At 49.5% G+C, this 65,468-nt stretch overlaps 1 protein-coding gene across 2 annotated transcripts; it reads left to right on the forward strand.

Annotated features, from left to right (window-relative positions):
- The first annotated feature begins 22,041 nt into the window (after positions 1 to 22,041).
- CCDC181 (coiled-coil domain containing 181) lies at positions 22,042 to 54,585 on the forward strand. 2 transcript variants are annotated; one of them, XM_088444921.1, is made up of 6 exons: positions 22,042 to 22,234; positions 41,453 to 41,592; positions 43,426 to 44,286; positions 46,265 to 46,411; positions 51,803 to 51,954; positions 53,250 to 54,585. In XM_088444921.1, exons 2-6 carry the CDS (start codon positions 41,479 to 41,481, stop codon positions 53,407 to 53,409), a joined length of 1,434 nt encoding a protein of 477 aa, XP_088301047.1. In that variant the 5' UTR covers positions 22,042 to 22,234; positions 41,453 to 41,478; the 3' UTR covers positions 53,410 to 54,585. The 2 variants fall into 2 exon arrangements, with proteins under 2 accessions (XP_088301047.1, XP_088301046.1); XM_088444920.1 differs by lacking the exon at positions 22,042 to 22,234 and adding an exon at positions 22,292 to 22,401.
- Positions 54,586 to 65,468: the final 10,883 nt, after the last annotated feature.

The raw sequence follows: 65,468 nt of genomic DNA on the forward strand, positions 1-65,468 counted from the left end.
CCCTTGCTGCTCCTGCCTCAGCACTGCTCTGACTGCTCCTGCCTCAGCACTGTCCTTACTGCCCCAGCACTGCTCTTACTGCCCCTGCCTCAGCACTGCCCTTACTACTCCTGCCTCAGCACTGCCCTCACTGCTGCTCCTGCCTCAGCACTGCCCTTACTGCTCCTGCCTCAGCACTGCCCCTGCCTCAGCACTGCCCTTACTGCTCCTGCCTCAGCACTACCCTTACTGCTCCTGCCTCAGCACTGCTCTTACTCCTCCTGCCTCAGGACTGTCCTTACTGCTCCTGCCTCAGCACTGCTCTTACTGCTCCTGCCTCAGCACTGCCCTTACGACTCCTGCCTCAGCAGTGCCCCTGCCTCAGCACTGCCCTTACTGCTCCTGCCTCAGCACTGCTCTTACTGCTTCTGTCTCAGCACTACCCTTACTGATCCTGTCTCAGCACTGCTCTTACTGCTCCTGCCTCAGCACTGCTCTTACTGCCCCTTCCTCAGCACTGACCTTACTGCCCCTACCTCAGCACTTTCCTTACTGCCCCAGCCTCAGCACTGCCCTTACTGCCCCTGCCTCAGCACTGCTTTTACTACCCCTGCCTCAGCACTGCCCTCACTGCCCCTGCCTCAGCACTACCCTTACTGCTCCTGCCTCAGCACTACCCTTACTGCTCCTGCCTCAGCACTGCGGCTCCTGCCTCAGCACTGCCCTCACTGCCCCTGCCTCAGCACTACCCTTACTGCCCCAGCATTACCCTTGCTGCTCCTGCCTCAGCACTGCTCTTACTGCTCCTGCCTCAGCACTGTCCTTACTGCCCCAGCACTGCTCTTACTGCCCCTGCCTCAGCACTGCCCTTACTACTCCTGCCTCAGCACTGCCCTCACTGCTGCTCCTGCCTCAGCACTGCCCTTACTGCCCCAGCACTGCCCTTACTGCCCCTGCCTCAGCACTGCTCTTACTGCCCCTGCCTCAGCACTGCCCTTACTGCTCCTGCCTCAGCACTGCCCTAACTGCCCCTGCCTCAGCACTGCCCTTACTGCTCCTGCCTCAGCACTGCCCTTACTGCCCCTGCCTCAGCACTGTTCTTACGGCCCCTGCCTCAGCACTGCCCTTACGACCCCTGCCTCAGCACTACCCTTACTGCTCCTACCTCAGGACTGCTCTTACTGCCCCTGCCTCAGTAGTGCCCTTACTATTCCTGCCTCAGCACTGCCCTCACTGCTGCTCCTGCCTCAGCACTGCCCTTACTGCTCCTGCCTCAGCACTGCCCTCACTGCCCCTGCCTCAGCACTGCCCTTACTGCCCCTGACTCAGCACTACCCTTACTGCTCCTGCCTCAGCACTGCTCTTACTGCTCCTGCCTCAGGACTGCCCTTACTGCTCCTGCTTCAAAACAGCTCTTACTGCTCCTGCCTCAGCACTGCCCTTACTGCTCCTGCCTCAGCACTGCCCTTACTGCTCCTGCCTCAGCACTGCTCTTACTGCTCCTGCCTCAGGACTGCCCTTACTGCACCTGCCTCAGCACTGCTCTTACTGCCCCTGCCTCAGCAGTGCCCTTATTACTCATGCCTCAGCACTGTCCTTACTGCCCCAGCACTGCCCTTACCGCCCCAGCACTGCTCTTACTGCCCCTGCCTCAGCACTGCCCTTACTGCTCCTGCCTCAGCACTGCCCTTACTGCCCCTGCCTCAGCACTGCTCTTACTGCTCCTGCCTCAGCACTGCCCTTACTGCCCCTGCCTCAGCACTGCTCTTACTGCCCCTGCCTCAGCACTGCCCTTACTGCTCCAGCACTGCCCTTACTGCTCCTGCCTCAGCACTGCCCTCACTGCCCCTACGTCAGCACTGCCCTTACTGCCCCTGCCTCAGCACTACCCTTACTGCTGCTACCTCAGCACTGCTCTTACTGCCCCTGCCTCAGCACTGCCCTTACTACTCTTGCCTCAGCACTGCCCTCACTGCAGCTCCTGCCTCAGCACTGCCCTCACTGCCCCTGCCTCAGCACTGCCCTTACTGCCCCTGCCTCAGCACTACCCTTACTGCTCCTGCCTCAGCACTGCCCTTACTGCCAATGCCTCAGCACTACCCTTACAGCTCCTGCCTCAGCACTGCTCTTACTGCTTCTGCCTCAGCACTGCTCATACTGCTCCTGCCTCAGGACTGCCCTTACTTCTCCTGCCTCAGCACTGCTCTTACTGCCCCTGCCTCAGCACTGCCCATACTGCTCCTGCCTCAGTACTGCCCCTGCCTCAGCACTGCCCCGATTGCCCCTGCCTCAGCACTGCCCTGACTGCTCCAGCCTCAGCACTACCTTTAGTGCTCCTGCCTCAGCACTGCCCTTACTGCCCCTGCCTCAGCACTGCCCTTACTGCTCCTGCCTCAGCACTGCCCCTGCCTCAGCACTGCTTACTGCCCTGCCTCAGTACTGCCCTTACTACTCCTGCCTCAGCACTGCCTTTACTGCCCCTGCCTCAGCACTGCCCTGACTGCCCCTGCCTCAGCACTGCTCTTACTGCCCCAGCACTGCTCTTACTGCCCCTGCCTCAGCACTGCCCATGCTGCTCCTGCGTCAGCACTGCCCTTACTACTCCTGCCTCAGCACTGCCCTTACTGCTCCTGCCTCAGCACTGCCTCTACTGCCCCTGTCTCAGCACTGCCCTGACTGCCCCTGCCTCAGCACTGCTCTTACTGCCCCAGCCTCAGCACTGCTCTTACTGCCCCTGCCTCAGCACTGCCCATACTGCTCCTGCCACAGCACTGCCCTTACTACTCCTGCCTCAGCCCTGCCCCTTACTGCTCCTGCCTCAGCACTGCCCTTACTGCTCCTGCCTCAGCACTGCTCTTACTGCCCCTGCCTCAGCACTGCTCTTACAGCCCCTGCCACAGCACTGCCCTTACTTCCCCTGCCGCAGCACTGCTCCTACAGCCCCTGCCTCAGCACTGCCCTTACTTCCCCTGCCGCAGCACTGCTTACTGCCCTGCCTCAGCACTGCCCTTACTGCTCCTGCCTCAGCACTGCCTTTACTGCCCTTGCCTCAACACTGCCCTTACTGCCCCTGCCTCAGCACTGCCCTGACTGCCCCTGCCTCAGCACTGCTCTAACTGCCTCAGCACTGCTCTTACTGCCCCTGCCTCAGCACTGCCCTTACTAATCCTGCCTCAGCACTGCCCTTATTACTCCTGCCTCAGCACTGCCCTCACTGCTGCTCCTGCTTCAGCACTGCCCTTACTGCTCCTGCCTCAGCACTGCACTCACTGCCTCTGCCTCAGCACTGCCCTTACTGCCCCTGCCTCAGCACTACCCTTACTGCTCCTGCCTCAACAGTGCCCTCACTGCCCCTGCCTCAGCACTGCCCTTACTGCCCCTGCCTCAGCACTACCCTTACTGCTCCTGCCTCAGCACTGCTCTTACTGCTCCTGCCTCAGGACTGCCCTTACTGCTCCTGCCTCAGCACTGCTCTTACTGCTCCTGCCTCCGCACTGCGCTCACTGCTCCTGCCTCAGAATTGCCCTCACTGCTCCTGCCTCAGCACTGCCATCACTGCCCCTGCCTCAGCACTGCCCTTACTGCCCCTGCCTCAGCACTGCCCTTACTGCCCCTGCCTCAGCACTGCCCTTACTGCTCCTGCCTCAGCACTGCCCCTGCCTCAGCACTGCCATTACTGCTCCTGCCTCAGCACTACCCTTACTGCTCCTGCCTCAGCACTGCTCTTACTGCTCCTGCCTCAGGACTGCCCTTACTTCTCCTGCCTCAGCACTGCTCTTACTGCTCCAGCCTCAGCACTGCCCTTACTGCTCCTGCCTCAGCACTGCCCTTACTGCTCCTGCCTCAGGACTGCCCTTACTGCTCCTGCCTCAGAACTGCTCTTACTGCTCCTGCCTCAGCACTGCCCTTACTGCTCCTGCCTCAGCACTGCCCTTACTACTCCTGCCTCAGCACTGCTCTTACTGCTCCTGCCTCAGCACTGCTCTTACTGCTCCTGCCTCAGGACTGCCCTTACTGCACCTGCCTCAGCACTGCCCTTACTACTCCTGCCTCAGCTCTGCTATCACTGCCCCTGCCTCAGCACTGCCCTTACTGCCCCTGCCTCAGCACTGCTCTAACTGCCCCTGCCTCAGCACTGCCCTTATTTCTCCTGCCTCAGCACTGTTCTTACTGCCCCAGCACTGCCCCTAATGCCCCAGCACTGCTCTTACTGCCCCTACCTCACCACTGCCCTTACTGCTCCTGCCTCAGCACTGCCCTTACTGCCCCTGCCTCAGCACTGCTCTTACTGCTCCTGCCTCAGCACTGCCCTTACTGCCCCTGCCTCAGCGCTGCTCTTACTGCCCCTGCCTCAGCTCTGCCCTTACTGCTCCTGCCTCAGCACTGCACTTACTACTCCTGCCTCAGCACTGCCCTCACTGCCCCTGCATCAGCACTGCTCTTACTGCCCCTGCCTCAGCACTACCCTTACTGCTCCTACCTCAGCACTGCTCTTACTGCCCCTGCCTCAGCACTGCCCTTACTACTCTTGCCTCAGCACTGCCCTCACTGCTGCTCCTGCCTCAGCACTGCCCTCACTGCCCCTGCCTCAGCACTGCCCTCACTGCCCCTTCCTCAGCACTGCCCTCACTGCCCCTGCCTCAGCACTGCCCTTACTGCTCCTGCCTGAGCACTGCCCTTACTGCTCCTGCCTCAGCACTGCCCTCACTGCTCCTGCCTCAGCACTACCATTACTGCTCCTACCTCAGCACTGCTCTTACTGCCCCAGCCTCATCACTGCCCTCACTGCTCCTGCCTCAGCACTACCCTTACTGCTCCTACCTCAGCACTGCTCTTACTGCCCCTGCCTCAGCACTGCCCTCACTACTCTTGCCTCAGCACTGCCTCACTGCTGCTCCTGCCTCAGCACTGCCCTCACTGCCCCTGCCTCTGCACTGCCCTTACTGCTCCTGTCTCAGGACTGCCCTTACTGCTCCTGCCTCAGCACTGCCCTTACTGCTCCTGCCTGAGCACTGCCCTTACTACTGCCTCAGCACTGCCCTCACTGCTCCTGCCTCAGCACTACCTTTACTGCTCCTACCTCAGCACTGCTCTTACTGCCCCAGCCTCATCACTGCCCTCACTGCTCCTGCCTCAGCACTCCCCTCACTGCTCCTGCCTCAGCACTGCCCTTACTGCTCCTGCCTCAGCACTGTCCTTACTGCCCCAGCACTGCCCTTACTGCCTCAGCACTGCTCTTACTGCCCCTGCCTCAGCACTGCCCTTACTGCTCCTGCCTCAGCACTGCCCTTACTGCTCCTGCCTCAGCACTGCCCTTACTACTCCTGCCTCAGCACTGCTGCTCCTGCCTCAGCACTGCCCTCACTGCCCCTGCCTCAGCACTGCCCTTACTGCCCCTGCCTCAGCACTACCCTTACTGCTCCTGCCTCAGCACTACCCTTACTGCTCCTGCCTCAGCACTGCTGCTCCTACCTTAGCACTGCCCTCACTGCTCCAGCCTCAGCAATGCCCTCACTGCCCCTGCCTCAGCACTAACCTTACTGCCCCAGCACTACCCTTGCTGCTCCTGCCTCAGCACTTCTCTGACTGCTCCTGCCTCAGCACTGTCCTTACTGCCCCAGCACTGCTCTTACTGCCCCTGCCTCAGCACTGCCCTTACTACTCCAGCCTCAGCACTGCCCTCACTGCTGCTCCTGCGTCAGCACTGCCCTTACTGCTCCTGCCTCAGCACTGCCCCTGCCTCAGCACTGCCCTTACTGCTCCTGCCTCAGCACTACCCTTACTGCTCCTGCCTCAGCACTGCTCTTACTGCTCCTGCCTCAGGACTGCCCTTACTTCTCCTGCCTCAGCACTGCTCTTACTGCTCCAGCCTCAGCACTGCCCTTACGACTCCTGCCTCAGCAGTGCCCCTGCCTCAGCACTGCTCTTACTGCTTCTGTCTCAGCACTACCCTTATTGATCCTGCCTCAGCACTGCTCTTACTGCTCCTGCCTCAGCACTGCTCTTACTGCCCCTTCCTCAGCACTGACCTTACTGCCCCTACCTCAGCACTTCTCTTACTGCCCCAGCCTCAGCACTGCCCTTACTGCCCCTGCCTCAGCACTGCTTTTACTACCCCTGCCTCAGCACTGCCCTCACTGCCCCTGCCTCAGCACTACCCTTACTGCTCCTGCCTCAGCACAGCTGCTCCTGCCTCAGCACTGCCCTCACTGCCCCTGCCTCAGCACTACCCTTACTGCCCCAGCATTACCCTTGCTGCTCCTGCCTCAGCACTGCTCTTCCTGCTCCTGCCTCAGCACTGTCCTTACTGCCCCAGCACTGCTCTTACTGCCCCTGCCTCAGCACTGCCCTTACTACTCCTGCCTCAGCACTGCTCTCACTGCTGCTCCTGCCTCAGCACTGCCCTTACTGCCTCAGCACTGCCCTTACTGCCCCTGCCTCAGCACTGCTCTTACTGCCCCTGCCTCAGCACTGCCCTTACTGCTCCTGCCTCAGCACTGCCCCTGCCTCAGCACTGCTCTTACTGCCCCTGCCTCAGCACTGCCCTTACTGCCCCTGCCTCAGCACTACCCTTACTGCTCCTACCTCAGGACTGCTCTTACTTCCCCTGCCTCAGTACTGCCCTTACTATTCCAGCCTCAGCACTGCCCTCACTGCTGCTCCTGCCTCAGCACTGCCGTTACTGCTCCTGCCTCAGCACTGCCCTCACTGCCCCTGCCTCAGCACTGCCCTTACTGCTCCTGCCTCAGGACTGCCCTTACTGCTCCTGCTTCAGAACTGCTCTTACTGCTCCTGCCTCAGCACTGCCCTTACTGCTCCTGCCTCAGCACTGCCCTTACTGCTCATGCCTCAGCACTGCCCTTACTGCACCTGCCTCAGCACTGCTCTTACTGCTCCTGCCTCAGCACTGCCCTTACTACTCCTGCCTCAGCACTGCTATCACTGCCCCTGCCTCAGCAGTGCCTTTATTACTCCTGCCTCAGCACTGTCCTTACTGCCCCAGCACTGCCCTTACTGCCCCAGCACTGCTCTTACTGCCCCTGCCTCAGCACTGCCCTTACTGGTCCTGCCTCAGCACTGCCCTTACTGCCCCTGCCTCAGCACTGCTCTTACTGCCCCTGCCTCAGCACTGCCCTTACTGCACCTGCCTCAGCACTGCTGCTCCTGCCTCAGCACTGCCCTTCCTGCTACTGCATCAGCACTGCCCTCACTGCCCCTGCATCCGCACTGCCCTTACTGCCCCTGCCTCAGCACTACCCTTACTGCTCCTACCTCAGCACTGCTCTTACTGCCCCTGCCTCAGCACTGCCCTTACGACTCTTGCCTCAGCACTGCCCTCACTGCCCCTGCCTCAGCACTGCCCTTACTGCCCCTGCCTCAGCACTACCCTTACTGCTCCTGCCTCAGCACTGCCCTTACTGCTCCTGTCTCAGGACTGCCCTTACTGCTCCTGCCTCAGCACTGCCCTTACTGCACCAGCCTGAGCACTGCCATTACTACTCCTGCCTCAGCACTGTCCTCACTGCTCCTGCCTCAGCACTACCCTTACTGCTCCTACCTCAGCACTGCTCTTACTGCCCCAGCCTCATCACTGCCCTCACTGCTCCTGCCTCAGCACTGCCCTCACTGCCCCTGCCTCAGCACTACCCTTACTGCTCCTGCCTCAGCACTGCCCTTACTGCTCCAGCCTCAGCACTCCCCTTACTGCTCGTGCCTCAGCACTGCCCTTACTGCTCCTGCCTCAGTACTGTCCATACTGATCCAGCACTGCCCTCACTGCCCCTGCCTCAGCACTGCTCTTACTGCCCCTGCCTCAGCACTGCCCTTACTGCTCCAGCCTCAGCACTGCCCTTACTACTCCTGCCTCAGCACTGCCCTCACTGCTGCTCCTGCCTCAGCACTGCCCTTACTGCTCCTGCCTCAGCACTGCCCCTGCCTCAGCACTACCCTTACTGCTCCTGCCTCAGCACTGTCCTTACTGCCTCAGCACTGCTCTTACTGCCCCTGCCTCAGCACTGCCCTTACAACTCCTGCCTCAACACTGCCCTCACTGCCCCTGCCTCAGCATTGCCCTCACTACTCCTACCTCAGAACTGCCCTTACTGCCCCTGCCTCAGCACTGCCCTTACTGCCCCTGCCTCAGCACTGCCCTTACTGCCCCTGCCTCAGCACTGCCCTTACTGCCCCTGCCTCAGCACTGCCCTTGCCTCAGCACTGCCCTTACTGCTCCTGCCTCAGCACTGCTCTTACTACTCCTGCCTCAGCACTGCCCTCACTGCTGCTCCTGCCTCAGCACTGCCCTTACTGCTCCTGCCTCTGCACTGCCCCTGCCTAAGCACTACCCTTACTGCTCCTGCCTCAGCACTGTCCTTACTGCCTCAGCACTGCTCTTACTGCCCCTGCCTCAGCACTGCCCTTACAACTCCTGCCTCAACACTGCCCTCACTGCCCCTGCCTCAGCATTGCCCTCACTGCTCCTACCTCAGAACTGCCCTTACTGCCCCTGCTTCAGCACTGCCCTTACAGCCCCTGCCTCAGCACTGCCCTTACTGCTCCTGCCTCAGCACTGCCCTTACTGCCCCTGCCTCAGCACTGCCCTTACTGCTCCTGCCTCAGCACTGCCCTTACTGCCCCTGCTTCAGCACTGCCCTTACAGCCCCTGCCTCAGCACTGCCCTTACTGCTCCTGCCTCAGCACTGCCCTTACTGCCCCTGCCTCAGCACTGCCCTTACTGCTCCTGCCTCAGCACTGCCCTTACTGCCCTTGCCTCAGCACTGCCCTTACTGCCCCTGCCTCAGCACTACCCTTACTGCTCCTGCCTCAGCACTGCCCTTACTGCTCCTGCCTCAGCACTGCTATCACTGCCCCTGCCTCACCACTGCCCTTACTGCTCCTGCCTCAGCACTGCTCTAACTGCCCCTGCTTCAGCACTGCTGTTACTGCCCCTGCCTCAGTACTGCCCTTACTGCTCCTGCCTCAGCACTGCTATCACTGCCCCTGCCTCAGCACTACCCTTACTGCTCCTACCTCAGGACTGCTCTTACTGCCCCTGCCTCAGGACTGCCCTTACTACTCCTGCCTCAGCACTGCCCTCACTGCTGCACCTGCCTCAGCACTGCCCTCACTGCTCCTGCCTCAGCACTGCCCTCACTGCCCCTGCCTCAGCACTGCCCTTACTGCCCCTGACTCAGCACTACCCTTACTGCTCATGCCTCAGCACTGCTCTTACTGCTCCTGCCTCAGGACTGCCCTTACTGCTCCTGCCTCAGAACTGCTCTTACTGCCCCTGCCTCAGCTCTGCCCTTACGGCTCCTGCCTCAGCACTGCACTTACGGCTCCTGACTCAGCACTGCCCTCACTGCCCCTGCGTCAGCACTGCCCATACTGCCCCTGCCTCAGCACTACCCTTACTGCTCCTGCGTCAGCACTGCTCTTACTGCCCCTGCCTCAGCACTGCCCTTACTACTCTTTCCTCAGGACTGCCCTCACTGCTGCTCCTGCCTCAGCACTGCCCTTACTGCCCCTGCCTCAGCACTACCCTTACTGCTCCTGCCTGAGCACTGCCCTTACTAGCACTGCCCTCACTGCTCCTGCCTGAGCACTGCCCTCACTACTCCTGCCTCAGCACTGCCCTCACTGCTCCTGCCTCAGCACTACCCTTACTGCTCCTACCTCAGCACTGCTCTTACTGCCCCAGCCTCATCACTGCCCTCACTGCTCCTGCCTCAGCACTCCCCTCACTGCTCCGGCCTCAGCACTGCCCTCACTGCCCCTGCCTCAGCACTACCCTTACTGCTCCTGCCTCAGCTCTGCCCTTACTGCTCCTGCCTCAGCACTCCCCTTACTGCTCCAGCCTCAGCACTGCCCTTACTACTCCTGCCTCAGCACTGCCCTCACTGCTGCTCCTGCCTCAGCACTGCCCTTACTGCTCCTGCCTCAGCACTGCCCCTGCCTCAGCACTACCCTTACTGCTCCTGCCTCAGCACTGTCCTTACTGCCTCAGCACTGCTCTTACTGCCCCTGCCTCAGCACTGCCCTTACAACTCCTGCCTCAACACTGCCCTCACTGCCCCTGCCTCAGCATTGCCCTCACTGCTCCTACCTCAGAACTGCCCTTACTGCCCCTGCCTCAGCACTGCCCTTACTGCCCCTGCCTCAGCACTGCCCTTACTGCCCCTGCCTCAGCACTGCCCTTACTGCCCCTGCCTCAGCACTGCCCTTGCCTCAGCACTGCCCTTACTGCTCCTGCCTCAGCACTGCTCTTACTACTCCTGCCTCAGCACTGCCCTCACTGCTGCTCCTGCCTCAGCACTGCCCTTACTGCTCCTGCCTCTGCACTGCCCCTGCCTAAGCACTACCCTTACTGCTCCTGCCTCAGCACTGTCCTTACTGCCTCAGCACTGCTCTTACTGCCCCTGCCTCAGCACTGCCCTTACAACTCCTGCCTCAACACTGCCCTCACTGCCCCTGCCTCAGCATTGCCCTCACTGCTCCTACCTCAGAACTGCCCTTACTGCCCCTGCTTCAGCACTGCCCTTACAGCCCCTGCCTCAGCACTGCCCTTACTGCTCCTGCCTCAGCACTGCCCTTACTGCCCCTGCCTCAGCACTGCCCTTACTGCTCCTGCCTCAGCACTGCCCTTACTGCCCCTGCTTCAGCACTGCCCTTACAGCCCCTGCCTCAGCACTGCCCTTACTGCTCCTGCCTCAGCACTGCCCTTACTGCCCCTGCCTCAGCACTGCCCTTACTGCTCCTGCCTCAGCACTGCCCTTACTGCCCTTGCCTCAGCACTGCCCTTACTGCCCCTGCCTCAGCACTACCCTTACTGCTCCTGCCTCAGCACTGCCCTTACTGCTCCTGCCTCAGCACTGCTATCACTGCCCCTGCCTCAGCACTGCCCTTACTGCTCCTGCCTCAGCACTGCTCTAACTGCCCCTGCTTCAGCACTGCTGTTACTGCCCCTGCCTCAGTACTGCCCTTACTGCTCCTGCCTCAGCACTGCTATCACTGCCCCTGCCTCAGCACTACCCTTACTGCTCCTGCCTCAGAACTGCTCTTACTGCTCCTGCCTCAGCACTGCCCTTACTGCTCCTGCCTCAGCACTGCCCTTACTGCCCCTGCCTCAGCGCTGCTCTTACTGCCCCTGCCTCAGCTCTGCCCTTACGGCTCCTGCCTCAGCACTGCCCTTACGGCTCCTGACTCAGCACTGCCCTCACTGCCCCTGCGTCAGCACTGCCCTTACTGCCCCTGCCTCAGCACTACCCTTACTGCTCCTGCGTCAGCACTGCTCTTACTGCCCCTGCCTCAGCACTGCCCTTACTACTCTTTCCTCAGGACTGCCCTCACTGCTGCTCCTGCCTCAGCACTGCCCTTACTGCCCCTGCCTCAGCACTACCCTTACTGCTCCTGCCTGAGCACTGCCCTTACTAGCACTGCCCTCACTGCTCCTGCCTGAGCACTGCCCTCACTACTCCTGCCTCAGCACTGCCCTCACTGCTCCTGCCTCAGCACTACCCTTACTGCTCCTACCTCAGCACTGCTCTTACTGCCCCAGCCTCATCACTGCCCTCACTGCTCCTGCCTCAGCACTCCCCTCACTGCTCCGGCCTCAGCACTGCCCTCACTGCCCCTGCCTCAGCACTACCCTTACTGCTCCTGCCTCAGCTCTGCCCTTACTGCTCCTGCCTCAGCACTCCCCTTACTGCTCCTGCCTCAGTACTGTCCATACTGCTCCAGCACTGCCCCTGCCTCAGCACTGCTCTTACTGCCCCTGCCTCAGCACTGCCCTTACTGCTCCTGCCTCAGCACTGCCCTTACTACTCCTGCCTCAGCACTGCCCTCACTGCTGCTCCTGCCTCAGCACTGCCCTTACTGCTCCTGCCTCAGCACTGCCCCTGCCTCAGCACTACCCTTACTGCTGCTGCCTCAGCACTGTCCTTACTGCCTCAGCACTGCTCTTACTGCCCCTGCCTCAGCACTGCCCTTACTACTCCTGCCTCAGCACTGCCCTCACCTCAGCATTGCCCTCACTGCTCCTACCTCAGAACTGCCCTTACTGCCCCTGCCTCAGCACTGCCCTTACTGCCCCTGCCTCAGCACTGCCCTAACTGCCCCTGCCTCAGCACTGCCCTTACTGCCCCTGCCTCAGCACTGCTCTTACTGCCCCTGCTTCAGCACTGCCCTTACTACTCCTGCATCAGCACTGCCCTCACTGCTGCTTCTGCCTCAGCACTGCCCTTACTGCTCCTGCCTCAGCACTCCCCTTATTGCTCCTGCCTCAGCACTGCCCCTGCCTCAGCACTACCCTTACTGCTCCTGCCTCAGCACTGCCCTTACTGCTCCTGCCTCAGCACTGCCCTTACTGCTCCTGCCTCAGCACTGCTCTTACTACTCCTGCCTCAGGACTGCCCTTACTGCTCCTGCCTCAGAACTGCTCTTACTGCTCCTGCCTCAGCACTGCCCTTACTGCTCCTGCCTCAGCACTGCTCTTACTGCTCCTGCCTCAGGACTGCCCTTACTGCACCTGCCTCAGCACTGCCCTTACTACTCCTGCCTCAGCACTGCTATCACTGCCCCTGCCTCAGCACTGCCCTTACTGCCCCTGCCTCAGCACTGCTCTAACTGCCCCTGCCTCAGCACTGCCCTTATAACTCCTGCCTCAGCACTGTCCTTACTGCCCCACCACTGCCCCTACTGCCCCAGCACTGCTCTTACTGCCCCTGACTCACCACTGCCCTTACTGCTCCTGCCTCAGCACTGCCCTTACTGCCCCTGCCTCAGCACTGCTCTTACTGCTCCTGCCTCAGCACTGCCCTTACTGCCCCTGCCTCAGCGCTGCTCTTACTGCCCCTGCCTCAGCTCTGCCCTTACTGCTCCTGCCTCAGCACTGCACTTACTACTCCTGCCTCAGCACTGCCCTCGCTGCCCCTGCATCAGCACAGCCCTTACTGCCCCTGCCTCAGCACTACCCTTACTGCTCCTACCTCAGCACTGCTCTTACTGCCCCTGCCTCAGCACTGCCCTTACTACTCTTGCCTCAGAACTGCCCTCACTGCTGCTCCTGCCTCAGCACTGCCCTCACTGCCCCTGCCTCAGCACTGCCCTTACTGCTCCTGCCTGAGCACTGCCCTTACTACTCCTGCCTCAGCACTGCCCTCACTGCTCCTGCCTCAGCACTGCCCTTACTGCTCCTACCTCAGCACTGCTCTTACTGCCCCAGCCTCATCACTGCCCTCACTGCTCCTGCCTCAGCACTACCCTTACTGCTCCTACCTCAGCACTGCTCTCACTGCCCCTGCCTCAGCACTGCCCTCACTGCTGCTCCTGCCTCAGCACTGCCCTCACTGCCCCTGCCTCAGCACTGCCCTTACTGCCCCTGCCTCAGCACTACCCTTACTGCTCCTGCCTCAGCACTACCCTTACTGCTCCTGCCTCAGGACTGCCCTCACTGCTCCTGCCTCAGCACTGCCCTCACTGCTTCTGCCTGAGCACTGCCCTCACTGCTCCTGCCTCAGCACTGCCCTCACTGCTCCTGCCTCAGCACTACCCTTACTGTTCCTACCTCAGCACTGCTCTTACTACCCCAGCCTAATCCCTGCCCTCACTGCTCCTGCCTCAGCACTCCCCTCACTGCCCCTGCCTCAGCACTGCCCTCACTGCCCCTGCCTCAGCACTACCCTTACTGCTCCTGCCTCAGCACTGCCCTTACTGCTCCTGCCTCAGCACTCCCCTTACTGCTCCTGCCTCAGCACTCCCCTTACTGCTCCTGCCTCAGTACTGTCCATACTGCTCCAGCACTGCCCTCACTGCCCCTGCCTCAGCACTGCTCTTACTGCCCCTGCCTCAGCAATGCCCATACTGCTCCTGCATCAGCACTGCCCTTACTACTCCTGCCTCAGCACTGCCCTCACTGCTGCTCCTGCCTCAGCACTGCCCTTACTGCTCCTGCCTCAGCACTGCCCCTGCCTCAGCACTACCCTTACTGCTCCTGCCTCAGCACTGTCCTTACTGCCTCAGCACTGCTCTTACTGCCCCTGCCTCAGCACTGCCCTTACTACTCCTGCCTCAGCACTGCCCTCACCTCAGCATTGCCCTCACTGCTCCTACCTCAGAACTGACCTTACTGCCCCTGCCTCAGCACTGCCCTTACTGCCCCTGCCTCAGCACTGCCCTTACTGCCCCTGCCTCAGCACTGCCCTTACTGCCCCTGCCTCAGCACTGCTCTTACTGCCCCTGCCTCAGCACTGCCCTTACTACTCCTGCATCAGCACTGCCCTCACTGCTGCTTCTGCCTCAGCACTGCCCTTACTGCTCCTGCCTCAGCACTACCCCCCTGCCTCAGCACTACCCTTACTGCTCCTGCCTCAGCACTGCCCTTACTACTCCTGCCTCAGCACTGCCCTTACTGCTCGTGCCTCAGCACTGCCCCTGCCTCAGCACTGCCCTTACTGCTCCTGCCTCAGCACTGCCCTTACTGCTTCTGCCTCAGCACTGCTCTTACTGCTCCTGCCTCAGGACTGCCCTTACTGCTCCTGCCTCAGCACTGCTCTTACTGCTCCTGCCTCAGCACTGCCCTTACTGCTCCTGCCTCAGCACTGCTCTTACTGCTCCTACCTCAGGACTGCCCTTACAGCACCTGCCTCAGCACTGCCCTTAATACTCCTGCCTCAGCACTGCTATCACTGCCCCTGCCTCAGCACTGCCCTTACTGCCCCTGACTCAGCACTGCTCTAACTGCCCCTGCCTCAGCACTGCCCTTATTACTCCTGCCTCAGCACTGTCCTTACTGCCCCAGCACTGCCCCTACTGCCCCAGCACTGCTCTTACTGCCCCTGCCTCACCACTGCCCTTACTGCTCCTGCCTCAGCACTGCCCTTACTGCCCCTGCCTCAGCACTGCTCTTACTGCTCCTGCCTCAGCACTGCCCTTACTGCCCCTGCCTCAGCGCTGCTCTTACTGCCCCTGCCTCAGCTCTGCCCTTACTGCTCCTGCCTCAGCACTGCACTTACTACTCCAGCCTCAGCACTGCCCTCACTGCCCCTGCGTCAGCACTGCCCTTACTGCCCCTGCCTCAGCATTACCCTTACTGCTCCTACCTCAGCACTGCTCTTACTGCCCCTGCCTCAGCACTGCCCTTACTACTCTTGCCTCAGCACTGCCCTCACTGCTGCTCCTGCCTCAGCACTGCCCTCACTGCCCCTGCCTCAGCACTGCCCTTACTGCCCCTGCCTCAGCACTGCCCTCACTGCTCCTGCCTGAGCACTGCCCTCACTGCTCCTGCCTCAGCACTACCCTTACTGCTCCTACCACAGCACTGCTCTTACTGCGCCAGCCTCATCACTGCCCTCACTGCTCCTGCCTCAGCACTACCGTTACTGCTCCTACCTCAGCACTGCTCTTACTGCCCCTGCCTCAGCACTGCCCTTACTACTCTTGCCTCAGCACTGCCCTCACTGCTGCTCCTGCCTCAGCACTGCCCTCACTGCCCCTGCCTCAGCACTGCCCTTACTGCCCCTGCCTCAGCACTACCCTCACTGCTCCTGCCTCAGCACTGCCCTCACTGCTCCTGCCTCAGGACTGCCCTCACTGCTCCTGCCTCAGCACTGCCCTCACTGCTCCTGCCTCAGCACTGCCCTCACTGCTCCTGCCTCAGCACTACCCTTACTGCTCCTGCCTCAGCACTGCTCTTACTACCCCAGCCTAATCACTGCCCTCACTGCACCTGCCTCAGCACTCCCCTCACTGCTCCTGCCTCAGCACTGCCCTCACTGCCCCTGCCTCAGCACTACCCTTACTGCTCCTGCCTCAGCACTCCCCTTACTGCTCCTGCATCAGCACTGCCCTTACAGCTCCTGCCTCAGTACTGTCCATACTGCTCCAACACTGCCCTCACTGCCCCTGCCTCAGCACTGCCCTTACTGCTCCTGCCTCAGCACTGCCCTTACTACTCCTGCCTCAGCACTGCCCTCACTGCTGCTCCTGCCTCAGCACTGCCCTTACTGCTCCTGCCTCAGCACTGCCCCTGCCTCAGCACTACCCTTACTGCTCCTGCCTCAGCACTGTCCTTACTGCCTCAGCACTGCTCTTACTGCCCCTGCCTCAGCACTGCCCTTACTACTCCTGCCTCAGCACTGCCCTCACCTCAGCATTGCCCTCACTGCTCCTACCTCAGAACTGCCCTTACTGCCCCTGCCTCAGCACTGCCCTTACAGCACCTGCCTCAGTACTGCCCTTAGTGCCCCTGCCTCAGCACTGCCCTTACTGCCCCTGCCTCAGCACTGCTCTTACTGCCCCTGCCTCAGCACTGCCCTTACTACTCATGCATCAGCACTGCCCTCACTGCTGCTTCTGCCTCAGCACTGCCCTTACTGCTTCTGCCTCAGCACTCCCCTTACTGCTCCTGCCTCAGCACTGCCCCTGCCTCAGCACTACCCTTACTGCTCCTGCCTCAGCACTGCCCTTACCGCTCCTGCCTCAGCACTGCCCTTACTGCTCCTGCCTCAGCACTGTCCTTACTGCTCCAGCACTGCCCTCACTGCCCCTGCCTCAGCACTGCCCCTGCCTCAGCACTACCCTTACTGCTCCTGCCTCAGCACTGCCCTTACTGCTCCTGCCTCAGACCTGCTTTTACTGCTCCTGCCTCAGGACTGCCCTTACTGCTCCTGCCTCAGGACTGCTCTTACTGCTCCTGCCTCAGCACTGCCCTTACTGCTCCTGCCTCAGCACTGCCCTTACTGCTCCTGCCTCAGCACTGCTCTTACGGCTCCTGCCTCAGGACTGCCCTTACTGCACCTGCCTCAGCACTGCCCTTACTACTCCTGACTCAGCACTGCTATCACTGCCCCTGCCTCAGCACTGCCCTTACTGCCCCTGCCTCAGCACTGCTCTAACTGCCCCTGCCTCAGCACTGCCCTTATTACTCCTGCCTCAGCACTGTCCTTACTGCCCCAGCACTGCCCCTACTGCCCCAGCACTGCTCTTACTGCCCCTGCCTCACCATTGCCCTTACTGCTCCTGCCTCAGCACTGCCCTTACTGCCCCTGCCTCAGCACTGCTCTTACTGCTCCTGCCTCAGCACTGCCCTTACTGCCCCTGCCTCAGCGCTGCTCTTACTGCCCCTGCGTCAGCTCTGCCCTTACTGTTCCTGCCTCAGCACTGCACTTACTACTCCTGCCTCAGCACTGCCCTCACTGACCCTGCGTCAGCACTGCCCTTACTGCCCCTGCCTCAGCACTGCCCTTACTGCTCCTACCTCAGCACTGCTCTTACTGCCCCTGCCTCAGCACTGCCCTTACTACTCTTGCCTCAGCACTGCCCTCACTGCCCCTGCCTCAGCACTGCCCTTACTGCCCCTGCCTCAGCACTACCCTTACTGTTCCTGCCTGAGCACTGCCCTCTCTACTCCTGCCTCAGCACTGCCCTCACTGCTCCTGCCTCAGCACTACCCTTACTGCTCCTACCTCAGCACTGCTCTTACTGCCCCAGCCTCATCACTGCCCTCACTGCTCCTGCCTCAGCACTACCCTTACTGCTCATGCCTCAGCACTGCCCTTACTGCTCCTGCCTCAGCACTGCCCTTACTGCTCCTGACTCAGCACTCCCCTTACTGCTCCTGCCTCAGTACTGTCCATACTGCTCCAGCACTGCCCCTGCCTCAGCACTGCTCTTACTGCCCTTGCCTCAGCACTGCCCTTACTGCTCCTGCCTCAGCACTGCCCTTACTACTCCTGCCTCAGCACTGCCCTCACTGCTGCTCCTGCCTCAGCACTGCCCTTACTGCTCCTGCCTCAGCACTGCCCCTGCCTCAGCACTACCCTTACTGCTCCTGCCTCAGCACTGTCCTTACTGCCTCAGCACTGCTCCTGCCTCAGCACAGCCCTTACTGCTCCTGCCTCAGCACTCCCCTTACTGCTCCTGCCTCAGCACTGCCCCTGCCTCAGCACTACCCTTACTGCTCCTGCCTCAGCACTGCCCTTACTGCTCCTGCCTCAGCACTGCCCTTACTACTCCTGCCTCAGCACTGCCCTCACTGCTGCTCCTGCCTCAGCACTGCCCTTACTGCTCCTGCCTCAGCACTGCCCCTGCCTCAGCACTACCCTTACTGCTCCTGCCTCAGCACTGTCCTTACTGCCTCAGCACTGCTCCTGCCTCAGCACAGCCCTTACTGCTCCTGCCTCAGCACTCCCCTTACTACTCCTGCCTCAGCACTGCCCTCACTGCTGCTCCTGCCTCAGCACTGCCCTTACTGCTCCTGCCTCAGCACTGCCCCTGCCTCAGCACTACCCTTACTGCTCCTGCCTCAGCACTGTCCTTACTGCCTCAGCACTGCTCCTGCCTCAGCACAGCCCTTACTGCTCCTGCCTCAGCACTCCCCTTACTGCTCCTGCCTCAGCACTGCCCCTGCCTCAGCACTACCCTTACTGCTCCTGCCTCAGCACTGCCCTTACTGCTCCTGCCTCAGCACTGCCCTTACTGCCCCTGCCTCAGCACTGTCCTTACTGCTCCAGCACTGCCCTTACTGCTCCTACCTCAGCACTGCTCTTACTGCCCCTGCCTCAGCACTGCCCTTACTACTCTTGCCTCAGCACTGCCCTCACTGCCCCTGCCTCAGCACTGCCCTTACTGCCCCTGCCTCAGCACTTCCCTTACTGCTCCTGCCTGAGCACTGCCCTCTCTACTCCTGCCTCAGCACTGCCCTCACTGCTCCTGCCTCAGCACTACCCTTACTGCTCCTACCTCAGCACTGCTCTTACTGCCCCAGCCTCATCACTGCCCTCACTGCTCCTGCCTCAGCACTACCCTTACTGGTCATGCCTCAGCACTGCCCTTACTGCTCCTGCCTCAGCACTGCCCTTACTGCTCCTGACTCAGCACTCCCCTTACTGCTCCTGCCTCAGTACTGTCCATACTGCTCCAGCACTGCCCCTGCCTCAGCACTGCTCTTACTGCCCTTGCCTCAGCACTGCCCTTACTGCTCCTGCCTCAGCACTGCCCTTACTACTCCTGCCTCAGCACTGCCCTCACTGCTGCTCCTGCCTCAGCACTGCCCTTACTGCTCCTGCCTCAGCACTGCCCCTGCCTCAGCACTACCCTTACTGCTCCTGCCTCAGCACTGTCCTTACTGCCTCAGCACTGCTCCTGCCTCAGCACAGCCCTTACTGCTCCTGCCTCAGCACTCCCCTTACTGCTCCTGCCTCAGCACTGCCCCTGCCTCAGCACTACCCTTACTGCTCCTGCCTCAGCACTGCCCTTACTGCTCCTGCCTCAGCACTGCTCTTACTGCTTCTGCCTCAGCACTGTCCTTACTGCTCCAGCACTGCCCTCACTGCCCCTGCCTCAGCACTGCTCTTACTGCCCCTGCCTCAGCACTGCCCTTACTGCTCCTGCCTAAGCACTGCCCTTACTACTCCTGCCTCAGCACTGCCCTCACTGCTGCTCCTGCCTAGCACTGCCCTTACTGCTCCTGCCTCAGCACTGCCCCTGCCTCAGCACTACCCTTACTGCTCCTGCCTCAGTACTGTCCTTACTGCCTCAGCACTGCTCTTACTGCCCCTGCCTCAGCACTGCCCTTACTGCCCCTGCCTCAGCACTGCCCTTACTGCCCCTGCCTCAGCACTGCCCTTGCCTCAGCACTGCCCTTACTGCTCCTGCCTCAGCACTGCTCTTACTGCCCCTGCCTTAGCACTGCCCTTACTACTCCTGCCTCAGCACTGCTATCACTGCCCCTGCCTCAGCACTGCCCTTACTGCTCCTGCCTCAGCACTGCTCTTACTGCCCCTGCTTCAGCACTGCTGTTACTGCCCCTGCCTCAGCACTGCCCTTACTGCTCCTACCTCAGCACTGCCCTTACTGCCCCTGCCTCAGCACTGCCCTTACTGCCCCTGCCTCAGCACTGCCCTTATTGCTCCTGCCTCAGCACTGCCCTTACTGCCCCTGCCTCAGCACTGCTCTTACTGCTCCTGCCTCAGCACTGCCCTTATTACTCCTGCCTCAGCACTGCCCTTACTGCCCCAGCATCAGCACTGCTCTTACTGCTCCTGCCTCAGCACTGCCCTTACTGCCCCTGCCTCAGCACTGCTCTTACTGCCCCTGCCTCAGCACTGCCCTTACTACTCCTGCCTCAGCACTGCCCTCACTTCTGCTTCTGCCTCAGCACTGCCCTCACTGCTCCTGCCTCAGCACTATCCTTACTGCTCCTACCTCAGCACTGCTCTTACTGCCCCAGCCTCTGCACTGCCCTTACTGCTCCTGCCTCAGCATTCCCCTTACTGCTCCTGCCTCAGCACTGCCCCTGCCTCAGCACTACCCTTACTGCTCCTGCCTCAGCACTGCTCTTACTGCTCCTGCCTCAGCACTGTCCTTACTGCTCCAGCACTGCCCCTGCCTCAGCACTGCTCTTACTGCCCCTGCCTCAGCACTGCCCTTACTGCTCCTGCCTCAGCACTGCCCTCACTGCTGCTCCTGCCTCAGCACTGCCCTTACTGCTCCTGCCTCAGCACTGCCCCTGCCTCAGCACTACCCTTACTGCTCCTGCCTCAGCACTGTCCTTACTGCCTCAGCACTGCTCTTACTGCCCCTGCCTCAGCACTGCCCTTACTACTCCTGCCTCAGCACTGCCCCTGCCTCAGCACTGCCCTTACTGCTCCTACCTCAGAACTGCCCTTACTGCCCCAGCACTGCCCTTACTGCCCCTGCCTCAGCACTGCCCTTACTGCTCGTGCCTCAGCACTGCTCTTACTGCCCCTGCCTCAGCACTGCCCTTACTACTCCTGCCTCAGCACTGCTATCACTGCCCCTGCCTCAGCACTGCCCTTACTGCTCCTGCCTCAGCACTGCTCTTACTGCCCCTGCTTCAGCACTGCTGTTACTGCCCCTGCCTCAGTACCGCCCTTACTACTCCTGCCTCAGCACTGCCCCTGCCTCAGCACTGCCCTTACTGCTCCTGCCTCAGCACTGCCCTCACTGCCCCTGCGTCAGCACTGCCCTTACTGCCCCTGCCTCAGCACTACCCTTACTGCTCCTACCTCAGCACTGCTCTTACTGCCCCTGCCTCAGCACTGCCCTTACTGCTCCTGCCTCAGCACTGCCCCTACTGCTCCTGCCTCAGGACTGCCCTTACTGCTCCTGCCTCAGCACTGCCCTTACTGCTCCTGCCTCAGCACTGTCCTTACTGCCCCTGCCTCAGCACTGCCCCTGCCTCAGCACTGCTTTTACTGCCCCTGCCTCAGCACTGCCCTTACTGCTCCTGCCTCAGCACTGCCCTCACTTCTGCTCCTGCCTCAGCACTGCCCTCACTGCTCCTGCCTCAGCACTGCCCTCACTGCCCCTGCCTCAGCACTGCCCTTACTGCTCCTGCCTCAGCACTGCCCTTACTGCCCCTGCCTCAGCACTGCCCTTACTTCTCCTGCCTCAGCACTGCCCTCACTGCCCCTGCCTCAGCACTGTCCTTACTGCTCCTACCTCAGCACTGCCCTTACTGCCCCTGCCTCAGCACTGCCCTTACTGCTCCTGCCTCAGCACTGCCCTTACTGCCTCAGCACTGCCCTTACTGCTCCTGCCTCAGCACTGCCCTTACTGCTCCTGCCTCAGCACTGCTCTTACTACTCCTGCCTCAGCACTGCTATCACTGCCCCTGCCTCAGCACTGCCCCTGCCTCAGCACTGCCCTTACTACTCCTGCCTCAGCACTGCCCTCACTGCTGCTCCTGCCTCAGCACTGCCCTTACTACTCTTGCTCCTGCCTCAGCACTGCCCTTACTGCTGCTCCTGCAGTATTATGAATTGAACAAATCTATAGAAAGAATATTTCTTAATAAGACGTAAGCACTGATGAGGATATTTGCTTTCTTATTTACATAACTGTACATGCTGCACGAGTGACCGGTAGATCTATTTTGTAGCGCAGATAAAGGGGTGGTAGTAATGTATACTATAGTACGCCTACAGTCTGAGGTTCCAGGGGATCCCCACCAGCAGCCACAGATCTGAACTCAGCCCTCATTAGTCACCAGCAGTAATCGTAATGTATGAGCCAGGTCTCATCACCGCCTCTGTCTCGCGAGGCCTGCGGTGACGTCACGTTGCCCGGTCTCCATGGTGACGGGACAGCTTTGCGGAGGCTCCGGGAGTCCCGGCTGTGTGAGCAGCGGAACGGCGGTGGCGGTGGCGTATCCGGAGCGGCGGGTGTCCCACTGGGCCTTCCCTCCGGCTCTCCTCTGACATATGTTCCGCACAGACCACCCTTCACGGATTGAGAGGTGAGACGGGACTGCAGGGGGCGGGGTAAGGTGGCAACTTTGGCGGTTACCATGGCAGCTGTCACTGATGTCTGCTGATCCCATATATCCCAGTGACCCGGGAGATCAGTGCTGCACAGTCTGTGTGTGTTTGTGTGCAGCCCTCAGGCAGGGAATGGGACTGTGGGGTAAGTCTAGGTTCCTGATAACTTATGTGTGTATCACTACATTGACCTGTACATGCTACATATACCGGGGTGACATTTACACCTGTACATGCTTCATATACTGGGTGGGATACTGGGGTGACAATTACACATGTACATATGCTGGGGTGACAAATAAACATGTACATATGCTGGGGTGAACTTTACCATTCAAATGTCAAATTCATTATTACATTATATTATGTATTTATATTCGCATAATATCAAGTTATCCTAATTTCATACAATCCAATATAACTGAAGAGCAAAAAGTTGTAATTTGCAGTAAATAAACTTATATGTAAATATTGAGTTACTAACAGCTATTTTACCTCTTATGCAAATCCCAAAGGAGACCTGCATACAGCTACAATTTATAATTGCACAAATCCTGCCCTGAATCATAGTTTTGCACCACTTATGTATCTTAAACTCTGTACACACTATGGGGTTTATGTATGAAGCATTGAAAAGCGCGGAGAAGTGAACCAGTGGAGAAGTTGCCCATAGCAGCCAATCAGCTCCTACCTATTATTTTATAGATTGAACTTGATAAATACTACTTCAAAGCTGATTGGTTGCTGTGGGCAACTTCTACTGATCCACTTCTCCACGCTTTTCACTGCGTGATACTTAAACCCCATAGTGTGTACAAAGTTTAAAATACATAAGTGGTGCAAAACTATGTTTTGTTTCGGGGCAAGATTATACTATATGATCCATCATCCAATATATCATTCTGTTGCATATTGTACACATAGTGTGTATGCCTGGCCATCGTTCAATAAATCGTCCCATCTGCTGTGCTGTACACCAGATGGGACAATTCCACGGCGACACAGTGTTGTTAAGCTGGGTACACAATATACGATCTATTGTCTAATATATTGTCCTGATGCTGTTCGGAATGATATATCGTACACATCGTATAGTGTGTATGTCCAACCCATTGTTTACTGCCTTTGTTCATCACATCTTCTCATCTGTTGTGGTTCACATCAGAGGGGATGATTCAATGAACAATGTGGTGCACATCGTGTAGTGTGTATGCACGACAGCACATGGTGTACAGGAGAAATAATCCCTTGACACAATATATTGTGCCGTCGTTAGGAAGATTGCATAGTGTGTACGCTCTATGGGCCTACTTCAGAATTGTGTTCTAATGCCACTGCTATCCCCTATGCCGTGATATGTATTGAGATACCCATAAGCGTTTTTGCAAATCCAAGCATCTGCATACGAAGACACAGCATCGGTCGTAGATTATTCAATGTTAGCAGTCTTGAGTGAGTTTATGGTTGCACAGAAAGGCCAAGGGAACTGAGACGCCGGAGTCATATTTCTTGCGAATGGGATATCAGACGCAGGATGTGACACACCTCCGAAACGGTCACGACACATCTGCATTTTTAGCTGACACTCCCCGTTACCATCTCCCAATGCTCCCTGACTGTCAATCACACTGCAAATAAATAGTTGCTGTGGTAATGTACCTTGACGCACGCACGATGTGACTGAGAAGCATGCGCTGATGGCCAATAATCGCTCAACTGCCAAAACATTGACATAGTGTTTAACTCTGAATCAGGTCCATTATCGTGTGTTTTGGGATGTAGTGAAATTGTAACGACAATCGCATCGCTTATTACATCGTATAGTGTGTACCCAGATTTAGATACCGCATATAATGATACATTGCACCGTCGTATACTGGATCATGTAGTGAGTACATCAATGTGATCTATTACATCGTATTGCTGCATCGCATCATCGTAAGGTGTGTACCTAGCTTTAGAAGAGTATGGTATATTACAGATGTGTCCAGCAGTCGCGCTAATAAGCCCCTCTCAGCACGCCAGGTCCTGTGAGACTCTGCTAGCGTCGGGAGTCTTATTTGCACTTTTTTTTTTGCCGAACCTGCTTCTAAATCGCAATGTGATGCGACTAGGACGCACCAGCAAACTGTGCTGATTAATTTGATATGTGACTCTTGTATATGCGACTGAGTCTCTGAATCTGTATACAAAGTGCTACAATGTAGCGGCTGCAGATTTTATCATTCCAAGTTCCGTTATGCTTCATATACAGACTCAGGTGCACACAGATATATAAGTGTTGCATCGCATTGCGACTTAGACTAATTTTCGGAAATAAAAGACGCAAAAAAAGACACCCGGCGCTAGCAGAGTAGCATGGGACCTGGCGGCTCACTCACACCAGACAAGTCATGCTGCGTGGCGTATTGAGGCTAGATGTATGGGGACACATCTGTAAGTCAACATTCAGACTGTCGACAGTGACATGGGGTTAATGTATGAAGGGTGAAGAAGTCGACCAGTGGAGAAGTTGCCCATAGCAACCAATCAGCTTTGAGGTGGAATTTATCAAGAACATTGTATAAAATGATAGGTAGAACAGCGATCACTCTGAGCAAAAAAAATTGTAAGTCCCAGGGACACCTCACTTTTAATAATTGGGGTACTAGTCTACTGTTTCTGGGTCCCATCACCTATTATGGGGGGCGGGGGTGGGTAGCAGTAGAGATAGGAGTAAAGGCAGGGAGACGTTGGGGAAGAGCTGTGGGTAGCAATGTATATAATCCATGTCCTTGTCTTGCATTCTAATGTACTGTAAGTCTTTAGTCACGTATTTGTTTATATATTTTGTAAGGCGATGCAGAACACTTGTGGCGCCATATAAATAAATGATGATAATAATAATAATAATAATAATAATAATAGTAGAGGGGAGTAAGGACAAGCAATGCTGGGGGTATGGAGGGAGTAAGTGCATACAGCAGTTTTGACATTGCTGGGGGGCAAGGATAGAGCTAGGGGTAGGCAGTGTTGGGGGTAGGGAGTGGTAAAGAGTAGATAGCAGTATGTGTGCAGTGGGCATCTTGCAGTATGTATGTGTACAGTGGTTATGTGTGCAGTATGCAGGGCTATTTTCTTGGAAAAATAGGCTCAGGAGCTACTGGGAGTGGAGCTATAGAAAACATATACATTTTATATATATATATATATATATATATTAGTATTTAGAAAAGGAGGCAATCAAAAGGGTATGCAGTCGGGAAGCCGGCGAACCTAATCCCGACAGCCGGCTTCCCGACTGTCATATCCCAGCAAGGGTCTTAAGACAGGCGTCGATATGCCGACGCCTGTCATTAGACATACGCCGGGAGCCCGGCATCCCGATCGAAGGGATGCCGGGCGCCGATCACGGATAGCCACGGGGGCGGGGGAGGGTTAGGTTTAGGGTTCCCGGGGGAGGTGCCTAACCCTAACCCTCCCTTCCCCTAGCCTAACTCTAAACTCTCGGGGGGGACTTAGGGAGGCACCCCCCCGAGAGTTTAGAGTTAGGCTATGGGAAGGGAGGGTTAGGGTTAGGCACCCCCCCAGGGGACTTAGATTTAGGCGGCGGGGAAGGGGGGGTTAGGTTTAGGCACTTAGCGGGGGGATTAGGGTTAGGCACTGGGGAGGCGGGGGAAGGTTAGGGTTAGGCACCTCTAAGGGAGGGTTAGGATTAGGGGGTAGAAATAGGTTAGTTAGTACTTACCTTAGGAGGATCGGGATTTCCTCCTCTGCCAGGATGCCGCTGTCGGGATTCCAGCGGTAAATCATACCGATTCCATCAAAAGGGCCTTTAAAACAAAATATATCTTATGGAAAATACATTTTGGTCCAGGACATTACGGCATAGTTAAGGAGAGGCTCAGGAACTGAGTTCCTGCTTGTTCCTGCAGTGGGTATGTGTTCAATATGTATGTGTGCAGTGGACATCTGTGCAGTATGTATGTGTATAGTGTTCCCTCTAGCTTCGGCGGGAGGCAGGGCGCCGGAGCTAGAGAGGGCATGCCCGTGCGCGCGTCCCCTTTTCGTGACTCTTGGGGGCGTGCCCGGCACTTACGGACACGCCGGGCAGCCCCCAAGCCTTGCAGACAGGGAGAATAGACGCCGGGCGCATGCTCTCCGGCGGTGACCGGGTCACCGCATGTTTCTCCACCCGCGGGACACTGCGTCCCGCGGGTGAGAACGGCTCCCGCAGGCTGTGAGGGCAGGGTGCTTTTTGCCCTCCAGAAGGAGGGCAGGGCGCCGCACCCCGCTAAAACAGCCTAGCGGGAACGCTATGTGTACAGTGGGTATGTGTGCAGTATGTACAGTCAGGTGCATAAATATTGGGACATTGGGCCTGATTCAGAGCCGGACGCTCTGACCAGAGCGCTCGCTCTGAATCAGGGCCCTCCTACATGAAATGGAGCGGCCTCTTGGACGCTCACATAGCTGTGGGTGAGGGTGACCACCCACAGCTATAGCAAGCATCCATGATGATGGTCAAGACCATCGCGACCATCGGGCTTGCGACGGAGACCCTGTGGTAGGGTCTCGCTGCCGCAAGCCCTGGAGTGATTTTGGCTCTATCAGAGGCAAATCACTCCCACTGACATCACTACTGATGTCAGTGGGGCCGGCTTCAGACGGTAGGCGTTCCCATAGGAACGCCTCCGTCTGGCAGCCACGCCCCCAGCACGCCCACCAATCAACATCAATCAACATCGCCCACCAATCAACATCGACAGCACGCCTCCTTTGGAGCGAGACCCGGAGCGACGGCTACCCCGTCGCTAGCCGGGTCTCGCGCATGCGCACGACGGAGCTCCCTCCGTCGTGCGCATGCACAGTAGGGCACCATCGACCCGCTTGCGAGCGTCCTGCGCTCGCGAGTGGGTCTGAATCAGGCCCATTGACAGAATTTTCATATTTTGGCCTCTATTCACCACCACAATGGCTTTGAAATGAAACAAACAAGATGTGCTTTAACTGCAGACTTTCAGATTTAATTTGATGGTAATTACATCCAAATTAGGTGAACGGTGTAGGATTTACAACAGTTTCCATATGTGCTTCACACTTTTTAAAGGGCCAAAAGTAATGGGACTATCAACTCAAAAGCTATTTCATGGACAGGTGTGGGCTATTCCCTCGTTATTTCATTATCAATTAAGCAGGTAAAAGGACTGGAGTTGATTCTAGGTGTGATATTTGCATTTGGAATCAGTTGCTGTCGACTCTCAATATGAGATCCAAAGAGCTGTCACTATCAGTGAAGCAAGCCCTCATTAGGCTGAAAAATCAAAACGAACCCATCAGAGATAGCAAAAACATTAGGTGTGGCCAAATCAACTATTTGGCACATTCTTAAAAAGAAAGAAAGAACGCACCGGAGAGCTCAGCAACACCAAAAGACCCGGAAGACCACGGAAAACAACTGTGGTGGATGACAGAGGAATTATTTCCCTGGTGAAGAAAAACCCCTTCACAACAGTTGGCCAAATCAAGAACACTCTCCAGGAGGTAGGTGTATATGTGTCAAAGTAGACAATCAAGAGAAGACTTCACAAGAGTGAATATAGAGGGTTCACCACAAGATGTAAACCATTGGTGAGTCTCAAAAACAGGAAGACCAGATTAGAGTTTGCCAAACAACATCTAAAAAAGCCATTACAGTTCTGGAACAACATCCTATGGACAGATGAGACAACGATCAACTTGTACCAGAGTGATGGGAAGAGAAGAGTATGGAGAAGGAAAGGAACTGCTCATGATCCAAAACATACCACCTCATCAGTGAAGCATGGTGGTGGTAGTGTCATGGCGTGGGCATGTACGGCTGCCAATGGAACTGGTTCCCTTGTATTTATTGATGATGTGACTGCTGACAAAAGCAGCAGAATGAATTCTGTAGTGTTTCGGGCAATATTATATGCTCATATTCAGTCAAATGCTTCAGAACTCATTGGACAGCGCTTCACAGTGCAGATGGACAATGACCCGAAGCATACTGCAAAAGCAAGCAAAGAGTTTTTTAAGGCTGAAAAGTGGATTGTTATGCAATGGCCAAGTCAATCCCCTGACCTGAATCTGATTGAGCATGCATTTCACTTGATGAAGACAAAACTGAAGGGAAAATGCCCCAAGAACAAGCAGGAACTGAAGACATTTGCAGTAGAGGCCTGGCAAAGCATCACCAGGGATGAAACCCAGCGTTTGGTGATGTCTATGCGTTCCAGACTTCAAAGGATTTGCAACAAAGTATTAAAAAGTGAAAGTTAGATTTAGGATTGTTTAGTTTTTCCCATTACGTTTGGCCCCTTAAAAAGTGGGAGGCACATATAGAAACTGTTGTAATTCTTACACCGTTCACCTGATTTGGATGTAATTACCCTCAAATTAAATCGGAAAGTCTGCAGTTAAAGCACATCTTGTTTGTTTCATTTCAAAGCCATTTGTGGTGGTGAATAGAGGCCAAAATATGAAAATTCTGTCAATGTCCCAATATTTCTGCACCTGACTATGGGCCTGATTCAGAGCCGCTTGTAAGCGGCCGCTTGTTCGCTCCGAGCGATGTTCGCACAACTGCGCATGCGTATGGGTCGTAATGTGCATGCGCCAACCAGTCAATGCGGTCGGAAATCTAGGGCTCGCAAAATAGCGAGTGCCTGCTAATTTGAGTGACAGGATGAGGCGTTTGTGGGTGGTAACAGGGGAAGGTGCTTGAAAACGGGGAGTGGTGATCCGAACGCAGGCGTGCCAAACGGTCAAAACGGGCGTTTTAAGGGTGTGCATAATTAACAAAGCAGCGTCATCGACCACGTCAGTTGGTTGTTTCTTAACCTGAACTGTTTGCATGATTGCGGTAGGAAAATCCAACCACAAGCACTGCGAGCAGTTCAGACGCCTTTCGATGTACTCGATTAATCTAATAAATAGCGGAGATGACGTAGGATGCGAGCGGCCAGGGGGCGTCTTTACAAAATAGCGAGCGCATGTTTCGTTCGCTCGCTCAGACTTAGAGGCGTCAACAGACCGCAAAGAGCGAGCGCTCAATTTAAATAGCCGGCCCCTTTTTCAGAACGAGCGAGCGCAAATAGCGTCCAGCTCTGAATCAGGCCCTATGTCTGCAGTGTGTATGTGTTCAGTATGTATGTTCAGGTCTGCAGTGGGTATGTGATCAGTATGTATGTGTGCAGTGGGCATCTGTGCAGTATGTATGTGTACAGTGGGTGTGTGTGCAGTATGTATGTCCTGCAGTGGAAATGTGTTCAGGTCTGCAGTGGGTATGTGTTCAGTACAGGGGCGTCTTTAGAGAGGAGGAGGCCCATGTACATCACTCATTACGAGCCCCCTCCTCTCACTCCGGTGGCCGGCAGCCGACTGACGTGGCTGGCCAGCCACTGCAGAATCAATAGACTCTGGGAACTAGAGTGTGCCCAGGGTCTATTGCGCATGCAATGGCGGCCGCGCCATTTCCCAGAGATCTCACAGCGCATGCGCAAAACGGCGGAAAAATGTCAGAGACAGCCATTTTCCGGCATTTGAACAGCGCTGGGAGACCCGACGCGGGATTTTGGAGAGGTAAGTATTACAAAGTATGGGTGCAGGGTGTGCGGTGCGGGACGCCCTGGTCCTGGGGGCACGTGTGCACCGCACACCATGTACCCATTATAGATACGCCCCTGGTTCAATATGTATGTGTGCAGTGGGCATCTGTGCAGTATGTATGTCTGCAGTGGTTATTTGTACAGTATGTATGTGTGCAGTGGACATCTATGCAGTATGTATATGAACAGTGGGCATGTGTTCAGTATGTATGTGTGCGGTGGGCATGTGTTCAGTATGTGTGTGTGTGCAGTGGGTATCTGTACAGTATTTATGTGTACAATGGATATGTGTGCAGTATGTATGTCCTGCAGTGGGTATGTGTTCAGGTCTGCAGTGGATATGTGTTCAGAATGTATGTATGCAGTGGGTATGTGTTCAGTATGTATGTGTAGAATGGATATGTGTTCAGAATGTATGTGTGCAGTGAGCATCTGTGCAGTATGTATATCTGCAGTGGGTATGTGTGCAGTGGACCTCTATGCAGTTAGTATATGTACAGTGGGCATGTGTTCAGTATGTATGTGTGCGGTGGGCATGTGTGCTGTATGTGTGTGTGTGCAGTGGGTATCTGTGCAGTATGTATGTGTAGAATGGATATGTGTGCAGTATGTATGTCCTGCAGTGGGTATGTGTTCAGTATGTATGTGTGCAGTGGGCATCTGTGCAGTATGTATGTCTGCAGTGGGTATGTGTGCGGTATGTAAGTGTGCAGTGGACATCTATGCAGTATGTATATGTACAGTGGGCATGTGTTCTGTATGTATGTGTGCAGTATGTGTGTGTGCAGTGGGCATCTGTGCAGTATGTATGTCTGCAGTGGGTATGTGTGCGGTATGTAAGTGTGCAGTGGACATCTATGCAGTATGTATATGTGCAGTGGGCATGTGTTCAGTATGTATGTGTGCAGTATGTGTGTGTGCAGTGGGCATCTGTGCAGTATGTATGTTTGCAGTGGGTATGTGTGCGGTATGTAAGTGTGCAGTGGACATCTATGCAGTATGTATATGTACAGTGGGCATGTGTTCAGTATGTGTGTGTGCAGTATGTGTGTGTGCAGTATGTATGTGTGCGGTGGTCATGTGTGAAGTATGTATGTGTGCAGTGTGCAAAGTTCTGACAGTGAGGGGATTAGTACTGCGGTAGAGTCCTCGCCGTCAGGGTGTCACAGGGGAAGAGATATGGCACTGATGTAGTCGATTTAGATGACTGTACAGGCTTTCTGCAGACGCCAGGATGCAAGGTTATAAATGATACAAAGGACTTGTCAGCACAGGGTCACAGCCTCTCAATATGGCGCTATTTCCCGGGGTCACAGCCTCTTAGTGCGGAGTTGCCCTCATGGGGTCAGACCACAGCCTCTCAATATGGAGCTGAACACTCAGAGATCTGTGAGGAGAGAGTGTGGCGTCGTCACGTGACCAGGAGGTGGAGGTGTCAGGTGGTGATTGGATGAGGAGATGCTGCCACCCGCAGTAATTGGTTAGGGAGACACTGAGGATGTTATTGGGCCGGCTGCTGCGGCGCACACACACAGTGCATCTTGCGGTACCCTCTCATTTTTAAAAACGGAGCCCCTCCCTGCCTGTAGCACATACACGCTATAACGCGTATTTTAAATCACTGGGTAGAAGTTGATCGATTGCTATAGGGAACTTCCCCACTGGTCTTCTTCTCCGCTCTTTTTTCTGCTTGATACATCAACCAAATAATGGGCATCATTCAGAGTTGTATGCTAATAGCATTACTGCTGCATCTTTGGATGCAACAACAATGCTAAAATATTCTAATGCTGCAGGAGGCATCTGAAGCCAAAAGATTGCTTCTGTCGGCATTGCAAATCTGAGTGCTGCTTTTGAAGATGCAGCATCGGATCGCCTGCAATGGTGGCAGTCATTACCCCTCTGAGTAAGTCTAAGCTTACTCAGAATGGGCAGCGGAGCTCCCCTGCCGGGGCCAGGAAATCTGCGTCGGAAGACGCAGACTTTGCCCTTGGCACTCTCACAAAAAGGAGGCGACATGCCTCCATTTTGGGGAATCGTCCTATTCGCCGCCCATTCCCTGCCCTTAAATATCTGCAGCCTGTCAATCAGGCTGTGGCATCTACGGCTCTGCGACTGGGGTCGCAATCGCATTGCAGCAAAGCCATGGCACATGCACAGTCCCAAAACATCGGTCAATTGCGAATTATAGGGGAATGGTTACAACTCCGAATCAAGCACAGTGTCAACAATGTCAGATTATAGACAATGTGAATGTTGACATTCGCCATGTCAACAATGCGATTTGGCATGTACTTTTAACCTAACCGCAGCCTAACCTAACTTTAACACCAACATCGGCTGTTAATAATGTCGACATTATCTCAGTCACTGTCGACATGTCAACTTTATGACTGCATACCTCTCAGTATTACCTGCACATTTCCCACACCACCAGTTCATGCTCTACTTATGGTGTTGTAAGTCTCTTTGCTCTTGCAATCCCCATAGCATGCCCCTTGCACCTAGGCCAAAAGCATTATCATACAAAGCGCTTTTTGACACATTGATAAGCTGTACTGGAGTCACTCCTTTATGATTTGTTTCTTATTGTGAAGTAGTGTATACTCAGTGAAGTCTCTTAGCTACATGCCACAAAGTCGTACAATCCTGGCACACAAATAAATACAGCAGCACTCCTCTGCTCATAAAGATATAGGTGCGCATGTTGTGGCCAAGATCCACCTGAATCCCCTGCTGTAGTAACAGAAACAGCAGCAACACTAGAGCTGAATACACACACAACGATTTAGTAAATGAACGATTTTAGTAAACGATTTTCGTTCATTTTTTCAAGGGAAAAGTGAACGAAAATCGTTTACTAAAATTGTTCATTTACTAAATGTAATGAACGATTGTTTTGAACTACAAACGATTTTTGCATATTCCCTTACTGAAAATCGTTGAGTTGGTCAGTCTGACTGAACTACAAACTACAAACGTGAACGCGCATGAACGATAATTGTTCATCGTTTTAACTCAGAAAGTGAACGATTTTTTCAACGATTGAACGATAAACGATATCGTTAACGATAATCATTCAAAAAATCCTTGTGTGTGTATGCATTTTAGCAGATTAGAGCAAGTGCAGGGTTATAATACGAGACAGCATCACAGCACTGTTCTATCTTTTCTCTTCTACCCACGTTTGTTTCTCAGTTACTAAAGCCGCACCTCCAGTTATTTTTTTTAAAGACATTTGGAAATACGTAGCAATACATTTTATTGTTTATTTAAGACAAAGGACTAGAGTACCCATATTTTATTTAGCAAGAATAGCCATGGAGAACATACAGATCATTGTTTCAAAATATGTAATTTGTATTGTATTGGTCTTTTCACTTGTTCACTTAATATGTTATAGTCCATGGTCAGTATTAGGTATGCATGCTGTGGTTAAGTGTATTGTTTTCCTAGCAGTTCTGACCCATAATTGTTTCCATAGTGAAAAAGAACATGAGTAACCATTACCTAATCACTACACTGTTTGTGAAATGATTGATTTATCATAGCAGCTTCAGTTTAATTAGTTTAAAGAGATTAGGGATGAGAAAAGTAACCATTTGATTAGGTACGCTTGAAAGAAAGTAGATATATTCAGATAATTTATAGTCAATATCAATTTAAAATTTGTAATATCAATTTTAAATTTGTAATAACAAGTTAGGCCAAAAAAATAAGGTTACACAGCCCTTAATATAGAGGGAAATATTTTATAAATATTTGGGTTTAGAATTTGTTAATAGTTTTTTTTTTTTTTTTTTTTAAATCTGTACATCTTCAGCAAGTGGACAGATTAGCACTGCAGGCCCACGATGGTTTCCAGAGCAAAACGTTTTTTGTTGCTGTTCTTCTGTTTAGCATTGTATTCTTCGGGTCACCTCTGCTCCTTGCCATTATCACAACAACAACAACTTACTAATACCCCTTTTACACCAGAGCAAAAACCTGGGTTATTGCTGGGTCTACCCAAGTCGCAGCTCAGTGTAAAAGGGTCCCTGAAAAATAACCCGGGTCAAGTGACCCTGCAATCCAACCCAGGTAGCTACCAGGGTCGGACCCAGGATGGACCTGGGTAATGGTGCAGTGTAAACGGCGCAACCCGGGTTATCCAACCTGGGTCATGCCTAAAATGAGCTGATTGGTGGTTGTGGAGCAATCACCTCCCACTTTTTATGACCTCACAAGTCTAGCAGGGCAGACCCAGGCTCAGTGTGAAAGGGGCTGACCTGAGAATCACCCAGATTGGTGGTGCTGTGTAAACGGTGTCTTGAAAAAAAAGGTTGAAAAAGTCCCAGGAATGGGACGAAACGCGTTGCTGCCCTTACCTGCTCATAGTGTCTTGTCCTGTAACCTGCTCCTGCAAAGTGCTGCCAGTGCCCGCAGTGTCTGATCCTGGTGCGAGGAGAATCTACAAGTCGCGGACGCGCCTAATTATCTACCCGGATCTCCTCTCAGCGTTCTCTTGGCCCCGGTATCCGGCAGGTAATCATACTATGTAGCCGGACGGAGAGCCACTGCACCTGATCTTTGAGACAGTGTGTCCCTGAGTGCATTCTGACTTGGTCAGTGATATACTGCATAGCCGGTGAGACATTTCACCATCTCTACCGTGCAATTGTTCAAGACTTTTAAACTGGCCAGTACTTTAAAAAAATTTCAGCATTGTGTGCCCGACGGGGTTAACACTTCAAATATCCAAAAAGCCATTAACTGTTGTGCTATACAAGCTCCAGATTTTCTATCATCGTGGATATTTAAACTGACACATTGGCCCTCATTCAGAGCCACTCGCTAGCGGCAGTACGCTCGTTCCGAGCGATGTTCGCACATCTGCGCATGCGTACAGATCGTTATACGCATGCGCGAACCAGTCAGTGCGGCCGAAATTCATGTGCTCGCAATATAGCAAATGCCTGCTATTTTGAGTGACAAAATGAGGCGTATGTGGGTGGTAACAGGGGAAGGTGCTTGAAAATGGGGAGTGGAGATCCGAACGCAGGCATGCTTAAAGGTCAAAACGGGCGTTTTATGGGTGTGCATAATTAATACAGCAGCGTCATTGACCACGTCACTGGGTTATTTTATAGCCAGAACTGCTCGCAAGATTGTGGTAGCAAAAACCAACCACAAGAATAGCGAGCAGTTCATACGCTGGTCGATGTACTCGATTAATCTAATAAATAGCGGACATGACGTATGGTGCGAGCGGCCAGGGGGCGTTGTGCGAACATCGGTAGGAACGAACGAGCGGCCGCTTACAAGCGGCTCTGAATCAGGCCCCATGTCCGTAAACCCAGGTTGGATCCGGGTTTTTGGTGGAAAAGAGGTATTAGAGTACCTTATGTGTTGTTCCTTAACTACATAATCCTTCACAACAGCACAGTGTTTAAAAATGAAACGGCTGTAGCAGGGCAATAATACGTCATGTGTTAGACCCACCCCCCAAAAATGTGATGTCATGAAATCGCAATGGGGGGTGGGGCACCTGGGATCAGAAAGGAGTTGAGTGCCTAGAACATCTTTTGGATAGGGATGATCATTGGAAACTGATGGTTAGCAATCATCGATGTTCACAATTCGATGGAAGTAATATTTTCAATTAATTCAAGTTTGAATACAATCTGATGCTCCTTTCAAAGTCCATCCAATGGCTGATTGTTTGAATTCAGCTGCAGACACCGGGAAGTGCTGTCCGCTGGTCAGTTTATGTGCGTATGCGCACAGAATAACCATCGATGGTTATACCATTGTATGTTTCATGGTTATTATGCAATGGCTAGTAGTCATCGGGATACGTTTAAGAAGTCGGCGGCCGCAATCCCGACCGCCGGCTTCCCGAATCCTCTATCCCGCCTAGGGTTAAATGACAGGCATCTAAAATCTAGACGCCTGTCATTTTCCCGAAGGGATGCCGGGCGCCGCGAGCGGACAGCCGCGGGGGGGAATGGTTAGGCTTAGGGCACCCGGGGGGGAATTAGGGTTGGGCACCCCCCCGGGAGGGTTAGGGTTAGGCTAGGGGGAGGGTTAGGGTTAGGCACCCCCGGGGGGGACTTAGGGTTAGGCACCCCCCTGGGGACGTTAGGGTTAGGCACTTGGGGCGGAGGTTAGGGTTAGGCACCCCTAAGGAGGGTTAGGGTTAGGGGGGTTGGTTAGGTTAGTTTATACTTACCTTAGGGACGATCGGAATTTCCAGCACTGTCGGGCTTCCGCTGCCGGGCTCTGCTGTTTTGTCGGGCTGCCGCAGCCGGGAATCGTCGTGCGGCAACTGGGATCCCATACCGAATGCGTAGCCATCATATGGAATGTTTTGATGTTGGAAGCCCAGCAACCATTCAATGCAGGGCTTCTGATGTCCATCCTTACTTTAGGAGGCTCCATGCGGCTCTTGCCGTCTGTCTAGACTGCCGGGGCTATTCAGCATTGCGTTGAATTGAATCGAGCCCAAAGTACACTTAGTTTTGGTTGATATAGAATGCAAATAAAAAGTATTCAATCCTTTAGTATATTTTGGGGAATTCTTACAAACATTCAACACAAAATATTCTGAGGCATGAATTGTAAGCCCTTTCTTCTATCTAACATTGCCTGACCTCCTTAAGGTCCGACGGGTACCACTTGTGAATAGCAGTGTTCAAATCATTCTAGAGATTCTTGATGGGATTGAGGTTGACCAGCACACTTCAGGACATTGATATTTTGAATTGAATTCATCCCATTGTGACTTTAGCTGCATGTCTTAGGTCAGGGGTAGCCAACACTGGTCCTCGAGAGCTACCAACAGTGCATGTTTTCCAGGTCTCCTCACAGAATCACAAGTGAAATAATTAGCGCCACCTGTGGATCTTTTAAAATGTGTTAATGAGTAATGACTACATCTGTGCACCTGCTGGGTGGTCTGAAAAACGTGAACTGTTAGTAGCACTCGAGGACCGGGTTGGCTACCTTTGATTTGGGTCGTGGTCCATTCTCCCAAGGACTGTTGCAGAATGCCATCTACTATGGCCTCTATTTTGAAATACTTTCCTACACCATTATGCTTCCGTCACCATTCTTCATGCCATGGATTGGTTTCCATGGATGAGATCAATGTTAGACATGTGCCAAACAGGTGAGGCTTTCCAACCCTTTAAATTTTTCCCAATTGGATTTTGATCACAGCAGCAACTGAGATGTACAGTGGTGGCCAAAATTGTGGACACTTTTTGAAATTTGAATGTTTTTCAACTTCGAAATGCTTATAAAAATTGTTACACTTTATGCAGTGCAATGATTCATATATCAAATGAAAATAAATTTAATGCTGAATTCAACATAATAAACAGAGGTCAAATATTTGCATTACAAGGGAAGTTATGCAGTGAAAAGAACACTTAGAGCCGTATTTAATTTGAGCCGAGCGGCCCAGACTTTTCGCCTACTTCGCCTGTTTGACAGGCGGAAAAGTATCACGCGCATGCACGCTTTACCCCGTATTCAATATGAAAATACGCGAAAACTGCACCCGGCGAAACTGAAACAGGCGGAAAGTGCTGTCAGATTGGGGAAATCAAACTGACACCCCCCAAAAGATGCTCTGACATGGGGGTTCCCTATGGTACCCCCCGATTTGGCTTGCTGAAGATATTTTGGGTTTTTTAAACGGGCTCAATAGCTGCTAAATAGCGTTTTTGTATAAGTGGTGAAGAATAGTATTCAGAAGTATTTTTTCCAGAAAATAACTTATTCCAGCAAATTTGGGGTACTTGAAAATGGGGGTCTGCATATATATAAAAGTTGCTAAAGTGTACTTGTAAAAATCGTGCAAAATCCACCTGCCGCAAGCACCTGCAATAAAAAAAAACACCTGGGGCATACTTGGGGACCCCCAAGTTCGCTAGTTTTTAACTTTGTACCCCCAATTTTTTTCTTTCGCCCCCCTTTTTCAAAGTCATTTTTTGGGGGGATCCTTAAGTGTTTTTTTTTATTTTTTTGACACAGTTTACCTTTGGGTGACTGTCTGAAGGCTGCAGGGGGTTCCCGCAATGTTGCACCCCAAAACCCCAATTCTAAACTTTTTTCCACATGCTATTCATAGGCGAAACTTTTTCGCCTGATACATTGCATTGACTTTCCGCCTAGGCGGAAAGTCTTTTAAATTGAATACGGGGTAAAACCAAAACAGGCGAAAATTACGTCACCCGCGAAAACCAAACACACGCGAAAACGACTTTTCGCTCCAAATTGAATACGGACCTTAGGGTGAAAATCCCTGTGTACTTATGATGTTACTGTCCTATCAGTATTTCGTTGGGTATCCTTTATATTTCAAGACAGCAGCACAGCGACGTGGCATTGAGCCAACCAATGTTTGGAGCTCTTTCTTCTTTATTATGTGGTGCCATGAGACAATTATGTTGCTTACCGTGGGGAGACTTGAAACTGCCTGCCCGGCCTGACTGTTCCTCTAATAGTTATCTATGATCCGAACTATGAATCCTGAATGGACTGTTTTTGAAGTTATATACTAACACTGGATTACACCTTACCAAACTATAAAGGAATACTCCATTACTATGCCACTAAACCTAAAGGAAGTACTATGAGTAAACTTTTTAGACCAAAGTAGCCAACCTTATGACTCTTAACAGCTAATATACCTGATCTTTACAAGTATTGTCTATAATTTGCATATTGTTTTTTTAGATACTGTTTTTTCTTTTCTATTTTAACTGCGCATATGTACTACTATAACCACATTGTACTGTCTATATATTTGCATTTTATTTATGCCAACCAGTAACACATACAGAATAAACATTTATTTTATTTTTATATTACCAATTTTTTTCTTTAAATATCGAATATGTAATACATTTTCATACCTAATCCATATATGCTAAAAACCACATCCCCTAGTGCGCCCAACAAGACCCAACCCATAACCAATGAGACAATTATAGCCTCAATTAATTGTCTTTTTATTGGATGGATGCCTCAGATGTACCAGTTTTTTCAAACGGAACCACAAATGTTCTATGGGGTTCAGGTCTGGGCTGTTTCCTGGCCATCCCAGCACCTGTACGTCATTCTCCATGAACCACTGTTTGCATGTCTGTGCAGTGTGGCAGGGAGCTGAATCCTGCTGGAAAAAAATGGGGCATTATCTGGAAAAAGATCCCTGATAGAAGGTAGAAGTTTTGGTTGTAGGATGGTGTCAATGTACTTTCTGCTGTTCAGTGTGCCATCTATGACATAAAGGTGGCCTACAGCATCTGCTGTCATACATGCCCAGATCATAACACTTGTAGGATTCTTTGTTGTCACTTGAATAAAATCTGGATGTACCTCTTCCCCGATGCGACGTCTCACATATTTTCTCCCATTACTATCAAATATCGATATCTTAGTTTCGTCACTCCATATCACTTGTTTCCACTGACCTTCTGTCCATGCAATGTGTTCTTTTGCCCACTGTATTCATTTCTGCCGCTGCTTTTTATTCAGCAATGGCTTTTTTCGGGGAATACTAACTTTTAGGCCAACCTCTGTTAGTCTTCTCCGTACCATTCTTGCACTGACAAAAACACCAGTTGCACTCAGTTCACTGCTAATGGCCGCAGATGACATCCATCTGTCCCTGACGCAAATTCATTTTATTTTCCTATCATCAACAGCTGTTGTGCACTTTTCTCCGGCCTTTTCCTTTTTTGTTTTGTATAGATTGTGTTTCCTGATAGCGTAAACAAAACTTTTGTACTCCTGATGTTGCCACATTTTCACCAACTTCTCTCGCAATTGCTGCATACGAAAGACCTTTTTCACGTAATGCCACAATCCTGGATCTCTTCCTGGGTGACCAGTCACCACTTTGCCTGGATGACATTGTTGTATTTATTTTTACAGTGTCGTTAGCACTAAACAATACACACAAAACATCCAACCATAATTGCACTTCAGTAACCAACTTTATTCTGCAAAATGAAACAGCCAAACTGACCTTTCCAACCTTTGAACATGACCTTGCACCTGCTCATAAACGACAGCTGATTGGTCCTCAGAACGACGATTCCGATTGGCTGGTAGTAGCTGTTACTACAATCCGCTTCGTGAATCTCACGCATCTGTGCTTCTTTGTCTGACTGAAAGAAGCATAACTTCCCTTCTAATGCAAATATTTGACCTCTGTTTACTGTGTTGGTTTCAGCATTAAATTTCCTTTCATTTGATATATGAATCATTGCACTGTATGAAGTGAAATAGTTTTTATAAGCATTCAAAGTTGAAAAACATTCAAATTTCAAAATGTGTATGCAATTTTGGCCACCAGTGTATAAACTGGCAGCAAGTACAATTGCAGTGTCTAAAGACCATAATATTATTCTCCATGTGAGTCTCCGACATGCTTTGTAGTACACTGTAGATGAGATACAACGTGAGCCTTCTTCAGCAATGCTGTACATTTTGCCACTGTCCAAAAAAGGCACATGTTTCTGCAGTGCCTGGGCTGTTATTATCCCAAGGATAACTCTCCAGTCTGTGCCATTGAACTTAGGGCCTGACTCAGAGATGTACGCTAATGTTTCCGCAGCTGCAAATTTGTATGCAGCAGTTGTGCGAAAATATTCGAATGTCGCCTACGCTGGGATTTGTATTGAGACGCCCACCGGCAGCTTCACAAATCCAATAGACCGAGGGCCTGATTCAGCAAGGGGTGCAGACGCACGCACCTGTCCGCTGTGAGAATATGCTAATCAATGCATATACACGGAGACCGCAGCACAAGATGCAGACGCCCAGCCCCATATTAAGCCGCCCATCTCCCTTTACTCACAGCCTGATCAGCACGCAAGATAGCGTAAACATCGGTAACATCGAGAACCATCGGACCCATTAGCATAATAGTGGTTGACCTGACCTGCCACAGGAATTTGGCTGCTTCTTGTGTACAGCTTACGGTTTGGCTGCGCATGCCGCCGCACTGCCTTAATTATGCGGCATTATAACACCTGCATTCGCCTCCTTGCTGAATCAGGCCCTTAGTCCAAAGACACAGCATCGGTGGCAGATCAGTCGATAATCGGACTCCTGAGTAACCCCATGGTCAAACAGACAGGCTGTGGGAACTGAGACCATTATTACGGAGTATAGGATTACAGAGGCAGGCTGTGACGCCCCCCTCCACGAAAAACAGCCGCAACATGTCTGCTTTTGAGCCACCACTCTCCCTCTACCTCCCCCAAATGGTCCCTGCCTGTAACTCACCTTGCAAATAAATCCTCTCTGCGACTGCAGTCGCAGAACCATCGCGGCACATGCTCACTGCGAATCCGCATGCGCAGACCACCAATAATCGCTCAGCTGCGGGAACATAGGACTAGCGTCCATCTCTGACTCTGGCTTTTAGTAGCTCTGAATCAGGCCCCTCTGTTGGAGTTGCCATACAGCTCTCAGTGGCCACCCTAACAAGTGATCTTCTTACACACATGCTAACGTTTGGATGACAACTATTGTTATATTCACAGTTAAATATTGGAATCTATAAATGCATTATTTATGTGTTATCAGAAGAACATCATAATTATTCTAAAAAAATGAGCAAGACAGATGAATCTGATTCTGATGGTGCTCCAGACTATGAAGATGATTTTGAGAAAGACCTGGACTGGCTAATAAATGAAGATGCTGAGAAGCATTCCAGTACCGAGGTAGGGCCATGAGCATTTCTTTTCCTTTAATGTCTTTGTAGGCATGGCAACATTGCAGAAAACGTGCATTTTTTCCATATAGAAATAACTGCTATTTTAATTGCCTCGTTAATATACATGTAAGTATACATTTTCAGAACAATGAATCTGACTTTTATTCATGTAATAAAAATAGTTTTTCACAAAATCAGTTGAATGAAGTATGTCTCGATTAACTTTATTACATAACTAGAGATCCCACTAGCAAAGCCGAATTAAGGTCCACATGGCCATGGTGCTGAGAATGATCAAAGGCCTAACGTAAGAAGCAGAGGAGATGTGACCAGTGCTGTGTGCGTGTGGCCGGTGCCAAGTGGGCATGTGCACACCCTACACTATCAGCCCCAGTGTCTACTGAAATTAGTAAAAGTAGAAAAAATGCATAATTTTGTGATGAAAATAGAAATAAAGTTTCAATACTTATGATTTATAGCTGACCCTTGTGTGAAGCTAGGCTGTCTGTCACCTGGGGCAGAGACTCAACTCGGTGCCCTCCCCTCCCTCCCCAGTACCTACCATATAATGCAGAGAATTTACAGTGACCACCATATAATACAGAAAGCATCAGTGACTGCCATATAATATATATAAAGCATTAGTGTTCCCTCTAGCTCCGGCAGGAGGCAGGGCGCCGGAGCTAGAGAGGGCATGCCCGCGCGCGCGGCCGAGAAGGGGGCGTGGTCATCGGAAAAGGGGGCGTGTCTATAAGACGCGTCCCCTTTTCATCACTCTTGGGGGCGTGCCCGGCACTTACGGACACGCCAGGCAGCCCCCAAGCCCTGCAGACAGGGAGAATAGATGCCGGGCGCATGCGCCCGGCGTCTATTCTCCGGCGGTGACCGGGTCACCGCATGTTTCTCCACCCGCGGGACACTGCGTCCCGCGGGTGAGAACGGCTCCCGCAGGCTGTGAGGGCAGGGCGCTTTTTGCCCTCCAGAAGGAGGGCAGGGTGCTTTTTGCCCTCCAGAAGGAGGGCAGGGCGCCGCGCCCCGCTAAAACAGCCTAGCGGGAACGCTAAAGCATCAGTGACTGCCATACAATACAGAGTATTAGCATTAGTATTAGCTACTTCAGCATCATAGTAACAACCCCACTCATTGTAATTAATATAATCAACCCCTTTGAGAAAATTATCTACGTAATACCCATTATTAATTAGCTCCATCAAATAATTCCATTTCTGTTCATTAAGCCCCTAATTACCTCCAACAGTCTCATAAAAAACGTTATCTTAATTAACCCTAATAAATACAGCCCCTTATTCCCTAAATGACATGTTGGAGATCTTTACTATTCCTCTCCCGTTGCAGCCATACAAAAAGGACTCGCTGGTGCTGTCTGTTAGGAGGAGGTGAGGCAATGCAGAGACAGTGGCCTTGCAGCCTATTACTGCATAGCATGGCCCTTGGGAAGAGATAACTGTATGCCTCTCTGCTCACCCTGCTCCCTGGGATCAGCTTCCCTGCTGTTGCACCCCTCCCTCTATCCCCTGGGGCTTTGCCTCACCTGCCACCTCCTATTTGCACCTTTGGGCTGGTCGTGTGGCCAGCTGGGACGCTGTCATCATGATGGGCTCATTTTTTTCTGTAGAGCCCTGGGGGTGTAGTTCCATCCGCCTCATTGATAATCTGTCTCTGTCCACTAGTATTAATACTAAAGTGTGATTACTTTTGGTCATGCATTTTACTTAATATATTATTAAAAATAACAATTAAAAGAGTACAATGTAAACTTATAATATGTAAAAAAATATAAGATCATTGTAATAATATTTGTGTTATGTTTTTATTTAAGAATTACAATGTTGAGGAACAGCTCAGTGATTTGAGTCCTGACTCAACACTGTTAGAAAAAGATAAGAATGAGAGCGACAAGTCCCCAGATAGTGACAGACAGATTGTCCATGATGATCCTCAGCTCACACTGGATGCGGTCTCTGACTCTGAGGAAGATGAAGAGGCAAAGCGATATATTGCAGGGAAGATCGAAGAAGCTAACAAGAAATTGGAAATGGAAATCATAGATGAAAATCGGCAAAGAAAGCTTAAATTCAAGGATAGTTTGGTAGATCTGGAAATACCACCATTGGAATTTCCGGACAGTCATAGAAGTGAAGAAGAAGAAGAAGAAGAAGAAGAAGAAGAAGAAGAAGATGTTTTAGATGGTATTTCACAATTATATATTTCTGATGTTCTAGCAAATAAAAGAGAAGCTTATAATAGAAGTGGTGGCACTGATAAAGTACCCAAGGATGGAAAAGTATTAGTGGAGAAAGATGGAAAGTTCGAACTTGTCAGTATACTGGACATTGAGAGCCAATGTTCTCTGCCACCAATAACTAACAAAGACATTCCCCAATCTCCGTCTCCCACAATTCAGTTAAGTCAATTTGGTAATGTGGCTAATATAGACAGTGCAGATGAGAAGAACATTTCCAGTAATAACATGAATGGCTTTATCCCTCATCCTCCTACTGGATCTAAAGTCCGGCCCAGCTCTGCTAATAATCTAATGAAATCTGTGCATAGAGTAAAGCCACAACGGAGAGTGCAGTCTGCAAGTGTATCTACTGGAGGTACAACATTCAGCCTTTCTTCTGAGCAAAAGCAGCAACTGAAAAGGTTTCAAGAAAGGCAAGAGAAGCTTAGGAAAGAGGTATAAAATGTGTAAATCTACATTATAGATAATATGCTAATAGTGTTTTCATCTTAGCATTTAATTAGCACTGTGTATTTCAGGGGGAATAGATATTTATGTAACTCCCCCATTACATACACCTTTGCGTTCCTCATAACACAGAGACAACTGTCAGTGACACAAAGGGTGACAACGGGAGTACAGGGGAGGAAAGATAATACCCTCTGTTCTTGCTGTCAGCCATATAGAGTCTCAGACAGGGGTGTGGTAAGTATTACCGCCGGATGCATGGCCGGCGGTTCAAATCCCGACAGTGGCTGCCCGGCAAGGATGAAAATCCAGACCGTCCTAAGGTAAGTATCGCTAACCTAATTCCCTACCCTAACCCTCCCTTAGGGGTGCCTAACCCTAACCTCCCCCCCAAGTGCCTAACCTTAATCCCCCCTGTAGGTGCCTAAACCTAACCCCCCCCCTTCCCCGCTGCCTAAACCTAAGTCTCCCGGGGGGGTGCCTAACCCTAACCCTCCCTTCCCCTAGCCTAAGCCTAACCCTCCCGAGGGGGGTGCCTAACCCTAAGTCCCCCCTCCGGGAGTCCTAAACCTAACCCTCCCCCCCTGCGGCTTATCTTCGCTCTGTATGCCGGGCGTCGGTCTTCTGGCGTCTGGTTAATGACAGGCGTCGAGTTCTCGACGCCTGTCATTAGTACCACGCCGGGATTACAGTGCCTGGAAGCCAGCGGTCGGGATTTAGACCGTCGGCTTCCGGACTACATCCCTCAGACAGTCACTGCAGGTGTGGTCATTTGTCACTGTGTCACCGTTTGTGTTTCTTGCTAGCTGTATTGTTATTATTTTTATAATACTTTTTTATTATCGCTGGAAACCCTTATTAGTATAATGAGTCTCCACTTTTTTTTTTAAACCACAGTTAATGTAAACTGGATCTAATAGAAACTAATATAGCTGCTATTAAAATGATCAGATAACAATAATTGTCTTCTAATACATTTTTCATTATTTGTGATCATACTGAACTTCACAGTGTGGTCCCGGATGTACCCATTTACATTTTACTTTGCCATGGGTGTATCTATAATGGGTGCAGTGTGTACACCGAACACCCTGTACCCATAGAGCATACTTACCTCTCAATTGAAATCACTGGTGAAATGGGGCCAGTGTCATTTTCCCGGAGATCTGAGCATGTGAAGTTCAGGGATTTGCACAGTGCTATAGTTTGCTTAGTGCATGCCCTCCTCACTTCAACCACCTCTCTTAGTTTGAGTACATGATGTGTATTATTAGACCTTTATTATTTAGGGCCTGATTCACTACTGATCACAACTGCGATTATGCATGCAATCGGCCGATTGTTATATTCTGCACATGCGTATGCATCTTAGTGCGTGTGCGTGAACCGGCCACTGTGATTGAACAGAGGGGGTCATTCAGACCCGCTCACGAGCGCAAGACGCTCGCAAGCGGGTCGATGTTGCCCCACTGCGCATGCGCACAATGGAGGGAGCTCCGTCGTGCGCATGCGCGAGACCCGGATAGCGACAGGCTCTCCGTCTCTCCGGGTCTCGCACCAAAGGGGGCGTGCTGTCGATGTTGATTGACAGCACGCCTCCTTTGGTGGGCGTGCCGTGGGCGTGGCTGCCAGACGGAGGCGTTCCCATGGGAACGCCTACCGTCTCAAGCCGGCCCCACTGACATCACTAGTGTACAATGTGATTGTACAGAGCTGTTCTGTCTTGTGCGAGTGTCATGACAGTGTTATGGGAGCAATATGGAAACTCATATTAGCGTAAGGTAGTAAGTCTGGCTTCAGTGACTACCCACATAATACAGCCACCTACTTCTGACTCAGATTCAGATGTGTATGAGGTGTTTTTAAACTTTTAGATCTTTTTATATTTATTTATTGAGCTGTAAATAATTCCAAGTAATAAAATAAAATCTGCTGTATGATCATAATCAATATGTTCTGTAAAAAGGAGGAAGAACATAAAAAAAAAGAAGAAGAAGAAAAAAAGAGAGAAAATGAGCAGGCATTTAAGATTTGGTTGCAAAGGAAAAATGAGCAACTTACCCAAGCAAGAAGAATCAAGCAGGCCAAAGTGTTAGAGGAAACCTGCACAACTGTAAGTTCTCCCAACTTATTACAATTATTTAGAAACAAACATTTTAAACAATTTTCATTCTATAATCTGCTTTCATGTCATCCTGGATAATGAATTAATATGCAGCTCACTGATCTTATTAAATAGTAATGCAGATTAATTTGGCTCTCTGAAGAATAACACACGTACAATGTTTAAATAACTACTTATAGAATGGAATTAGGGCATATTTCCCTTTTAACAAATATATATTATATAAGGACTACATGGCCAAAGGTATTTGGAAACTTCCACTCTTCTGGGAATGCTTTGCACTTGGTTTTGTAGAGCATTAGTGGTATCCAGCATTGATGTTGGGTGATAGGGCCTGGTTCACAGTCGGTATCAGTTGGTCGATGGGGTTGAGATCAGGGCTCTTTGCAGGCATGCCATGTTCTTCCACACCAAACTCAGCCAATCATTTTTGATTGACCTTGCTTTGTGCATGGGAGCATTGTCAGGCCAAATCAGAAAAGGGATTTATTCAAACTGTTGCCATAAAGGTGGAAGCACACAATGCTGTAGAATGCCATTGAATGCTAAAGCATTGATACTTCTCTTTACTGGAGCTAAGCGGCCCATGCAAGCCATGAAAAGCAGCCCCATACCATTATTCCTCCTCCACCAAACTTTACAGGAGACAGTACGTATTGATGCAGAAAGCCTTTACCGGGCATCTGCCAAACCCAGATTTATCCATCTTGCTGACAGAGAGTAATCCACGTTTTATCATTCTAACGTGCTGATTTATCACTCAACGTGCTAATTGACTCCAGGGAACGTGTTTCTTGATGTTCCAGAATCCAATGATGGTTTGCTTTACACTATTCTAGCCAACATTTGGCTGTGCACATGGTGATCTGAGTCTTGTGTGCAGCTATTTGGCCATGAAAACCCAATTCAAGAAGCTCCAGATGAACAGGTATTGTGCTGACATTGCTACAGAGGCAGTTTAGACCTTGGTAGTGAGTGTTACTGCTGAGGGTAGACAAGTTTTATGCTCTAAGCACTTCATGGAGCTTATGTGGCCTGCCACTTCACAACTGGGCTGTTGGTGCTCCTAGACATTTTTACTTCACATTAACAGTTGACCAGGGGCAGCTCTAGTAACAGAAATTTGATGAACTGACTTCTTGGAAAGGTGGCATCCTATGACAGTGCCATGTTGAAAGTCACCGAGCTCATCAGTATGACCCACTCTACTACTAATGTTTCTCTGTGGTGATTGCATGGCAGCAACACTAAATTCCATCAAATTCCCTCTTACTGGTTACAGTCAAGGCACATAAAGTCAGGTTAGTAGCCACAATAGTGCTAAAGCTACTATATTTGCTCATTATAGAATGGGACTTTCCTCTCTTTGTCAAAATCGTACAGGTGCTGACAGAGACTATTTCCAGGTGAACAAAAGAGTACACTGTTCTGTATGAACTCCCTTCCAGGATTTTAACTTGGGAACCATGATGAATAAACTGTGGAAAACCCACAAGGAAGTGCATATAATCTGATACCAGGACAGTTTCCAGTAAAGTAATTACAGTCGCACAAGAGAAAATGTGTTTCTTCTCAAAAAGAGAAGGCAAAGACCATCATAATCTGTATCATAAGAATCCAATAGTGTAATTGAGGAATGCTACCACAGACATCTATATTATATTATATTAGAAGACAAAAGAGGAAAGATGAAATGTCGTAAGTGGTGCACTAATTATTAAAACTTAACTTTTAATATTATGAAATTTCATAATATTAAAAGTTAAGTTTTAATAATTAGTGCACCACTTACGACATTTCATCTTTCCTCTTTTGTCTTCTAATACCAGGACAGTTTCCCCAACCGGATTTTGCATGGGACCATCTTAACGATGCTACCCTTTAAAATGTGTTTAAAGCTGTAACTAAAGTTAATGCCCCTATTTCATATTATGCCACTTTGTAGTGCCACCGTTCACAATATACCTTGCTGAGAGGCTGCCAGTTCACCTGATTCCACACAGTGTCCCCAGTGCATGTTATATCATAATGAAGTGAATCTTACACAGTAGTCCCATGTTTGCCATGCCTTCAGGGCTGAAAGATTACAGTTTACAGTGAGTGTAAAGACAGAGGAGGAGGAGGGGCCAACCAACTCCTACCTTAGTGAGGTACTTCCTAATGCAGGAAATTCCACTTTCAGTCGAGATTTTCTTAATTTTAGAAGATGGATCATATAAGTGTGGTGTTTTAATGAGAGGGAGAGACTGCCACCTGGCAACTGGCTTGACCCAATTGCGTAGCATTTCCGGAAACTTGGCAGACAACTATATAACCTGGGTCCAGGGCTCCCTAAGCCTCAAGGACCCATAGCAATGGCATCCTTTCATCCACTATAGCTATGAGCTAGACCTGCTTAAAGGGCCCTTGACACCCATAACTATTGTGTACCTACCTTTTGAGTGTATTGTCATGGACTTGTTGGACTGTTAGAGAATTTGTCTCTGAGACATCAGCATATCCTAGTGGTGGTAGACTATGAGACCTGCTATCTAGAAGCTGTATCACTGAGAAACATATGTCCATTAATATAGCTACGTAGTTGGTACTCGATTGGGAATATGGGTGGAGAACCTCACAGATCAGGAAATCCCTTTTATGTCTAAACTTCTGAAGGGCATGTACAAGCTTTTAGGCCGTACATACTATTATCGTCAAACTAATGGCTTTGTAGAATGCTTTAGCAGAACCTTGAAGCATATGCTAAGCAAGGTGGGAGCGCAGGAAAAAAGGGATTTTGATAAACTCTACTAAATGTTTGCAGTCTGGGAGGTATCCCAAACCTCTACTGGGTTTAGTCCTTTTGTGGTTCTCTATGGGAAGCAGCTAACAGGTGTTTTTAACATGTTAAAGGAGAGGGTGGAAGCAACGGTCTCCAAGGTAACTAAATGAGGTATACAGTAGATCAAATGCAAAAGAAGTTAAGAAAGGTAGCACCTCTAGTGCAACAACACCTGGATGTAGTCCAAAATAGGCAATGTGAACACTATGATAGGACAGCGACAGCCAGGACATTTCAACCATGGTTAAAGGGGTGAATTTAGTTCAGTACAATGGACACTTTTTGCTGTTACAGAATGGCAAATCGCATCCTTCTACATCTCAAGTTTTGCCTCGCACAGGAGGTGCACAGAAAAATTTGTGGGTACTGTAACTGACTGATATGTGTGCTGCTGGGCATGGGTCACATCTCCAGCAATTACATTTCCCCCATTATGATGGTTTTATTTCCCACACATGAGCCCGGGCTCGTCCTGCACAAAACTATGATATAATCATAAATGATATATCCTGCTTTTTCAAATTGGTATGGTCTCTTTTTCCATTTAATATCTGTATTGATATGTATCTAGGGGATGTAGTGTATATCCCGGCCGAAGAGATGCCGGCCGTCGATATACTGATGCCAGCATCACGCCACTGAGCAAAATGCTGCCGCTGCTATCCCCCTTACAATCAGGATACCAGCATCAGAATCTCTACAGCCATCATCCCGATTGTAAGACACCGGAGCCAGATAAGTGTTAGCTGCGGGGAGGGGGGGTTAGATTTAGGCAACCCCTAAGGGGATTTAGGATTAGGCACCCCCAGTGAGGGTTAGGGGGGGGGAAGGGGGGTTAGGGTTAAACACCCCCGGGGGAGGTTAGGGTTAGGCACCGCCCCGGGAGGGTCAGGTTTAGGGTGCAAGAAGGGGGGTGGGGTTAGGTTTAAGCACCCCCGGGGGGACTTAGGGTTAGGCACCACCAAGGGAGGGGTAGGATTGAGGGAGGGGGAGAGGAGGGTTGACCTACTTACCAGCTGGCATCAGGATTCTGAAGAGTCGAGCTTCCAGGGTCGGGATTTGAACCGGCGGCTCATCTAGATGGGTTTTAGTTGGGAGTGCTATCTAACGCTAATAAGGTATTATATGCTGTACAAATAAACAGAAAAGAAAATAACGAAAAGATGAGTCTATTGGTCAGTGCACATGAGGACCCAAATCATTGATTGTATTCTCCAATTATTTTTATTAGCAACTATGACCTCCTGTTAATACATAACTTTTATTATCATTAATTAAAAAGGTGTAGAAATACACCGATGATCATACTAAGCAAAATATAAATATAAAAAAAGTAAATGGTATATAAAAAACAGTTTTGTGAGTTCGAAAATGCCTCGCTATCACATGACACCTTTATAACTCTCCTATATTGGAATGTGTGCGATTACAGAAGCCAGTCTGTCTTAATAATAATTTAGATTATGTTATTTGTTTTTATTATTTAAGCAGTATCTTAGATCAACTAGTAGGTGAGGTGTACGTTAGTTATGTTGGCTCTTTTTGTCACGTGTTTGTTGGTTGGTATATAAATTGCGGCTTTTATTGTTCAATAAACAGTTAACCTATTCTAGCTCTTTATTAGCGTAGGATTTTATTTATGCACTCATAGGAAAAATTAGTTACAAGTAATACTTTCCTATAAATGTAACTATGTTCTTCAATATTGTATATAATTTATGCTACAACTGTTGCTGCAGTTGGAACTCTGTCGTCGACAACTGAAACCATTGTCATCAGATGCAAACCATCGATGGTTTGCATCTATTGATGGTTAATATCCATCACTACCCTGCCATTAGAGCTTATATACTAAGGGGAAGGGTGAGCAGTTAGAGGGCAACATAGATAGAATACTTGGTGCAGAGGTAGGAAAGTATAAAGCTATGAGGAGCGCTGGTACGCTTTAATAAAATTGGTACATTTTAATGGCATGTTTAAATCTGGGCAGAATGACAGAGTCTGACTCATGGACGTGCAATCAGGGTAGGCTGAGCCTCCCCTGTCATACTTCCTCCCCTATCATACTCCCTGTCATGCTCCAGAGTTTTGATATAAAAACTGTGTTTTTTTATACGTGTTCCTCCCCAGCCATTGACCTCAGCGCACGTCACTGGTCTGACTAGGTGAGAGAGTGTGTTCCAGAGGATTTACATGTGCCCGTCCAGTTGTGATGTCAGTCACCCGCGGCTTCTGCAGCAAGTGTACAGGCGGTCGGCTGATCGCCCGTACACACAGCAGGATGAGCTGATATATCTGCAGATATATCGGCCATCGGCTGTGCTGCACAGCCGTCGTGATATGTCTGTGAACAACATACCGTCTGTACACACTGGCCACCGTACACATGATATATCGCCCGTTCAATTGAACGGCCGATATATCGGCCAGTGTGTGCGAATGTGAGAGCAGATGACTTTGCTCAACTTGATCTATGGTGTAACCAGATATTATAACTCTCCTGTATATCAAAGTACTTTATTTTGTTATGAAAATATTTTTCTGTGTTGATTTGAAAGGATGAGGAGAGAGATTCAAAAAAAGCCGTTGAGCTTTGGCTTAAGAGAAAACATAGAGAGCAGATGACAGAAAAGAAGATGGAGGAACTGCGAAAGCAGGAGTGTAATACCTTTCTTTATGACAGAAAAGACAGTGAAGATGCTTTTGCAGAGTAAGTATTAAATGTGCACATACATGTCTATGACAAGTACTGAATGTGCAGTCATCTGGGAAAGTGTGGTGATTGTGATATGACAAGACACAGCATTACATGTTATTATTCAGACCATACTATAGGAGCACACTTATCATTTTTCATTTACATTATTATTATGCTAACTAAAAGTCATATTTTTACACAATTGCTAAGACGCTTGTATGTATTGTTAACATTGGAATAACTATATATTAAACATTTTGTAGAGGAGGATGAACTGTATTGTTTCATCTTTCCGCAGTTGACTTAAAAACATTCTTCATGGCAACATATTCTAGACGCCACTGACTTTGGTCAACTAATAAATGTTTGCAATCTACACAAAAACATCTTATTTTTCCTGTTGATGTAATTCCCATTTTATTAATGTACTGCTGCTGTCCTGTGATCACTATTGTCATCTCAGGTTGGCGATAGCCAGCAACAAGACAAGAACATCTGCTTTATTACTCAATGCGTCTAGTGTACTGTGCATTTATGTGCGCCAGCAAAGCTGGTTCATGCATCCGCAGAAGGGACCAGGGGACATTATATTGGCAAAGTGGTCTGAATTTATTTTTATATCGCTTCAATAGAAAATATTTCTTAATGCCCAAAATTGATAAATTCTAATTTCACTTAAATTGAAGTAGGAAATATAAATTGTGGAAAGTCAGGAGGAACTATGGTGATAGCCATTTGGCAAACATTTTATAAACATTCAAGGTTTATTGAAATGTGACTTAAAGTGGGCACACAGTGAGCAATATATTGGATGATATATCGTTCCAACACAGATCGGAATGATATATTAGCCACATCGCTCAGCTATCACTTGTTCAAATGCGTCATTGGTCGCATCTTCTGATCTGCTGTGCATGCACGGCAGATAAAAAGATCCTGCGGCCGACATCATATCTCTGGATATGGCAAGGGATTGATATATCGGGTGGTCATACACCAGATCGTGCAGCATATATGGACCGCCTGACATATCGTGCCATCTCATCTGCCATTGCTGGGCACACACATCGTCTAGTAGTGTGTAGCCACCATAAGACACAAAGTAACAATCCCAGCAATAAAACAAATTGCATCCATTTGGCCGTTACACCCATGCATTCAAACATGTTTTTTACGCTTTGCTCTGCTGTTTTGGATGCAGTCAGCACCACTAAAATAACGCAGAGCCAACATGGGTAAATAGCTTTGTGTTGTGTGACCTACAGAAACAACATCATGTTACTATACATGTAACCTTCTTTTTGTAGGTGGTTAACAATGAAGAGAAAACAAAAACGTGCCGAACATCAAGCTGCTAAGGAGAGATCTAGAAGACTTTTGTTAGAAGCCAGAAGAAGAAAGCAAATGGACAAGTTGCTCTGCAGTATATCTGACTGCAAGCCATTCTGCTACATGAACCATATGTAAACTATCTTTGAGCATTTGTCATTGACAGACAGCAGCAATGCTTAATACATAAATAAGTTATTTCAGGATGAGTTGCAAAAAAACTATATTTTAATCCATTATTTTCTATACAATACTATATATTTTTTATGTGGCTTACAAGTTACAACGATGAGCAGGTTGTGACCAAACCTATGCAGGTGAAAAAACATTCTCTTATTTTAAAATCACCCAAAGCATCCTGTATTATGAACACTGTGCTATAAAAGCTGAGTGAGTAACATTCACACATAAAATATCAAAAACATTCACCACTAAAGTTTTAGGGTGGTGTAACACAGGTGTTAGGTCTGAAAAATTGTTTGTTCACAACTAATTTTAGTGGCACCTGGTATCCTATTCTGTACAACTTTACTCCATCAAAACTACAATATTATCTTAGTTTTCAGAATACAAGTAGTAATAACATTTCTAAAAGTATTAAACCATTTTATTATATTTCATAAGGTTATTCGTGATGGGAATTTAGTATTATTTAAAGTTATGAACCATGTGAAATTCTCTATGCAGTGAAATAATGATGGTACCTGCTATATGGCTTCACAGGTAATGTTATCACGTGACTATAGATCAGTATCACATGCAATGAACTTACTCACCTACACCATCAGTTGGAACTTGCCAGACAGCAAATGTGGTTTACGGTTAGTAGGTGGCCTAGTTTACATTATTAAGAGACTGATTTCACACAGTTTGGCTCTAATCCCCAAAAATAAACAAAACAAACCACAATATCATTATATCTTCGCCAACAACACAAGTTTTACAGTTTCATATACTTTACTTATCAGAAAATTAACTCCAGTAAACACATTTCTCTTTGAATTCTGCAATATTGTCAATGGAATCGAAATTGGTTTACACATATATATTTTAATAATATTTTATATTGTTTGTTTTGTGTAGTATTTTTAACCAGAGATATGATTAAGACGTACATGTGCTTAATATTTATGTTTTTTTAGCTATTCAATGCAGTACGGATGATAAAAACCCCAGTTTATGAATCAGCTGAAGTTTGAATGCTTCCTTAAATAAAAACTTTAGTTTGTTTTGACATTCTAATGATTTACTATCTTATACTACACTACAATACAATGTGTAGATAGAGACTCATTCTGGTATAGCATATTCAAACAAGGAGTTTAATGTGGAAAGTGGGGCAAGGTTTTTTAAAAATAATTACAGCAATGTTTTGCATATTAATTGAATGGAGAAAAAAATATACAAATTTCAAAAGAGTACAAAACTAGTCCCACAAATAAATGTCACTAGTCAATTAGCTATGTTTTTGGTGGCTCATAAACATCACTTTTCAGATGAAAAAAGGAAAGAGAGCACTGAAAATAGCAATACTAAATTTAAATTTAATAATAAATATAACATAAAATTGTTATTACAATTAATGTGACAATAGATATAACAGTTGCCGGCCAGCAATATACAATCCAATATTTAATTATACTCTCTATCAAATAAAATATTCCACATACATAATTATAAAAAATTATATATCCAAGGAATCAATATATACACCTATTGTATCTAATACCCCTTTTACGCCGGAGCTAAAACCCGGGTTATTGTAGGATTAACCCGGGCACCTCCCTGGTGTAAAAGGGGAGACCGTTGGATCGCCGGGTCGAGTGACCCGGCAATCCAATCCAGGTAACTTGCAGGGTTTAACACGGGCGTAGACCGTGAAACCCTGCTGTGAGAACAGCGCACTCCGGGTCATGATGACCTGGAGTGCGCTGCAAGCCAGCCGCTTGGTCCGGCTTCAGTGGCGCTTGGAGATGACGTCATCTCCAAGCATTCACTTTCACGCCGGGAAAGCCGGGTCTATGCAGACCCGACTCCGGTGTGAGCGGTGCCGACTTGGGAATATCCCGAGTCGGCGCCGGCTAAATTTCGGGTCTGATCCGGATAGGAACTTTGTTCCAACTCCGGGTCAGATCCGGAATTTTGGTGGAAAAGGGGTATAAGTAATAGTTGATATTAAAAAATAATTGTATTCATGAAAGACTCTTAGTAACAGAAAATATGCCTATTCAGGACAAGCCATAATTGAAATGTTACAATATGCAACAGTATTAAAAAAAACCTTTTGTAGCAATAGCTCTTGTTTCTTTGCTTTGAAATAAATTGATACACAGTTTATTCTCTGCTGTTTAGTGCAGTTTCCTGACAACACACTCGTTCTCCGTGTTGATTAATTCAACTGCTACATATGTGTAGCAGCTAAAAGCCCTTTATAAATTCATATGGCAATACGATGTTGTTTTCCTTTTTAGCTTATGTAAGCATAATGTTGGGTGTGGGTAAAAGCCGGAAACATAGTAACTGCATTGAAAAAGCCGGAAACAATGTAAAGTGTATTGAAAAAGCTGGAAATCCATAGTAAGTGTATTAGAAAAGCCGGAAATCATAGTAAATTTATTCGAAAAACCGGAAATCATAGAAAATGTATGAGAACAGCCGGAAATCATAACAAATGTATTAGAAAAGCTGGAAATCATAGTAAATTTATTCTAAACACAGGAAATCATAGAAAATGTATGAGAACAGCCGGAAATCATAGCAAATGTATTAGAAAAGCCGGAAATCATAGCAAATGTATTAGAAAAGCTGGAAATCATATTACATGTATTGAAAAAGCCAGAAATCATAGTAAAGTGCATTAAAAAAGCTGGAAATTATAGTAAATGCATTGAAAAAGCCGGCAATCATACATTTACTATGGATTTCCGACTTGTCTAATACATTTACTATGGATTTCCATCTTTTCTAATACATTTACTATGATTTCCGGCTTTTCTAATACATTTACTATGGATTTCCGGCTTTTCTAATAACATTTGCTATGATTCCCGGCTTTTCTAATACATTTGCTATGATTTCCGGCTTTTCTAATACCCTTACTATGGAGTTCCGGCTTTTTCAATGCATTTACTATGTTTCCAGCTTTTACCCTCTTCCCATAATGTTCATATATAAAAGGTAATGTGGTAGATGTATTATAGCGGCACTTAACGTGCCGCTATACCGCTTCCTGCTTCACCTCTTTACCGAGGCGAAGCAGGAGACACTACCGATGAGATGTAAGAACATCTCATCGGCCGGAGAGGGGGAGCGTTAACTCCCCCCTCCGGCGCTACCCGCTAGAGACAGCAGCGCATCAGCCTAGTGCTGATGTGCTGTGTCTCTGTCCCGGACGGCTCCACTGAGCATGCGCGGGATCTCGCAATTATCGCGAGATCCCCGCGTACAGCTCGAGAGCCGGCAGCCGCCGCAGCAGGGACAGCGCTGTCCTTGCTGTGGGGATAGGCTAGCGCCAGGCTGTAGCTGTCGATAACGACAGCTACAGCCGGCCGAACGGTCATGTGGTATGACCGTTCATACATGGCCCTGTCGCTCGGCGCTGCTATCTTGTAGATAGCAGCGCCGATAATGACAGGGGCACATAGCGCCCCTGTCATTTACCGCCCAGACCCCCGATCATACATCGGGGAGAACCGGTATCAGCGCACATAACGTGCGCTGATACCGTTTCTAGGCTCCATACATCTCCCCCCATGTCTTTTCTCTAATATTTAGACAGCTGTATATTTGTTTTTTTCCAAAATAATTTTTATTGTTAGGACAACAAAATATTGTAATACAGATATATGCACAATCATCTTCAACATAGTAAATAGAACAATCACTTTGCAAGAACAATCATTCAACAAAATAATTATAATATATGCAATGCGGAAATCCAGATATAAATTGTAGTTGCACATTTACATACATTGTTACATATATTATTACTGTCAGTAAATCGGTTACCATTAATGGTATAGATCAAAATCATAGATTGACTTAGGTCAAAAAGGGGGGCCATTATCAAGCACTTCCAAATTATACCATGATGTTAGTTGGAAGCATTTCCGTATGGAGTCTTTAAGTGATGGGGAAAGAGTACGAATATAGGGCAACCATATGCCAAAAAATCTTTCAGTATACTTTTCTTTATTAGTGGACGTCTCTGTCCAATCCATTGTAAACAAAAATATAATTCTAGGGTGTAATAATGTAAGAGTAGGTGGGTTAGGGTCAATCCATTGTGACAGAATGGTCTTTTTAGCTGCTGCCGTCAATTTGGTCATAAGTAGCTTATTTCCCTTGGTCAATCTCTGAGAATGTGTGTTTTCCGATATATTCCAAAAAGCCCATTCTCTAAGAATCACAAAATCAATTTTTAGAATTTCTTTAATATAATTATTAAGTTCCTCCCAGAAAACTTGTACCTGTGGACAATCCCACAGGCAATGCACGATATCAGCGTTAGGCTAATATATTTCAATTTAGGGGTGTAGTATGCTCTGTGTAATATATTTAGATGCATTTCAGCATAAGATACTGATCCCAATTGTTTGTTCATTTTAAAACATGAAAGAGCAATAGACTCTATGGGGATTTGTGGGAAGACCTCCATCCATTTTGCAAGTCCTGTAGTACTTGTTTCTAAATTTATGAGTGGTCGGGCACAGGACTATATAAAAGATGTTGAAAAGGGTTCTTTTGGTTTACAGCGTAGTGCACTATCTAGACACCAATTTAGATCGGTTTCCGAAAGTCCACGTAACATATTTTGAATATAACTCATCGCCTGTAAATATGGAAATAAAGGGATAGTGACCAGAGGAAATTTCTCCTGCATTTGTGAACGAGTCAGAGGTTGAAGTGTTTGGTCGTGTAAAAATTGGTAAATGTACCGAACACCACTGGCGTGCCAGCATTTAAATTGGGCGGAGTTACCAGGTAAAAAAGACGGATTTTTCCATAATGGTAAAAAAATTTAGGACAATTTGGATAAATGGGATTGTGATCTAATAACTCGCCATGCTATACATGTCGTATTTATTAATATGTTTTCTCTAGCTTCTGAAGGTATATTACGAGGATGAGTATGTAAAAGCGATACCAAGTTGTGGTGGGGAATAAATGCCTGCTCCATAGAGAATGTGGTATAAATGTTATGGCCTCCAATCCATTGCTATTCGATAATTAGCAGCCATAGCATATTGTCTGAGACATGGCAGATTTACCCCTCCTAAATGAGTCTGCTGTTGCAATTTAAACAATGAAATTCTGGGTCGTTTTCCTGCCCATATAAATTTTTGTAGAGCCTGATTACAAAATTTGAGATCTCTTTTGTCCGGGATAATTGGCAACATTTGGAGAATGTAAAGGAATCTGGGGAAACTGATCATTTTGTAAAGGTGACATCTACCTATGTAGGATAGTGGAAGATGGGCCCATTTATTGAAATCATATGTTTTTAACAATAGTGGGGTATAGTTAACCTCATATAGTTGAGAGGGGTGCGAAGGAACATTGGGCCTGATTCAGACCCACTCGCAAGCGGCTGTCCGCTCGCAAGTGGGTCGATGTTGTGCACTGCGCATGCGCACGACGGCGGGAGCTCCGTCGTGCGCATGCACCAGACGCGACGAGCGAAGGACTTTCCTTCGCTCGTTGTGTCTGATCAAAGGGGGCGTGCTGTCGATGTTGATTGACAGCACGCCCCCTTTGGTGGGCGTGCCGGGGGCGTGCCTCCCTGCCGGGGGCGTTCCCAAGGGAACGCCTACCGTCAGAAGCCGGCCCACTGACATCACTAGTGATGTCAGTGGGAGTGATTTTGGCTCTGATAGAGCCAAAATCACTCCGGGCCTTGCGGTTGAAAACCTCAACCGCAGGCTCCGGCTCGCAGTGGTGATGGTCGCGATGGTCAAGACCATCGCGGCCATCAAACTGCACGCTCGTATAGGCTGTGGGTGGTGACCCACAGCTATACGAGCGTCCAGGAGGACGCTCCATAATTATGGAGGGCGGCCCTCATTCAGAGCGTGCACTCTGCTCAGAGCATGAGGGCCTTTGACCCCTAAGTAGGTAATGTATTTATCCGCCCATTTGAAGGGAAAGGAATTTTCCCAGCCTGCCTTCGCCTCCCCAAAAAAGGCCAAGGCCTCTGTTTTAGCATAGTTCATTTTAAAACCCGCTATCTCCTCGAACACCTACAGAATTTGTAGGAGTAGTGGAATAGCTTCCTTAGGGTTGGCAAAATATAATAGGAGATCATCAGCAGATACCGAAAATGTAATCACGTGTTTTGCCAAACAAATGCCTCGCCAGCCTCTTGCTTTTTCAAAATGACGCAAGATGGGATCTAGGGCTAAATCAAAAAGTAGTGGTGAAAGTGGGCAACCTTGTCTCGTGCCTCGAGTTAGGCAGAATGGTCTGGTATTTAAAAGATTTATTGTCAAGAAAGCTTTCGGATCTTGATATAATGTTTCAAATATTTGAATAAAATCAGGACCAAACTCTTGATATTTAAATATGCGTATTAAATGAGACCAAGACACTCTATCGAATGCCTTGTCAGCGTCACAACTCACCACAATGTTTCTTTTACTTTTCTCCGTATGTGACTGATACATTGCTGCTAAAACTGTGCGTATATTGTGAGTAGAGTGACGTCCTTTAATGAAGCCTGTTTGAGCCGGGTGCAATAGTTTAGGTAGTAAAGATTGTAAGCGCTGGGCCATAATTTAAAACAATTTCAGGTCCTGATTGAGCAAAGAAATTGGGCGGTATGAGGCGACTAAAGCAGGGTCTTTATTGGGTTTCGGTATAACTATAATGCGCGCGGTATTAAATGCAGGTGGTGCAGAATTTCCGCTAAGTATTGAATTATATAAAGCTGAGAGATGGGGTGTGATCTGCGGTGTTAGCATTTTATAGTATGCCTCTGATAGTCCGTCAGGGCCCGGGGTTTTACCAGTAGGTAACGCTTTTATAATAGAAGTAATCTCCTGCTCTGTTATGGGTAAAAGAAGACTTTCTCTATCTAATGGTGTAAGTTTGGTTAATCCTGCCTGTTGTAAAAACAGCTGTATATTTGCAAGCTTGCCTAGAATACTGTATTGTAGTCCCCTGCAGTTTGCAGTTTTATTAAATGTCCCTCATGGCCATGTATAAAAAAAGGGAAAAAAATTTACTTTTACCGGGGTATTGAGTCCGCAGCTCTTTGGAAGTTCCACCAGACGATTAGTCCGCTCCCGGCATTTGTGACTCTATTGCTCGTCTCCCGGGGCTATGTTCATCTGCTCCCTCCGAGCATGCAGATGGCAGTTGAGAAACAATATCTGCCGGCGTCACCTGGCAGCCGGGCGGTAACCCGCTGTCTGTGTTTCGGGCTATTGCTCGTCTCTAGGGGTTGGGAGGTTGTAATTCCCTCTGTGCATATGGCAAATCAATGTGGATATTTGTCAGCCAGCGTCACTTGGGTTATACGCGTTTCTCCGTCTACAGATTCGGCGGCTTCCTCGGTCAGAGTCTGAATGTGACAGTCGTGAACTACAAGCAAAATAATAGGGACAATAATAAAACAAATCCACACATGCTGCATATGGTGTCACAGAGGCCTGAGCATTCTTTGCCTGAGGGGTTGCCACAGTACTAGTAGTGTGTGTCTTCATCAATTTCAGTACTTTAAAGCTGGTTACACATTATGCAATCCAATAAACGATCTATCATTCCGGGGAGGATAGGAATGGTAGATAGTCCGTACACACCTATGCAATCCGCACAATCTGCCCGCTCCTGCAGACGCATGTTCTACACATAAAACCGAACAATATCGCATGCGACGCCATTGCAGAATGAGGGATCGTTCATCACATTGATTAAAGCCTTTTTGTGAATTATTTGGTACGTGTCCTCTCTGTTGTTTTTCTGCATTGCTGGACTATTTGTTATGTACCATTGTGGAGCACCATATCAGCTATCCATTATTGTAGATGTGAGTTCAGGCACCTGGACTAATGGACAACGTGGTCATAAATAAAGTTTCCCTATTACAAACTATCTGCACTTCTAACTAATAGGCAGAATGCCACCAAATTTAGTAAGAATACTATGTAGTTCTAATAAATGCAGACGAGGGAAAATATGGTGCATACAAGGTAAAATGCACGAATAGGTACTATAAGCAATATCATCAAACATTGAGAGTTAGTTTGGAGCTGTGAGAGGAATCGCTCTAGATCACTTTAGTTCAGTTTCTTTTTCAGTTTTTACAAAGAGAAAAAAAATAAATTTGAAATGTAATTTTAGGTTTCTCTTATTTATTTGCTGGTATCTTTTTATGCATTTTACCTTGTACGGTGCCATAATTTGGAAATAATTTATTTTCCTCACGGGACTTCATCTTCCCATGCCTATTAACTAGAGCTGCAGACAGGTCTGAATAGGGGAACTTTAATTATGGCCACATTGTGTATATATATTTTTTGCATTTAGACTATGTACTGTACTTATTAAAAAATCCAAAAGTACAAACATAGTGTACAGAACACCGATAATACAGAGTACACCCAGCAGTGTAATGATAAATAAAAGAAACAGATTATAGAGCATCAACATAGACCAGGGGTGGGGAACCTTTTTTCTGCCGAGGGCCATTTTGATATATATATATATATATATATATATAAAACATTATTCGCGGGCCTAGTGCAGGCCACGCCCCCTCCGTGTAAAGTCACATGGGGGCTAGGCAACAATCGCCAGGGATTACAGCAATGCCCGGAGTATCCTCAGGACAGCAGTGTGACCATCTGAAGTGTCCTAAGAGTGCTCCAGGTGGCAATGCTGCATAGATTATGGCTGCAGAGTGCCATTCTAGGCACCCTGCTAGCCAGATGAGGCTAGCAGAAAAAAGCTCAGCGGGCCAGACCAAATGGTTCTGGGGGCCTTATATGGCCCCCTGGCCTGAGGTTCCCCATCCCTGACATAGACAGACAAAATAAACCATCAATTCGGCTCAGTGGTATAGGAGAAATACTGGGTACCAAACAATAGGGCAAACATTTGTTATACTAATAGAAACGATAGGAAAGCAATAGGTCAATTAGGGGAATAAAGGGGGGCACAGACTAAAATAAAAGAAATTTAAAAGGGGGAGAGGGGATCCTTCTGAGATTAAGTCTAGACAACTGTCATGACAGAGAGGCATATACCGGCCACCATTGAGTAGGTCAGAAGAGGTGGCAGTCTCTTTGAACATAAGCCAAGGTCCCCATATGGCACTGTACTCCATGGCCATATATTGTTCCACTCTAGAAAACAATTGTGCAATGGTAGATGGAGCCGTGGACCTCCAGTGGAATAGTATGTCAGCCTTGGCTGCACTAAGCAGATGTTTGAGGAGCAACCTCTTGTACACTAGTGGCCAAAATTGTGGAAACCTTTTGTAAAATGTGTGTAGTTAGTGTTTAATTGCATATAACTGTATTATTAAAGAAAATCCTATGAAGGTGTATATCATTGGAAAGATCATTTTATACACAATATAATGCACTGCAAATAGTTATCTTTATTACATAAAAAGTTATAGCTAAATAAAAATAGGGAGCACATTTGTTGCTACCAGAATTGATAGTAAAACATCGTATTTAGGGCCTGATTCAGACCCACTCGCGAGCGGCTGTCCGCTCGCAAGTGGGTCGATGGTCTGCACTGAGCATGCGCACGACGGAGGGAGCTCCGTCCTGCGCATGCGCCAGACACGACGAGCGAAGGACTTTCCTTCGCTCGTTGTGTCCGATCAAAGGGGGCGTGCTGTCAATGTTGATTGACAGCACGCCCCCTTGGGTGGGCGTGCCGGGGGCGTGCCTCCCTGACGGCCTCCCGTCAGAAGCCGGCCCGCTGACATCACTAGTGATGTCAGTGGGAGTGATTTTGGCTCTGATAGAGCCAAAATCACTCCGGAGCTTGCGGTTGAAAACCTCAACCGCAGGCTCCGGCTCGCAATTTCGATGGTCACGACCATCGCGGCCATCAAAATGCACGCTCGTATAGCCTGTGGGTGGTGACCCACAGCTATACGAGCGTCCAGGAGGACGCTCCATGAAAATGGAGCCCGGCCCTCATGCAGAGCGTGCGCTCTGCTCAGAGCGTGCGGCTCTGAATGAGGGCCTTAGTTGTTTGATTATCACTTGGTCGCGGATTTTACTTTCATTTCTTGAAGTAAGCTGTGTAACTTATTTAGGTGACAAGCAAAGTAAGAAGAGTTGACTGGTCATCTAGAAAGACATACAAAATAATTATTTTACATGAAGAAGGTAACCAAAGGAGTCATTTAAAAACTGTGAAATAAGTATCAACAGACTCAGTCGATTCAAATCCAAACTGGTAAAGGTAGGAAAAGATCCACAACACCATGCTGTGATAGAAGAAGGAAAAACTGTACTTGAGTGACAGAAGAAAATCATCTGAGGCAATTCAAAATGATTTACGTGATTGTGGTGAAAACATCAGTGCCAGAACTGTTCTACACAGACTTCAATAATTTAGATTAAACGCCAGAATTCAAAAGAAAAAGCCGCTTTTACCTCTCAAAGACAGAAAAGATTGGAATGGGCTGAGAAGCATATTAATTGGTCAGAAGAACAACAGAACAGTGTTATCTAGATCAGGGATTCCCAACCACGGTCAAGGCACACTATCAGTTCAGGCTTTAAGGCTAGCCATACTTGAGGACAGGTGACCTAATTAGTACCTCACTTATTTTGATTTAACCATCTGTGCTTAAGCATGGATATCACTAAAACCAGGACTTTTAGTGTGCCTTGAGGACCGAGGTTGGGAATCACTGATCTAGAGTGACAAAACCAGAATATGCACACAGCATCTATTCACAGTGCAGAGAGCGCGCCAGGGGGCAACCCGGCATCTCAGAGAATGCTGGGCACACCCCAACAGTGACAGAATTGGGGGTGGTACGAGGATCCGCCCCCTTTCCTGACATGGGCGTGGGCGCACCTTAGTCACGCCAAGGGTCCCGACCCACTGGCCATCAACGTTGGGAGGTATGTAATTGAAGCAAAAGGCTTCCACACAAAGTACTAATGGATATTGTGCAAGACTAAGAAATGTACTTTCCCACAGGTCAGTGCGTATAACTGTTTTCAAAATGTAAAATTTTGTTATAAAGTTCATTGTATTATGGGGGTCATTCAGACCCTCTCGTGAGCGTCAGTACGCTTGCAAGCGGGTCGATGTTCCCCACTGCGCATGCGCACGATGGAGGGAGCTCCGTCGTGCGCATGCGCGAGACCCGGGGAGCGACGGGCTTTCCATCGCTCCGGGTCTCGCACCAAAGGGGGCGTGCTGTCGATGTTGATTGACAGCACGCCCCCTTTGGTGGGCGTGCCGGGGGCGTGCCTGCCAGACGGAGGCGTTCCCATGGGAACGCCTACCGTCTGAAGTCGGCCCCACTGACATCACTAGTGATGTCAGTGGGAGTGATTTTGGCTCTGATAGAGCAAAAATCACTCCAGGGCTTGTGGCAGTCGCAAGTCCGATGGTCGCGATGGTCAAGACCATCGCGACCATCTTTTTGGCCGCTCGCATATGCTGTGGGTGGTCACCCACAGCTATACGAGCGGCCAGGAGGGAGCTCCATTTTCATTGAGGAGGGCCCTGATTCAGAGCGTTCAGCTCTGAATCAGGCCCTATGTTCCAAATGAAATTGCCATTGTAATGATGTATGCTTTTTCGTATAATACTAAAATATATTACTGCTATAAGCTGTTAAACTTCAAAAATGCACATTTTCCAAAATGTTTCCACAATTGTGGCCACTAGTGCAGGATGACACAGGATTATTTAATAGCCAAAAGACCAGGTTTGTAAACACCTCCCAACTCAAAATCTCCTTGGACAAGGAAAGCACCAAATTCCAAAAGGGAAGCAGGGCTACACAGTCCCACAAAATTTGGAGTAGAGGGCCTGATTCAGGGCCAAGAAGTGATCGCTTGTATCTGGCCGATTTTAGCATTCTGCGCATCCGTATGCATCGCAGTGCACATGCGCGAACTAGTCCGAGTGATCGGGACGCGTACGCTCGCCCAGCATAGACAGCCCAGCTGAATGAGTGACAGGACCAGCCGTTTGTGGGTGGAAAAGAT

This window comes from Taudactylus pleione, unplaced genomic scaffold (genome assembly GCF_031769625.1).
Source record: "Taudactylus pleione unplaced genomic scaffold, aTauple2 ptg000374l, whole genome shotgun sequence".
Classification (NCBI taxonomy): domain Eukaryota; kingdom Metazoa; phylum Chordata; class Amphibia; order Anura; family Myobatrachidae; genus Taudactylus; species Taudactylus pleione.

Coding starts and splice junctions, on each gene's coding strand:
- CCDC181 (XM_088444920.1), top strand. CDS start 22,302: ATGTCTGCTGATCCCATATATCCCAGTGACCCGGGAGATCAGTGCTGC. Junction 44,287..46,264: donor AAGAGAAGCTTAGGAAAGAG/GTATAAAATGTG, acceptor TTCTGTAAAAAG/GAGGAAGAACATAAAAAAAA. Junction 46,412..51,802: donor TAGAGGAAACCTGCACAACT/GTAAGTTCTCCC, acceptor TTGATTTGAAAG/GATGAGGAGAGAGATTCAAA.